This window comes from Silurus aristotelis (assembly GCF_946808225.1).
Source record: "Silurus aristotelis genome assembly, chromosome: 28".
NCBI lineage: Eukaryota > Metazoa > Chordata > Actinopteri > Siluriformes > Siluridae > Silurus > Silurus aristotelis.
The window spans coordinates 8108423-8180511 of NC_139601.1; the positions used below are offsets into that span (position 1 = coordinate 8108423).

Below are 72089 nucleotides of genomic sequence, written 5' to 3' on the forward strand. Positions count from 1 at the left end.
TGAGTGCTTATGGTACTGGGTTCATTGAAACATGGATTTCAACATGTACTGTGAGATTTTGAAGCAGAACACGGTGCCCTCCCTGCCGAACAGCAGTTTTCCAACATAATAACGACCCCAAACAACTGCCTGTATGTGTATATATATATATATATATATATATATATATATATATATATATATATATATATATATATATATATATATATATATACACACATATATACATACACACACACACACACACACACACACACACATACATAAAAGAAAAAAAGAAAACTAAATATAATTTTTAATCACTAAACCAGACAGTTTCAGTAATGCCCTCTCCCCAGCATCGTTTACCATGAACTGAGGGAAAGCAACCAGAACCGGAACATAATTCTTAAAGGAGCCACGTACCATATTTAACAATCAAAACAACCACTTAAACAATTAGCATAAAACTTTAGAAACATGGATTCTAAAACAAATTCTATTAAAAGAATAATTTCCAGAGTGTAAAATAATTACATAAATATAAAATAATTAATAACAAAGAGATAGATTTAGCAAACTCTTAATGCAAGTACCAAGCCCAGCAAAATGAGGAGGATTGCATTAAAAGGGCATCCTTCATAAAACATGTGGCATAATAAATATGCAGACCTCAAACATAAATTCCTGAATTCCTGGATTTACCAATGACCACCATAGGTATTGCTAACCATCAGGGTACCAGTGGAAGTTGTCCTACTGTTGGCCAAAGGAGGAGAAGGAGAGGGGGAAGATGTCTACACAGACCGCAGGAAAAGTAGAAGGGTAGGAGTGTAGAGGTTAGAGTTGGTACTTTAAATGTTGGCACTATGACTGGTAAAGGGAGAGAGTTTGGTGATATGACAATGTGTGTTCAATAGACCAAGTGGAAACGGAGTAAGGCCAGGAAAACTAAAGGCAGAGTACAGTAAGACTCTTGTCGAGATTAATAGAGTTTTTGATAGCATGATGAATGTAATGCTGGAAGTTGACGGGTTGATGATAAATGTCATCAGTGACTAAGCTCAACAAGTAGTTTGCAATATGGAGAAGAAACATTTTATATGAAGTGGTGAAGAGTGTATCTAAGGCAGAAAGATTGGTGATTGGAGCATTGGAGACTTCAGTGGGCATGTTGGTTGAAGGTAACAGCGATGAGGAGCTGATGGGTAGGTATGACATCAAGGAGTGAAACGCTGAAGGGCAGATGATGTTTTTAAGATTAATAAGGGGCATAGGGTGATAATATGAAAGTGGTGGAAGGTGCACAGTTGGGACTATATTAAATGCAGGACATGCAACTTAAAAAGAGAATGGAGATTGTAAGGTGTTTGCAGGGGACAGTGTAGTTAGAAAGCATCAGATGTTGGACTGTAAGATGATTTTGTCGGTGAAGAAGAGGAGGAGGTGATTGAGGACTGAAGCAAGAATAAGATGGTGAAAAGAAGGAAGACTGTTGTATGAGATTTAGGGAAGAGGTCAGACAGGGGATGTTAAAGAGGTACTGAAAGATTGAGCAACTACTGCAGAAGTGATAAGGGAGACAGCTAGAAAGGTACTTGGCATGACATTTGAAAAGAAAAAGGATGATTAAGAGACATGGTGTTAAAATGAGGACGTATAGAAAACAGACATGGGATAGGGAGAAAAATGAAAAGTAGGCAGCAATAGGTGAAGAGGGATTTGGCAAAAGCTAAGGAAAAACATATTATGAGCTGTATAAGAAGTTGGACACTAAGGAAGGAGAAAATGATTCGTACTGATTGGTGAGGCAGAGGGGCCGAGCTGGGAAGGATGTGCTGCAAGTTAGGGCAATAAAGAATGCAGATGGAAATGTGTCGACAAGTGAAGAGAGTTGTGTTGGGAAGATGGCGGGAGTATTTTGATTAGCTAATGAAGAGAGAGAGAGAGAGAGAGAGAGAGAGAAGGTTGGATGATGGAAATAGTAAAGCAGAAAGTGCATAGGATTAGTAAGGAGGAAGTGAGGGCAGCTATTAAGAGGATGAAGAGTGGAAAGTCGGTTGGCCTAGATAACATATCATTAGAAGCATGGAAATGTTCAGAAGAGATGGCAGTAGAGGTTTTAAGTAGATTGTTTAACAAGATTTTTTGAAGGTGAGAGGATGCCTGAAGAATGGAGAAGCAGTGTGTTGGTTTAGAATAATAAAAAATAAAGGAGATGTGCAGACCTGCAGTAACTACAGAGGAATAAAGTTGATCAGTCACATAATTAAGTTATGGGAAAGAGTAGTGGAAGCCAGACTGAGAGAAGAGGAGACCATCTGTGAGCAACATTATGGTTTAATGCCCCTGAAGAGCACTACGGATGCAATATTTGCTTTAAGAAATGTTGATGGAGAAGTATAGAGAAGGTCAGAAAGAGTGCAATTTTTGTTTGTGGATTTAGAGAAAGCGTACGACAGAGTGCCAATAGAGGAGTTGTAGTATTGTATAAGTATAAGTATACCTGTAAGTCAGGTGTGGCAGAGAAGTATGTGATGTTGGTGCAGGACATGTATGAGGACAGAGTGACAGCAGTGAAGTGTCCAGTACGAACGACAGACTGGTTAAAGGTGGAGGTGGGATTGCATCAAGGATAGAGAAAGGCCAAGAATAAGGTTTATGGATGTGGTGAGAGAAGACATGCAAGTAGTAAATTTTTAAGAGGCAGATGTAAATGAAAGGGTGGTATGGAGACGAGTGGTCCATTGTGGCGACCCCCAACAGGAGCAGCGAAAAGATGAAGAAGAATGAATATTTCTTCCTGATCTTTTAATCTAGTTCATTCCTGAGCAGTACAAAGGGATTTATGGCTGGAAACACTCCAGTTTGTACTGTTTTTGAACGTATGCTTAGATCATTGTTGCATAGTGAAGTTAGCCACAATAAGTCGCAGTCCAGATGGAATTGCATGGCTTTGAAGTATAGAATGGTAGCCATTTTGGTTCAGTATTCCTTTCACCCAAAATAGATCTCCAACCTTCCCTGCTCCAAAACAATGCCAAACCAGTAAGCTTTTACTTACAAGACGATTCGCCCTTTTTACACGAAGTTCTTCTGTTCAAGCCAAAAATGTAACATTTGGACTCCTCAATCCACAGAACTTTCTTCCAGTTATTCACTTCTTCTTTGTTTTTGCCTTTTACCAAGGTTGTTGCATATAAAGTAAAGAACCATGCTAATGTCTCAAAAGTGATTAAAAGTGTAGGTGTTTCCAAACTTTTGACAGAAAAGTAATTATATATAAATGTAATTTATTTGTGGGCTCTCTTGCTTGATGCCTTCTAAAAAACAAAGTTTTTTTCCCTGTCTCTTTCAATAAAACTCCAGGGAGCTTATCCAGAGACTGTAAGAAGATTTAGTACTACTTCTAGCTCAACAAGCTGCTCATGACTGCTTTGCTGACATATATACCAGAAATATATAGATCTTTTTTTTTTTTTTTTTTTTACATTTCACTAACATATTATGAGAAATGTTTTTAGTATTAAAAGAAGAATTTCTGAAGTTCTAGCACAAATATCAAATAATCCATCTTTCAGGATCTAAGTAGGTAGCGATGCTTTTACATACTCATTTCGATTAGTCTCTGTACTCTCCGGCTTGTTGTTGTTGTTGGACTGCTGCTGATCAGTAACAGAAAGGCTGGAAACCTGGTCCTTAGTTTATATGAGCTCAGCTTCCTGTTCTGCAGCTGTTACAAACTCAGTAAATTGAGCCAACAATGAAAACAGTGCAGCAGTGTGGCCTCTGGTGGCTATGGACAGACTAACTTTACATAACATTTTAAATAAAAGCAAATGTATTTGTTACAATATGAAGACAAACTGAACCTGAAACAGCTTGAACATTTTATTTGGTAGAGGGGTTACTGTAGTACAATGCATTTGATCTGTAAACTCATTAAATTCAGCCTTTAATATGTACACTGACAAAGACAATGCTACCATTTGAAATGATTAAAACAAAAATCTAAACTTATCGACAAGAAATCACAACAATAATATTTGATACAAGGAATTGAAATCTACTACTTATAAACAAGTACACCTTAATAAATATTTTCAGTACTATAAATAGCAAACCTTCCAAGTTTGATTACAATAGCTTCAAAATAAATCATGGTTTAGAGGCATGTACTGCTAAACCCAGAGTACTCAAACAAGACTTTGGGATTCAAAAACCAAAGCAAGAATTTTTCTGTTTATTTAAACTATCTGATTTAGTTTAATATGTGAGCAGGATATATTCTCATTTGAATGTCTATCTATCACAATATTTTGGGACCAGGTTTTAAAATATTATTAAATAATCACCAGTAAGCATGCTAATACATCCACAACTGGCATTGTGATAAATACAGGTCATCTACATGAAGTTTAAATGTTTATGGCACTTATAACCTTTTTGATATTATATGTAAAAAAAAAAAAAAAAAAAAAGATCAAATGGAAAAAAGGGCCTATATAATCATACTTAGAACCTAATCATACGGTACTTAGGTTTAAAATGGTATCACACAAAAACATCAGTTTTAGGTAAATAAACCATTTGCACATGGACGTTTCTTACATGTGTTCACCTTAATGACATTCTTGATGCATAAATGTGCCCTTATTTTGATATAAAACGTTTCAAAGACTTTTGAAAAAAAAAAAGCAAATGGTACTGGCATCTTGATGCATAGGATTATTTTGACTGTAGAGCAGAGCACAGTTTGGGTCTATACAGATGCAAATACTCTGGTTAGCCCTTTAGTTTAGTAATACTACAAGGTAAAAAAAAAAATCAATTTTCCACATTTTTTGTGCAACTTCTTCATGCAGGATTTCCCTTACACAAAGATTCTGACCCTGTGACAGAAATTCTTGAAAATACATGTCTATGTGAAAATAGTGTTAATCACTGGATGTTTGATAAATGCAAAGGCGTTGATACTGTTTATTTAGCTGTTGTTATTACACATCTCTCCTGATGATAATGGTAATTCTGTCAATGGAGAGATTACTAACAGAACAGCTAATGGCATATGCTTCCGACTGCCTCAGTGACTACACTTCCCTAGGAAAGAGAAGAAAATAGAAAAAAATGAATACACAAAGGAGATAAATACACAGCATGTTGAGACAGCACTGTGCTCAAATATACAAGGTGTAACTCAGAAAAAAAAAATTTTTTTATTGTAATGCAAAAATAATTATAATAGCTCAAGCAATTGTTGATCCCTAATATTCTATCTTAGCTGTAACTGTTTACTTCTATTTTGACACTCTTTTGTCTGTTTATTTTGCATACATCTTTTAATATGCATACTTGGCATGCAGTGATCTTTGTAAATTTTGTAAATATTGTTCGTCATCATCAAATGTCACAAATTAATAGTGTTGTATGTAAACTAGGGCTGACAAAATGAACGCATTAACTCATTCGTTTTAACGGCACAAATTTATTTACGCGCAAATTCTGTTTGACAATTTTTATTTTATTATATAAATAAATAAATATAAAAAGCGAAATCAAAACCTCCCTCACAACACACATTTATTTACGATGTCCTTTCCATACTCAGATATAAAAAAAATAATATAACATATAATATAATAATATAATAATATTACAAATAATTTCTAATCACTAAACATTTGTTTTACTGACGCGCCAAGTCTCAAATCAAGCATTAAATTAAAACCTTCTACCTTCTGCCAGCTACGACACCTTTCAAAGGTAAAATGCAGGTTAATTTGTTTTATTTTTACTTTACATTGTGTAATTATCATTGTTATTTGTTTAAGATACATTAGAGACAATAATTTGTACATTAACTACAATAACTTTCTCCATACTACCCTGTCCACTACATCCTTAAACCTTCTCCTTGGCCTTCCTCTTTTCCTCCTTCTTCTACCATCTCAATCGCACCTCCCCCGCTTTGTCTCCAAAACTTCCTACATGCACCATCCCTTTAATAAACTTGTTTCTAATCCTGACCATCATCGTCACTCCCAATGATAATCAAAGCATCTTTAACCCTGCCACCTTTACCTCCAAACCATACAACATCGCAGGTCTCACCACAGTCTTATAAACTTTCCCCTTCACTCTTGCAGATACCCTTCTATCACAAATCACTCCTTCCACTCTTCTCAACCCACTCCACCCTGCCTGCACTCTTTTCTTCTCTTCTCTAACACACTCTCCATTACATTGCACAGTTGACCTCAGCTATCTGAACTCCTCCACCTTCAACACCTCTTCTCCCTGCAAATGCACAACTCCACTGCCCTCTCTCTAATTCACACCCATGTACTCTGTCTTACTCCTACTGACTTTCATTCCCCAGTGTGTACCTTAACCTTTCTAGACTCTTTTCTACCTGCTCCCTACTCTCACCACAAACTTCATAGTCCATGGGGACTCCTGTCTGACCTCGTCCGTCAACCTGCCCATCACCACTTCAAACAGGAAAGGGCTCAGAGGAGATCCTTGATGCAGTCCAACCTCCACGTTAAACCAGTCTGTCGTTACTACTGCACACTCCACTGTTGTCACACTGTCCTCATACATGTCTTGCACCACCCTCACATACTTCTCTGACACACCTCATATAATACCACAACTCTTCTCCTGGCACCCTTTTGTACGCTTTCTCTAGATCCACAAACACACGATGCAACTCCTTCTGACCTTCTCTATACATCTTTATCAACATCCTCTAAGCAAATATTGCATCTCTAGCTCATTGTTGAGTTTGGTTTCTAATTGGTTGGCTAATTTATGGATTTTTCCTGGGTTTTTCCCGGTTTCACAAGCTTTAAGCCAAAAAACTGAGCCCCATAACATTAGACCAATGAAATTTTTGAACGGGTTCAGGTTAACCAATAAAACTCTTTATATTAAATCAGACGCGCTCCCACTGAATCGGGCCGCACCACATCATAAATATGGATGAGGTTCCTCTGACGTTTGACCTGCCGCTCACTCGGACTGTCTACAGAAAATGCGAATCATTAGTCACGCTGAAAACAACCGGGCATTAAAAAACGCACTTCACCTGTGTTCTGAGCTGCACGGCATCGAGAGAAAAGATTCACCGATGGTGATTTTTAAACGCACGACGATGCCAAAAGAAAAACTCCCGAGAGAAATTGTTGTGAAAGGAAGGAGGAAGACAGTGAACAATGACTTTCTTGGTAGGCTACTGTTTAGATACAAGCCATTGTAACGCGTTGAGTCTGGGTTAAGGGAGAGCTCGCTAACTCCAGTTGCAACAGAAATCATATAAGCACAGACAGGTTTGCAAAACTTGTGCTTTTTTATTTTTCTTGGCAACAGCGTTACGGGATAGTCAAAGAAACTTAGAAATACGCATCAGAAAATAATAAGGACATATTCCTCGGTCTTTCACACATGCAGTAATACCGGAAAAATGCGGCGGCAGCTTATTCTCAAAATGCCGCTCTGCTCTAAAAGGAGCCACAACATATTTCACCTGTTACACCTGTCTTTCGTTAAAGCCTGTGTAAGGTTCATTAGTTTAAATGTAGACACCTGCGGCTTATTTATGTTCAAAATAAAAATCTTTGTAAAATTCAATGGGTGCGGCTTATATTTGGGTGCGCTTAATAGTCCGGAAATTACAGTAAATTGCGATTAATCACGAGTTAACGCATGACAATTATGCAATTTATCATGATTAAATAATTTAATTTATTGACACTTCTGATTTAAACATGAATTGTAATTGATTGACTTTTACTACTCAACATTCTAGGATCATCTGAACCAAGACAACAATTATAACAGTTTTAAAATTAAATCACAAACCAAAAAGTATACTAGCTCTGCTACTTACTCCCTCTACATCTGGGTTTCTTTATCTATAGAGCATTAAAATTTAAGACTTACGAAGCTGTGAGGGTTGAGTTAAGCACCATGGTGGTCCTCATCCTTTGCAGCTGAGCTTTGGTCAGTTTTCTATGCAGGTGAAGCTGCTGTGATGCCACTGAATCACACTCTCTCACATTTTCATCATTAAAAAAACTCATGGCTCTGTGAAAAATTCGGTCCTCTGCTCTAATTAGAGTATCTGTTACTTTATCTGACAGAGCACTGGGGTCTGAGGACTGCCCATGTTTGGCCTGTAAGTGCTCACTGCTTTCACTGAGCTGTGTCAGGCTCTTGCTAAGGTTGCGGTTGCTGATCCTGGAATAATCCACGGGAGAAGAAAGCCACTGGAGAAGATTATCCTCAGAACACGACCTGAGGGCAAAGTTCTCTGTACGTGTATGGATGGGTGAATGGCGCCATAATGTTAGTGAGCAACACTCTTGTGAGGCATTGTAAGAGTTTGGTTGCAAGAGTTCCATTTGCGAATGCTGAAGGTTGTATTGTTCACCGAAAAATTTGGTCTCCCTAACATTGATCTGTGAGCCATTCCAGGCAATGGAGTCATCTGCATTACCACCAACATCTGCTTCATCATCTTCCTCATAGGCCCCCTCTACTTTTCCAGTGTTGGTCACTTCTGTTTCAGTCTGCTCTCTCTTCATCCCTTCCTTCAGGTCCAAAATAGGGATGAGGGACTCAGGCAAGAGTGTTCCATAATCACTATCTATAGACCTAGAACGACTTTCAGGATCCAGTTTGATAGATACCAGATCATTCCGCTTCTTCAGAGTTTGATTGTTATCAGTAGGAAGTGCATCTTTTGTGAATGATGAATCAGAATACAGATCACTTTGGAGAGATACCTGTTCCGAGTCCAAGAGCAATGGTCTTTTTACCTCATCAGGTTGTTCCATTAAGACAACTGAGAGCGTCTCAGTGGATCTGCTGGAAAGACATAAGAAATTACTAAAATGTTTGAAATGGTTGTTGCTGCAATGTATAATTTATTTATTATGTTAAAACAAAATGAGCTAATATAGTTTTTTTTTTTTTTTTTTTTGAAGAGAGCTCTATTCCTTACCTTTTTTGTAGGGGTTCTTTATGCTGAAGAGATGGGGAACTGGATGTGGAAATGCTGCTCTCTATTTCATCCTCTTCTTCCTCATCTCTCTTAGCCCTCAGTGATACAGAGCAAAGCCTTTCAAGTTGATTCTACATAAATAAATACATTTTACATGGGACAAAAGGTTCAACATGGTCATCTAAACAGATGATGTTTGATTTTACCACATTGATTATAATTCACCCCTTTTCACAATAAAAAAGGTTTACAATCTGTAGATTGAAATATGGGATGTTATGAATTTTTGACCTTCTTTTGGGCTGGTAACTACTAAAAATAGACTATTAACCACATACCAGTTATCTTTGCATTTTTAGGTCTTTACATTTAGTAAATAAACTAGCAAGGAGCTAGTCATGTTTTTTTCACTATTTCTGGAATTGTATATGTTTTGTGGATAACTGTTTCAACAGCTGAATGTTTGAAAATGTGCTTCATAAGTATGCAGATACCTGAGCATTGTAAATCGCCTCTACCCAGCTGCATCTATGAGTGGCACTATTAGCTTGGAAGCAGTAGGAGGCTACAGCACTGCCGAACTCGTTGAGGTAGATTAGGAGAAAGGCTCCTGGGTCCTTCAAATCCCTGCACACTATATTACGAATGATCAGTGGCTGCCGAATCACCTTGACCTTTTCTACACGTTTTACTGGCTTGGTAATCAACAGCACATCAGTGAACAGGAAACAATGCACATCCATCTAAAAAGAAACATCAAAAAAGATTTTTTTCAAAAATATGTATGAGCAGAGTTATATGTAGGGTTCAAATGTGCTATGCAAAGTGCTATTTTTCCCCCTTATTTTCTTTAGCTACCAATTAAGGAGACAAAGGCTTCCTCCATGGCACCTAAATCCAACTAACCACATCTTTAACATAATGTCAACATATCACATTCAGAGAAAAGGTCTATCCACCCATGCCTGAATTAACGAATTGATGGTCATGAGGAACTAGTGACACAGTGGCTGCGTTTACACTTGACATTAACATGCGATCACCATGATCTGATCAAGCATATCGGCTCATCAGTCAATAATGGCACACCGCTTTTTCACTTTGCAAAATCAACTGACTTCTGGATAACATATCGGATCTGTCTTTTCAGCACAATATTTAAATAAGTCTGCAGGCGATGGGTTTCCTTTTGATAATCATTTTTAGTTGCGGGACATATTACTAATCCTGCAAAATGAGAAGGATGAGAAGGCTGCAGTTAGAAATTAGGTGCATAGATTCCGTTGTGGAAATGTTAAAAACAAACATGTGGTTCCGAGAACGTTGCCAGCTGTAGCGGGAAAAATGTGCTTTCGAATGAAGGCAACTTAGTTCTGCAACTTTAGGGGAGCAGGCAAACTTACCACTAATTTTTGCGATGTACTCTGCCTTCGGTTGTACCGCAAAACCACACAGCTACGTGCATTGGTAGGGAGGGGACGGGGTTTTGCGTGACGTCGACCTGCGAATGCAGACACGATGGCTGGATTGCGTTTACATTACACTGAGATCCGATCATGATGAGTCCTCCACTACCTCTGGACCATAATACGCTGATCGGATAACATTCCGATCAGAAGCGTGTTTCCACTTGTCTTTTCAATATGTACGTAGACAACATCCGGATACAGGCCACATGTTAATGCAAAGTGCAAACGCAGCCATTGACTAATAGGGGTGATTGAGAGTGGCACCCTTCTCTACCAATTTCATTGGCAATTTTGTGCTCTTGGAGACCTGGCAATATTTTAAAAAAATCCTTTTTGGACAAGTTCCAAGCATTCACATTAACATCTGTAGACTGTAGAAAGTTGTGCTTTATTTTTTTTAGCAAAAACTGTTATATTATAGATGCTGTGTGGCTAAATGAAGTGTGTATTCACAATATTAGCAGAAATTTGTGAAATCAATTACAGAACTGACTTTTTACCTTACTATCCTTCCCTTCTTTCATCCTGAGTGCTCCCTCCAGATAAAGCTGACGTGTTTCATCTGCCAAGGGACCTAGCACAGGAGCTGTCAGGTCAAACTGATTATATTCTTTGAGGATCTGGGGAATACAATATATCATGACAAGTGACATGATCAAAATTTAGCCGGACTGTGCTTTTTCTAGATTTATCTGAATTTTCTCACCTTTTCTACCTCATCAGTAGCACCTTCCACTGGCTCATAGGCCTCAATACGGATAGCAATGGCTGCCAGCTTCTGTTTCTCCTCTCGCTGTCTCATCTGAGAGTCCACACTGTTAATGAAGCCTTCTACAGAAGCTACCTGAAGTAACAAACAGCATCATGTGACCTAATCTCTTTTTTAATTATGTATCGTAGCTTGTCATAAGATGTCAAGTTCACTCTATACATATATTGCACCTACTTACCATTCTGGAGAGGGCTTCACGAGCTATTTGCTCATCAGTCTTTTTCAGAATGCTCTTGAGTAGTAGTGGGTACTTGGTGAGTCTCTGGTGAGGTTTTACCAGCATGTCAGTCAGCTTCAATCGACTGCACTGTTTATGGGTCTCTGCCCACTGCAAAACAATCCACAGTCAAAGCTAATCAAATTGGAATAGCCTCTACTACACCTATCCGGAATATAACTACACAAAATTTAAAAAACAAAAAGGTCTAGGACTCTATTTAATAATAAAATAAAAAAATAATAGAAATTCTATCCTGAAGATTAGTAATTCATACAATTGAGCCAAACTGTTCTACACATATTTCTAAAACTGGCCAATTAATTTTATACAAATGTATTGAAACATAGGGCTCAGCAGTTGAGGCTACAGAGGAGAAGGTTCCAGTAGTGACTGTTTGCCAGTACTGAGGTCTAAACACACAAAGATTCTAGTACTGCTCATGGACTAAACTAACAAACTCATAAATAAAATGTACCTTATTGCCTTATGAGTCATAGGAGTTTATGGGTTTTTAATGACTACAAAAATCTTGGATACATCTTACTTATCACTGTATCATCACAGTATCACATTCCTTGTTTCCCCATGGAATAATTTAAGACTAATTAATACAAGTATTATCAGTTTTACTTTTAGTAATACTAATACTAATTAATAACTAGCTAATACTAGTAAGAGAGCTAAATCATGGGTTTTGTACCACATATGCCAGCCGTGCTGATTATGAAACTCTTACTGTAACATAGATCCTGAAGAGTTCATTGTCCTTCAGTAATGTACGCATATACTCCATGCAGCTCTCTTCTTCCAAGCAGTAATGGATGTAAGGTCTGAATCTATAACCAAACTAAACACACAGAATTTAATCATACCATAATTCTTTAAGAATTTAAACAGTATACATTAACAGCAGAATGCATTTAAAGGTTTGAAAAAGATTTTTGTCACAGAGCAATATATCCATCTGCCCTATGCATCTAATTGGAAATATTTCACCATTCAGCAACGAAATGACCTTAAAAACAGTGAAACAGTGGAAGTGGAATGTTTACACACGTGTACCAAAAACAATCGTTTTTTCATGTGGAACATGAACAAAGACCTTGGTGTGATTATTGACCCTAGTCTTTCCTTTGAGGCTCACGTGAATAATATTACCAGGATCGCCTTCTTTCACCTTAGAAATATTGCTAAAATTAGAAATATGATGTCGTTACAGGATGCAGAAAAACTAGTTCATGCTTTTGTTACTTTCAGATTAGACTACTGTAAAGCTTTACTGTCTGGGTGTGTGAGTAAGTGCATAAATAAGCTTCAGTTAGTTCAGAATGCAGCAGCAAGAGTCCTCACTAGATCAAGGAAATATGACCACATCACTCCGGTTTTAATCAGTCTACACTGGCTCCCAATCAAATCTCGCATTGATTATAAAACACTACTACTGAAGTATAAAGCACTTAAGGGTCTCACAACGCAGTATCCGAGTTAATTCCGTACCAGTATGATCCTCCACGCCTACTTAGATCGAAAGGTGCAGGCTATCTGTTGGTTCCTCAAATAATGAAGACTACAGCAGGGGGCAGCTCTTTCTCTTATAAAGCCCAGTTATGGAACAGCCTTCCAATCAGTGTTCGGGACTCAGACACAGTCTCAGTGTTCAAGTCGAGGTTGAAAACATTTATTTAGACAAGCCTTTGATCAGTAGATCTTTTTCTTAGGTAAAGGCGCAGATCTGGAGGGAACATGGATATAGAGTGTTTGGTGAACTGGGATATTTGTATGCTGTCGTCCCCTTACATTCACACGTTCACTCTGGTTTGTTGACGGTGGTGTGGTGGGTCGTCTCTTATCCCAGAGATCCCTCATGTCTGTGTTACCTTCTGGTTTTCCCTTTTAGCAATGCTGCCATAGCGAGTCTTGCCGGAGTCCAAACTGCACAGTGATATTAACTTTCATACAACAATAAGGACACTTAATAATCCATATCCTTCTCTTCCTGTCACCCTCTACCCTCCTCTCTTAACTTTCATACAACAATAAGGACACTTAATAATCCATATCCTTCTCTTCCTGTCACCCTCTCTCTCTCTCTCTCTCTCTCTCTCTCTCTCTCTCTCTCTCTCGTTAAACATGCTCCTGAGGCTCCAGTGACCACTGTCACTGTGGTCCCAGCTCTTTTTAGGTCATTGACCAGCACCTCCCGTGGATCTTCCCACTTCGTCCAGGCCTGCCTCTGGATAGTGTCCTCTTCGACTGGAGGCCACTCTGTGCAGCTTGGGATGGTTTCTTATCAACGCCTTGGGTGGTTCCATGAAAATCCATGAGTAAGAACGGGCGCTTTGAGGATGGATTGGACTGTAGGTAATGTCAACAGTCTGCTAAACTGACTTAGGACTACTTTTCGCTTCTGATCATCATCACTGTACCCCGCAACATCGTATATCTGCTGTAAATGGACATTCGGTGTAACCCAGATGAGGATGGGTTCCCTCTTTAGTCCGGTTCCTCTCAAGGTTTCTTCCTTATGCCATCTCAGGGAGTTTTTCCTTACCACAGTCGCCACCGGCTTGCTCATCAGCGACAAATTTACTTGTAAAGAACATATTAACTTTTAATCACCACATTATGTGTGTAAAGCTGCTTTGAGACAATGTTTATTGTTAAAAGCGCTATACAAATAAAAATGAATTGAATTGAATATGGACTAAAATCAGACTTTCCTCAGGACTGTATTATGTGGCAGACCGCAAGTTGTTTAGTCTCCACCTCACACTTTGAGTGCAGTTTTTCATTATTATTAATCTTGAAAACAATACCAGGGGTATAAAAAGAAAGTAAAGTTAGCGCAGTGTTACTGTGACTACTCACTCCACACCAGAAATAAGATTTGTTTTGTGCATGCATGGAAATGCTAAAGAAGCTATAGCGCTAGTGTTAGGAGCTAACCAGGAATTGGCCAGCGGCTAATGCTAGCACTATTAATTCTTTTGCGTTTTTGCTCAAGCTACAGGTTAGCGTGACGGCAAGATAACCCAGCCGCCTGTGAAACGGCGGAAATTACAGGTCAAACGGCAGCAGGCAAAAGTGTGCGTCCAAAGTCATCCAGGGCAACAAAGACTGTAACCTGCAAATTATGCAAAGATTAGTGATGCACGAGCACATGAAAAGAAAACACACTCGTAATACGGATGAAGGCCAAATATCAGCACGGTAAGAAGAAATTGTATAATCCTCATCATGTGAAAATGGTACAGTTAAATGAAGTGCTATTGTGTAAACTGTTGCTCGCAACAGAGTTATGGATTAAATTAAAACGGTGCGAACAAACATTAAATCTTAAAGCAGCAAATAACAGCATCAGTAAATGATTCATTTTTTTAAGTCACTGTTGTGGTTTTCAGCGAATGCTTATGCATTTGCACACCAATGCATATTTTTTCCCCCTTTTTTAATCAAGTCTGTTAGCTTGAGGCGTTTCTCCATTCCATTCTCTCTTTGAAGCATTTGTCTTCAACAGTTAACTTTCAAACGTGATGTACTACAGCTTATATTTTGATAATCGATTAGTCAGCACCCCCCCGTACACACATACACCTTAAAAAATAAAAGTAAATTGAAGTAAAGTGGTATTCTTATCTTTCTTTAAAACATAAGATCAAGGGCTGGGTTTTTAAATACCAACAAAAACAATACTTAAACTAAAAAAACTATAATAGATACTATATCAAAAGAATCAATATGAAAAAGAACAGAAACTTTACAAAAGTTACAAACTGACTCATGTTATGTTTGTCACTTACACCAGTAACCCAGACATACATTCACAGAGCACTTTATTTAGAGCACTATATTCACATTGACATTTATGCCATTTAGTAGACACCCCATATGAATGGTGGGTGGAACTGCTGCACTTAATTAACAGCTCAGATTGCAAACACGATGTTAATTTCTTTTGATATTATGGTGCATTGATAATATAATTGCATAAAGCAATTTCTGCATACAGTGAGGAAAATAAGTATTTGAACACCCTGCTATTTTGCAAGTTCTCCCACTTAGAAATCATGGAGGGGTCTGAAATTGTCATCGTAGGTGCATGTCCACTGTGAGAGACAATCTAAAAAAAAAAATCCAGAAATCACAATGTATGATTTTTTTAACTATTTATTTGTATGATACAGCTGCAAATAAGTATTTGAACACCTGAGAAAGTCAATGTTAATATTTGGTACAGTAGCCTTTGTTTGCAATTACAGAGGTCATACGTTTCCTGTAGTTTTTCACCAGATTTGCACATACTGCAGGAGGGATTTTGGCCCACTCCTCCACACAGATCTTCTCTAGATCAGTCAGGTTTCTGGCCTGTCGCTGAGAAACACAGAGTTTGAGCTCCCTCCAAAGATTCTCTATTGGGTTTAGGTCTGGAGACTGGCTAGGCCACACCAGAACCTTGATATGCTTATTACAGAGCCACTCCTTGGTTATCCTGGCTGTGTGATCGGGTCATTGTCATGTTGGAAGACCCAGCCTCGACCCATCTTCAATGCTCTAACTGAGGGCAGGAGGTTGTTCCCCAAAATCTCGCAATACATGGCCCAGGTCATCCTCTCCTTAATACAGTGCAGACACCCTGTCCCATGTGCAGAAAAACACCCCCAAAGCATGATGCTACCACCCCCATGCTTCACAGTAGGGATGGTGTTCTTGGGATGGTACTCATCATTCTTCTTCCTCCAAACACTTTTAGTGGAATTATGACCCAAAAGTTCTATTTTGGTCTTATCTGACCACATGACTTTCTCCCATGACTCCTTTGGATCATCCAAATGGTCATTGGCAAACTAAAGACGTGCCTGGACATGTGCTGGTTTAAGCAGGGGAACCTTCCGTGCCATGCATGATTTCAAACCATGACGTCTTCGTGTATTACCAACAGTAACCTTGGAAACGGTGGTCCCAGCTCTTTTCAGGTCATTGACCAGCTCCTCCCGTGTAGTTCTGGGCTGATTTCTCACCGTCCTTAGGATCATTGAGACCCCACGAGGTGAGATCTTGCATGGAGCCCCAGTCTGAGGGAGATTGACGGTCATGTTTAGCTTCTTCCATTTTCTAATGATTGCTCCAACAGTGGACCTTTTTTCACCAAGCTGCTTGGCAATTTCCCCATAGCCCTTTCCAGCCTTGTGGAGGTGTACAATTTTGTCTCTAGTGTCTTTGGACAGGTCTTTGGTCTTGGCCATGTTAGTAGTTGGATTCTTACTGATTGTATGGGGTGGACAGGTGTCTTTATGCAGCTAACGACCTCAAACAGGTGCATCTAATTTAGGATAATAAATGTAGTGGAGGTGGACATTTTAAAGGCAGACTAACAGGTCTTTGAGGGTCAGAATTCTAGCTGATAGACAGGTGTTCAAATACTTATTTGCAGCTGTATCATACAAATAAATAGTTTAAAAATCATATATTTAGATTATGTCTCTCACAGTGGACATGCACCTTCGATGACAATTTCAGACCCCTCCATGATTTCTAAGTGGGAGAACTTGCAAAATAGCAGGGTGTTCAAATACTTATTTTCCTCACTGTATATTTCAGGAACATGTTCATGTTGTGAATCTCCTACATGTGAAACAAATTCTATTCGATTCAGATCTGATGACTAGGAAGGCATAAACAGAACTTACTATTCTCCATGCCAGGTTTTAGCAAAAATGAGGCCTTGTTTTACATTGTTGTATACTTCTAGGTGATACACTTCAGTGGGAAGGGATGAAAAATTAAGAAAAAGTTGATTCCATCTAGCAACAACATTTTTTTTTTACACAAGGGGGAAATGCACCTGTTTCCAGGTTACCTTTTAAATTGTAAACATATGAACAACTGGTCTTGAATTTCTTTGTGTGTACTCACAGTACTAAAACCTTGACACAGGTCTACAGGGTTTAGCATAGTGCGGCTCTGCCTAGATCGCTCCAGTGTAGGTAGCAGGACCTCAGCCCAGAACAAAATGTGCATATGCACAATCTCCTGGATGTTTCCAAAAAGACGTGAAGGATTGATATTACACAGTAGCCCACTCTCCTGTAGGTTCAACAAACCACATAGAAACAACTACACACACACACACACACACACACACGCACACACACACGCACACACACACACAGCATTGAAAAGCTTTATTAACTGACCACTAAATTAGAACACAAAGTACAAAGAAAACTGAGGCATTATAAGGTGATGCAATATTTTGGAAGTACAGCTTACATCTGTGATGACATGTAAGTTCTTGATGTAAGCTGACTCTGTCTGCAGTAGTTCCCAGATTGCTTCCTGCTGGTGACATTGTCCTATAGTTAATATCTGTGTAAAAAATTACAGTAAAAAACAAATTTAAGGTTACCTGAGTAACAGGAATCTGTATGAACTGTCATCAACTTACTACGAGAGCTGTGCAAGGCATTGGAAATGCTAAATGGTAAAAGATGATAGACACAATAGACACAAAATACCTATAAAGAAATGTGAATAAGAAGAAGTTGTTTGGAATTGTTGTAAGAAAGACATTCCTCTGAGCATCTAAAATGCACAGGTTCCTTAGTCTGGTAGTTATTATCTAACATTTTTTGTTTGGAAGAGTAGTCTTTCAAAATCATCAGCTATAGTCTACCCCTCAAGTCTCTTACTGTGATCCTGACTCTTAACAATGTATAAATGCTTAATAATACACTTACCAGGCATTACTTAATGACCACCGATCAGGCATAACTTTATGACCACCTGCCTAATATTGTGTTGGTCCCCTTTTTCCTTCCAAAACAGTCCTGACCCATCAAACATTAACAGCATTAACTTCTTCAGCAATTTGAGTTACAGTAGCTCGTCTAATGGATCAGACCACACGTGCATCAATGAGCCTTCGCCCTGTCATCATGACCCTGTAGCCAGTTCACCACTCTTTCTTCCTTAGACACTTTTGACTGATACTGACCACTGCAGACCGGGGACACCCCACAAGAGCTGCAGTTTTGGAGATGCTCTGACCACGTCGTCTAGCCATTACAATTTGGTAGTTGTCAAACACAGTCAAATCCTTGATCACATACCAAATTTACCTGCTTCTAACACATCAACTTTGAGGACAAACTGTTCACTTACTGCCTAATATATCAAACCCACTAACAGGTGCCATGATGAAGAGACAATCACTCACAAGTCATAATGTTATAAGGTCAAAATTTTATGCCTGGTCAGTGTATATTATTTTTTAAGTTCTCCTGGATCATTAGGTGCATTGGACAACAAGGGCCTGATGGCTTACTTGCCATTTCCATAGAAGTTGTGTTACTTGTTTGGGTTGCTATTTTAATGTCCAACCTCCTCCTTTCGCATCGGGCTTGGGATTGTCCATGGTGGAGTACTTTATCCCCATTCCCACAACTAAGCACCCATTGGGGGTTAAAGGCCTTGCTCACTGGCCAAAGGCTGGCAGCCTGGTATGTCCAGGACTCAAACCCACAACCCCTGGATCCAAAGGCCACTGCCTTAACCACTAGGCATACTCAGCATACAGACCACTTTTTAGGGAGGCTGCAACCAATGGGAGTTTTATCAACTTGGAGGAGTACACATCATCAGTAACCAGCTACATTGGCAAGTGCATTGATGACGTGACCATCTCCAAGACCATCACCAAAGACTCTGACTAGAAGCCATGGACGACCGCTAAGGTGCGTGCGCTGCTAAAATCTAGAGACTCCGCCTTCAAAGAAAGGGACAAGAAGGCCTTACGAAAAGCAAAGGCCAAACTGTCCCGTGTCATCAGAAAGGCGAAGCATGCACACACTAAGAGAATTCATGGCCACTTCCAGGACAGCAGAGACACCTAGCGCATGTGGCAGGGCATCCAGGCGATCACGAACTACAAGACAACTTCGGAGATGAAGATTACCCCTCCATCCAGTGACCAGGTGCTCTGTCTAACCACAGCTGAAGTGAGGAAAACTCTATGCAAAGTTAACCCACGGAAGTCTGCTGGACCAGACAACATTCCTGGCAGAGTGCAACAGCTAACAGTCTGGTGTTGACTTCAAGAGAGCACAGAGCAGCCATTCTCCACTGATCATCGATGGACCCTCCATGGAGATCATCAACAGCACCAAATTCCTTGGTGTTCATCTGGCAGAGTGCTTTACTTGGTCACTCAATACCAGCTCCATCACCTAGAAAACCCAGCAGGGTCTCTACTTCCTGAGAAGCCTGATGAAAGCCCATCTCCCTCCTGCCATCCTGACCATGTTCTACCATCGAAACCATCCTAAGCAGCTGCATCACTGCCTGGTTTGGGAACTGCGCAATCTCTGATTGCAAGACCTTACAGAGGATAGTAAGAACATCCGAGAAGATAGGAGTCTCCCCTCTATCACTGGCATTTACACCTCACGCTGCATCTGCAAAGCCAACAGCATTGTGGATGACCCCACACACACCTCACACACACTTTTCACTCTCCTACCATCAAGGAAACAGTTCCAAAGCATTCGGGCCTCACATCTAGCCATAAGGTTCCTCAACACACAGAACTGAACTTAACTCACACACTCACTCAACTGTGTGTACTGAGCTGCTACAAAACTGAACTCAAACTCACACTAATACTCATTTCACACATCCATGTCTTCAGTACCACCCATATATTATTTAAATGCTGTTTTTTGCACATTCACTTGACTGCTGATATTGCTGTTTTGCACAACCTTTTATGTTACATTTTGTGTTATTTACAAGTACACACCTGTATCCAGTTCTCTCTTACACACTGCACTGTATAATGCACAGTAGGTTTACTGGTGGCGCTATTTTGTGTTTTTGTCCTACACTCTCTTGTGTTGTCTTTGCACTGTCTTGTCTTGCACTGTTTGTATCAGGTTGTACACTATGCACTTTATGTGGCAAGCACTCTGTGTTTTAGTCCTTAGCTCTGTGTTTTTTCTGTTATGTAGCTCTAGGGTTCTGGTGGCCAGGGTTCTGGAGGAACGTTGTCTTATTTCACTGTGTACTGCGTCAGCTATATATGGTTAAAATTACAATAAAAGCTTCCTGACTTGACATCAACTTTATTTCTACCTCAAAACCAGACACATAGAAAGGCTAGAATAACAGTGATCATGTCTTCAAATTCAACTAAAATAAAGATGATTTTGTTCTTCAAAAGTAGCACTTTGCTATCTGTGGCAATACTCTTGTGTATATTATGGGCTATAATATCATAAATGCTTTATGATGAATTTGTCTCTTGTGCACTTTGTCATCAGTGTCATTATAGTAATCATCCCGCCATGGTAGTATCATAGTAAATGTCATGTCCACACAATAAAAATAAAATATGGCACACATAATAGCTGAGTAATGAAGAATTTGATATTTTTAAATGAGAAACTAGAATAAAATAGGCTGTGTTAAGATTTGATAAGTTAGAAAACCCATAGGGCTGTTAGAAAACTTTATAAAAATGTATGTGCATTTACCTCAGGATTCTCCAGAAGTTCTTTCCAGCTCTCCTCCATCTCAAGGTTAGGCTCTTCCTCCCAGGAGTCTCTGTGGAAGGAGAGCTGCTGAGGCATCTTGGGTAATCCAAACAGAGTATAAGAATGAAGCTTACTCTGCAGTTGCTCTACACGTTCACATTCCTGTAAGATTAATAGATGGATGTATAGATAGGTATATGGATGGATAAATGATCAATGTCTTACATTCCACCAGTACATAAATTAACACTTCTTCTATTATTACACAACTAATAAAAACATTTTCTGTCTCAAAGGGTTTTAGATTGACAACCTTTTCTGACAAGATTTTTAGTCTGTGTCCTAATGAAGCAATATCAGAATGTATTCACTAATAGATACTTCACTTTTGTATGTTGCTCTGGATAAAATGGATGCAATTTACCATCATCTATACAGTTGCTTTATATAAAAGTCACTGTGAATAAAGGCAAATACCAAAATGCCACTGCTCACTAGAGCTCCACACATTCTAAGCATTTCCTGCCGGTAAATGGGCCCAGTGTTGAGCTGCCCATAGGCATACTACGGTTTGTAGTGTCAAAATACGATATTATATTTATTTAATCAATTAAATTTGTGCCAATATAATCGATTACTCAATTTAATCAATATAATAAAAAAATTACATTTTATTTTTATACGTCATTTTATAAAATGTAGAACAATTTATGTTCACAAATGTTAATATTAATAAACTGCATTAATAAAAAAAAGACAAGCAATTTTATGTTTTGCATTTCTTCCTCTTAACTGTTTCAAAATTGAACACATTTTGTGTATCGTTATGCCCTAAGATGAATATGACAGACCTTGCTTATTGAGCCATTGCTCGAGCTGGAGCTGAAAAGAACGCTGAAGCGGCTGGCAGCTTTGTTTTTCCAACGATCCGTCCCTGTGTTTGTAATCGTGCTGAAACCACTCAACTGCGACACTGAATCCAGAGAAACATTTGTGTCACCAAGAAACTCTGTAATGTTCTTCCGTCTATGTGCTTGACCCTGAAAAAAAAAGAGTATAAGAGAGAAGGAGAAAACAATCATCAGCTTTCTGGATTACCTCATACATGCTGATTGTAATGGCAAATCTTTGGCAAAAATAAAAACTCTCCTGGTATACAAGTCATATCTTCCAGTTTGAGAGACATTGAAGTTGTAATAGGGAGCATTTTAAGTGTTTCTTCCATGGGTTTAACAGGTAAATAAACATTAAGACAAAGCAACCAGGAAATCAACTAAAGTAAAAAATAAATTCAGCTTGAACTAGACTTGTATTTGTCTTCTTGATTATTTTTTTATCTGAGGCTTTACAAACATCTTTCCTTAGTCTTAATGTTTTGACATATTCTTAGTTTGCTTCAGGAGCCATTGTTGTAGATGTGTCATTTTTAATTAACTGTGGGATATTTAGGAGAAACCTAACTCACACCAGTAAAGAAGACACAATGATGCTTGAAAGACAAATGAAAGAATTCTTCCTCCCTGCCACAATTGAGAGAAATTGTATAATCAAAAAGAATATAGAGTATCTCAGTATCCAAGTGAACTACTGTACCATTATGATTCCCCAGACACTTAGATCAAAAGGTGCAGGCTATTTGTTGGTATCGCAAATAATAAAGACTACAGCAGGGGCAGATCTTTCTCTTATATAGTCCCACAGTTACAGAACAGCCTTCCAATTAGTGTTCAGGACTCAGACACTCAGTCTCAGTGTTCAGGTTGAGGCTGAAAACATTTATTTAGTCAAGCCTTATATCTGTAGGTTTTTCTTAGGTAAAGTAGCAGATCTGGAGGGATCATGGATATGGAGTGTTTAGTGAACTGGGATATTTGTATGCTGTCATCCCATCACTTTCAAGCATTCACCCAGGTGTTGACTGTGGTGTGGCGAGCCATCTCTTATCCCAGAGAGCCCTCGTCTGTGATACCTTCTGGCTCTTCCTTTTAGTTATGCTGAAATAGTGAGTCTTGCTGGAGTTCCCAACTGCACAGTGTCCTTAAGTTATAACAATAATAATACTTGATAATCCATATCTTTTTCTCCCTGTCTCCCCTCTTCTGTCTCTCTTTCGAGTTAAACATGCTTCTGAGGTACCAGCGAACAGTGTTCCTGACCCTCTGCTCTCCTTGGATCTGCCCGCTTCGTCCTGGCCTGTCTCTGGATGGTGTTCTCTTCGATTGGAGGCCACTCTAGGCAGCTGGGGATGGTCTCACATCAACAGCCTGGGCATCCATGAAATTAAGGAGCAACACAGGAGCTTTGAGGATGTATTTGGACTGTACTTGGACTGTTAACAGTATGCTACACTGACTCAGGACTACAGTTTGCATTTGATCATTACTGCACAGCTCAACATCGTTTGGTTCCACTCAGATGGGGATGGGTTCCCTCTTAAGTCTGGATCATCTCAAGGTTTCTTCCTTATGCCATATAAGTGAGTTTTACCTTATCAGTCACCACTTGCTTGTTTATTAGGGACAAACTTACACATATAAAAAAAAACCCCAAAAAACATTCTTTATTACCACATTATCTGTGCAAAGCTGCTTTGAGACAATGTCCATGGTTAAAAGCGCTGTACAAATAAAAATAAAAAATTGGGGGTAGACATGGGGATGAATAGGCTTCATTTCTTGTATACTTGCCATCCTAACAACTAACTTCCCCACCATAATATACAACAGGTACTGTTTACTTTAAGACATTTTGCAATCCCACCCTTCCAAGATCATAAATACAAATATTTAAAAGCAGAACCACTTTTCTTGCATGTGGCCTACATAAGTTCAAATACAGCTTCAGTAATATCTTCATTTTTTATTTGTTTTTGAATATTTGAATGTAGATATATTGTAAGGGTTTACGGTATTACAGTATTTTACTGTACAATCAGTACCTTGCTTCCTTGTTTAGTAACTCCATGTAGGTCTGATGAGCTGCAGGAAGGATCTAAGGAAGAGTTCCCTGATATGCAGCTGGGTGGATAAATCACCCCAGATTCAAAATGCTGCACACGGGCAGCCACCAGTCCATGGGTCTGAGAGCTGCGGTTCTGCACCTCAGAGAGCTCACTTAGGGGGCTATAGTGAGCTAGTGTTCCTTCTACAGTCTCGAAAACACCTGGCACTCTGGGCACATGCCATGTTCTCTGACGGAAATTAAGCATTTCCACAAAATGTGTCCATTCAGTCGTAAAAAAATAGTAGAGGTACGGGCATTATGTTCCGAAACGGCATTCTTTAAATGGTTAGTCAAGAAATTAGGAACATCCCAGTTTTCTACAAAAAAAATATAGATTTTTGGTATCAGAAACAAAATAATTGTTAATAATCAAGAAAGTAATTATTTATCCAAAGCATATTGGTTGGTAAATTTCAGCCAAAAAAAATCCTCTTCTTGGGGTTTCTTCGTGTCTTTTCTCTGCACTCCTCGTACCTGCCAATCTGCCGCTGCTGATTGTCTTTTGTTTCTCTTTGATCCCTAGAATGAATTCTGTGAGGTTGAAAGCTGTTGTCCCTTCACTCCACTCTGCCACATTGGTCAAACCGATAACACACATTCTCTGTCACAGCACTTACACAGTCTCTCACACACTTTGGAACAGTGCATCATGTCTACTAGCCCTTCTTTACAACCACATTTATGACAGGTTACATAAGGCCAGGCAGATACGGCATGACACAGAATACCTCTGTCCTTCTATATGATAATCCTAATGAATTACAAAACTTAAAATCAAAACTTTACAACTGTCCAATTTGCTTATGGAAAAGCCATTAGCACACACACTATTTAGCTTAGCAATGATTGTGTTGATGTGTAATTAATTTAGAGTTAAACTATATTTTACTACATCTACTGATCTGCTGATGAGGAACATGGTTGCACTGTGTGTAATGAGGAAGTAGTTAACAGACAAAACTTTGAACTGTGAACACCTGTACAGGGCCTATGTAAATTGATAATGAAATATATATATATATATATATATAGTACAGACACACCTTCTCATTCAAAGAGTTTTCTTTATTTTCATGACTATGAAAATTGTAGATTCACACTGAAGGCATAAAAACTATGAATTAACACGTGGAATTATATATGGAATTATATACATAACAAAAAAGTGTGAAACAACTGAAAAATGTCATATTCTAGGTTCTTCAAAGTAGCCACCTTTTGCTTTGATTACTGCTTTGCACACTCTTGGCATTCTCTTGATGAGCTTCAAGAGGTAGTCACCTGAAATGGTCTTCCAACAGTCTTGAAGGAGTTCCCCAAGAGATGCTTGGCACTTGTTGGCCCTTTTGCCTTCACTCTGCGGTCCAGCTCACCCCTAAACCATCTCGATTGGGTTCAGGTCCGGTGACTGTGGAGGCCAGGTCATCTGGCGCAGCACCCCATCACTCTCCTTCTTGGTCAAATAGCCCTTGATGCCTTCAGTGTGACTCTACAATTTTCATAGTCATGAAAATAAAGAAAACTCTTTGAATGAGAAGGTGTGTCCAAACTTTTGGTCTGTACTGTATATTATATATATATATATATATATATATATATATATATATATATATATATACACACACACACACACACACAGTGGGTACGGAAAGTATTCAGACCCCCTTAAATTTTTCACTCTTTGTTATATTGCAGCCATTTGCTAAAATCATTTAAGTTCATTCTTCTTCCTCATGAATGGGACGACTGGTTGCAATCGAGGGAAAGATGAATGCGGCCAAGTACAGGGATATCCTGGACAAAAACCTTCTCCAGAGTGCTCTGGACCTCAGACTGGGCCGAAGGTTTACCTTCCAACAAGACAATGACCCTAAGCACACAGCTAAAATAACGAAGGAGTGGCTTTCCAACAACTCTGTGACTGTTCTTGAATCCAGCCAGAGCCCTGACTTAAACCTAATTGAGCATCTCTGGAGAGACCTAAAAATGGCTGTCCACCAACGTTTACCATCCAACCTGACAGAACTGGAGAGGACCTGCAAGGAGGAATGGCAGAGGATCCCCAAATCCAGGTGTGAAAGACTTGTTGCATCTTTCCCAAAAAGACTCCTGGCTGTATTAGATCAAAAGGGGGCTTCTACTAAATACTGAGCAAAGGGTCTGAATACTTAGGACCATGTAATATTTCAGTTTTTCTTTTTTAATAAATCTGCAACAATGTCAACAATTCTGTGTTTTTCTGTCAGTATGGGGTGCTATGTGTACATTCATGAGGAAGAAGAATAAACCTAAATGATTTTAGCAAATGGCTGCAATATAACAAAGGGTGAAAAATTTAAGGGGGTCTGAATACTTTCCGTACCCACTGTGTATGTGTGTGTATATATATATACAGTGAGGAAAATAAGTATTTGAACACCCTGCTATTTTGCAAGTTCTCCCACTTAGAAATCATGGAGGGGTCTGAAATTGTCATCGTAGGTGCATGTCCACTGTGAGAGACATAATCTAAAAAAAAAAATCCAGAAATCACAATATATGATTTTTAAACTATTTATTTGTATGATACAGCTGCAAATAAGTATTTGAACACCTGTCGATCAGCTAGAATTCTGACCCTCAAAGACCTGTTAGTCTGCCTTTAAAATGTCCACCTCCACTACATTTATTATCCTAAATTAGATGCACCTGTTTGAGGTCGTTGGCTGCATAAAGACACCTGTCCATCCCATACAATCGGTAAGAATCCAACTACTAACATGGCCAAGACCAAAGAGCTGTCCAAAGACACTAGAGACAAAATTGTACACCTCCACAAGGCTGGAAAGGGCTACGGGGAAATTGCCAAGCAGCTTGGTGAAAAAAGGTCCACTGTTGGAGCAATCATTAGAAAATAGAAGAAGCTAAACATGACTGTCAATCTTCCTCAGACTGGGGCTCCATGCAAGAACTCACCTCATGGGGTCTCATAGATCCTAAGGAAGGTGAGAAATCAGCCCAGAACTACACGGGAGGAGCTGGTCAATGACCTGAAAAGAGCTGGGACCACCGTTTCCAAGGTTACTGTTGGTAATACACTTAGACGTCATGGTTTGAAATCATGCATGGCACGGAAGGTTCCCCTGCTTAAACCAGCACATGTCCAGGCACGTCTTAAGTTTGCCAATGACCATTTGGATGATCCAGAGGAGTCATGGGAGAAAGTCATGTGGTCAGATGAGACCAAAATAGAACTTTTGGGTCATAATTCCACTAAACGTGTTTGGAGGAAGAAGAATGATGAGTACCATCCCAAGAACACCATCCCTACTGTGAAGCATAGGGGTGGTAGCATCATGCTTTGGGGGTGTTTTTCTGCACATGGGACAGGGTGACTGCACTGTATTAAGGAGAGGATGACCGGGGCCATGTATTGCGAGATTTTGGGGAACAACCTCCTTCCCTCAGTTAGAGCATTGAAGATGGGTCGAGGCTGGGTCTTCCAACATGACAATGACCCGAAGCACACAGCCAGGATAACCAAGGAGTGGCTCTGTAAGAAGCATATCAAGGTTCTGGCATGGCCTAGCCAGTCTCCAGACCTAAACCCAATAGAGAATCTTTGGAGGGAGCTCAAACTCCGTGTTTCTCAGCGACAGGCCAGAAACCTGACTGATCTAGAGAAGATCTGTGTGGAGGAGTGGGCCAAAATCCCCCCTGCAGTGTGTGCAAACCTGGTGAAAAACTACAGGAAACATTTGACCTCTGTAATTGCAAACAAAGGCTCCTGTACCAAATATTAACATTGACTTTCTCAGGTGTTCAAATACTTATTTGCAGCTGTATCATACAAATAAATTGTTAAAAAATCATATATTGTGATTTCTGGATTTTTTTTTTTAGATTATGTCTCTCACAGTGGACATGCACCTACGATGACAATTTCAGACCCCTCCATGATTTCTAAGTGGGAGAACTTGCAAAATAGCAGGGTGTTCAAATACTTATTTTCCTCACTGTATATATATATATATATATATATATATATATATATATATATATATATATATATATATATATATATATATATATATATACACATACACACACACACACACACACACACACACAAAAGTGATTATACCCCTCAAATTTCAGCAACTCTTTTAGTCTATTGTTTAAAGGGACAATACTATAGAAATGAAACTTGGATATATTTTAGAGTAGTCAATGTGCAGATTGTATAGAGTATAGATATATTTCTAACAAAAATGAGTACACCATAACTGTGCATCAGGTGCAGTAGCTATCTTAAAAACTGATGTGCTGCAGCATTGCTTTAGAGGTTGCAGATGCAACAAGTCAGTTTGCATGGCCGTCGTCCCAGAAGGAAGTCTTTTCTGAAGCTGGCTCACAAGAAATCCTGCAAACAGTTGGCTGAGGACAAACTGTCCAAGAGCATGAATTACTGGAACCATGTCCTGTAGTCTGAGAAGACTAGGATAAACTTGTTTGGCTCAGATAGTGTCCAGCATGTGTGGCGACACCCTGGTGAGAAGTACTAAGAAAATTGTGTCTTGCCTAAAGTCAAGCATGGTGGTGGTATCATCATGGTCTGGGGCTGCATGAGTGCTGCTGGTACTGGGGAGCTGCAGTTTACTGAGGGAAACATGAATACCAACATGTACTGTAACATTCTGAAGCAGAGCATGATGCCCGCCCTTTAGAAACTGAGCCGAACAGATGTTTTCCAACATAATAATGACCTCCAAACACACTGCCAAGGTAACAAATGCCCTGCTGAGGAAGCGCAAGTTGACGGTGATTCCACTTAGTCGTCAGCACTGCGCCCACGTAACCGATATCCCATTGTTTTCAGGTGTTAATGTTTAGCAACAGATTAAATAAAAAGGGAGAAGAGTAACCATGACTAACTATACATCATTCTAAAGCTCCAAGCCTCAAGCAGCGATTTTAGATCACTGCTATTCAATGGAAAACGTATATAACGAATGTATTTGATGAATGTTTTTAAGCAGTACACACAAACAACATGCATAAAAAAAAAAAAAATTCACTACTTACATTATTATTGTAATAACAAGTCACAAAGATCCACTGCTGCTAATCCCGGTTTATTAGGAAAGATAAGGCTCCACTGAACAACATGCCTAAAGCATTTTTGCTCCAACCAAACAATAGTGTTGTAATTTAGATGGTTATTCCTTTGTTTATGTCACAGAACTTCGGCTGGTGTTTGTGAATATCTTTCGGAATATCTTTTGCATTAAAAAAACTTGATGGTAAAACATCTTGATTAACATCTTGATGGTAAAAAACAAATATAGCTGGTAGAATATAGTGTTACAAAATGCTTGAGACCACAAAATAAAAAATAATAATAAACAAAAAAAGTAAAAGAGGCGGAATCTTTGGTTGAGTCTCCACTATAGCCAGGTGCCATGACGTTTTTATTATGTGCCACCTATCATTCCAAACCTTTTATTTCCAGCCAGTAGCATTATGGCATTATGTAGCCAATAAGTGCAGGATTCTAACGAAATATGGGAGGATTTTATTCCCCACTTGTGTGAGTCTTAGTTTTATTACTCTTTACAAACTCTTACTGGTCGAAGCAGAATGTGCTGTGACAAACCAGGAAGTAATGCAGCTCTAAGTTCGGCACAAACAGCTGTTTATAGTGCATGCTAACTGAGCTTTGTTTACAAAAAAATTGAAAACGGAAAAAAATGGACAGTAAAAAAAATTTGAGATTCGCACAAATCTCAGATTTGCACAAAGCAGCGATGTAGAAAATATTCTTGGGGGCGGAGTAAGAACAGAGACTTGGAGAACAGAGACTGCATGGAGATGTTATTTTACATCTGTAAGTTACAATAAATCTCCCTTTACAGTTTTATACAAGGTTATAGGTTTCTTTCGCCCGTTTGTTTTTATAAAAGAAATGCTTGAAAAGTAAGTGTGTGAGAGTGTGTGTGTTGCTGAGATTGGAATGGCCGCACATCAATATGAATGGCCATGACTGTAAAACAATAGATTGTCTGGCTACTTGGCCATCAATATGAATGGTAAATTAATATCAATAGCCAAACATGTTTAACAATAGCCTTTAAATGGTCAGCCATTTATTTATATGCAGACTGTATGAATGGAGTATGAATGGCCACCTGAGTTTAGCAGGTGACTCTCAAACAGTGGGAGGGAGAAAAGGATCAGACATAGTCTCAGATAAATGGTTGTAGGAATCTCATTTGTCATTAAAATCTTCATAAAATTTGAAATATAAACTCATGAGACATGTGGCTTTCAACCCAGTACTTTTCTGGATTGCTCCAGGACTGATTTCATGTATTTATATAAAACTTTCTTTCGGCTTCTCCCGTTAGGGGACGCCACAGCGGATCCTGCGCATGTTTGATTTGGCACGTTTTTACGCTGGATGCATTTCCTAACGCAACCCTCCCTATTTAACCGGGCTTGGGACCGGCACTAAGAGTGGCTGGGGTCGGTTCCCTGACCGGGGATCGAACCCGGGCCGCAGCGGTGAGAGCGCCGCATCCTAACCACTAGACCACCAGGGGACCTATTTCATGTATTTATATATGAAATAAAAATATTGTTCAATGCAGGAAATATATATCCATGGCACCTCATCATCTATAATTTAAAATCTTTTTGAGCAATATTAACTTGATGATTGGCAGTAAAGCTCAAAGTGTCTTCTTTACAAAAATATCTAAGATTTTGTTTTCTCAGGAACTGTTAACATTTAAAATTTAGGTAGGGCATTTCAGCTGAGAGTCCTAAAATTTGGACCGGGTGAATCAGACATAGTCTCAGATAAATGTTTGTAGGAATCTTATTTTTCATGATATCCTTATTCAATTTAAAATATAAACTCATGAGACATGTGGGTTTTAACCCAGTCCTTTTCTGGATTGCTACTTTACTGATTTCATGTATTTATATATGAAGAGAAAAATCAATTCAGGAAAAAAAATGTATGGTACTTCATCATATATAACTTAATATAACTTATTATCTTTTTGAGCAATATCAACTTTAAATAATGAACAGTACAGCTCAAGTGTCTTCTTTTTAAATATGTTTTTTTTTTGTGTATGTAGCCCAATTTTATCAGGAACTGTTAAAATTTAAAGTTAGGTAGGGCATTTTCAGCTGTAAGTCCCAAAATCTGTGCCGAAGGCTACATCTCCTGCTGATCAGAGGCTGTTAAAACTGAGATGTACTTCTTGGGTACCGATTATTGTGAAGGGCTACCAGTTTGATACACACTTCTAAAATAACAAATTTGCTCTATTTACCTTTAATTATATGTTGTTATTAATAATTAATGATATGCATCTATATCTAGTCATCTATATTTTAATATTGTCATTTTAAAAATTCACATGAATGCAAGTGTGATTTTGTTAGGGAACCACCAACCACGCCTCTCTCCAAGGCTCTAACTCTCACTCAGCCTCTCTCTGCTCTAATCACCTACAGCTGTTCCCCATTACCTTTCCACTGTAAGGTTCCGATTCCACCTCACTCACGGTCGGATCTACTCGTTGCCATGAGAGATCTACTGGACTTCTACCACTAGTATTCCCCGTACTTCCATGCTCATGGCGCCGCTTTGGAGGAAGCGCTCAAGATAGGTTTGCCTTTAAAGGTTCACATTTGCAATCATCCCTGGACAACCCGCATTACAGATTCTACCCGCATTATGGTTTATACCAGCTCTCCGGTTCGTACTTCTCCTCAAGCCTCTGCCTTGTATATGTACAGACTACTCCAGTATGGTATGGACTCTTGGTCTATCCGTGACAGATTTAAAAAAGAATAACAACAAAAATAATTAGCTGCAGCTCACTGGTAAGTGGCGCTATGGTGAGCTATTTTTAGAAAAGGCCCGTGGGCATCATGTTGGTGACCCCTGCTGTAAACCCTTTTTTTTTTTTTTATCTAAACTGTCAAAATATTTCAATTCATACTGTATTTATTTTCTCTACTTCTTTCATTACTAATGACTCAGTATTAATGCTTATTTCTTTCATGTTGGGTCTTGTGTTGTCCTGTTTAGCTTATTGTTAATTCTTTTTTTATTTTGTTTAACTATATTGAAATTAGTTACCACCAAAACTAAAATTATCTCCAGTCTTATAATTTATTTTATTATATAATTTAAATTTTAAAGTATTCTTTTAATTTTACAATAGTTTTTACCATACTGCACAATTCACTCTTGCACATAATAAGGGATTCTGTTCTAGCCAAAAGGCCAATCCCGTTTACAAAGAAGCCAATTCAGAAACTATACCATTTGTTCCGCCCTTTCACAAATTTCTGCAATTTCCAAGCAAGAAACAAAAATAAGTGCATACAAGAAAAAAAAAAAAAAAAAATCTATATTTAAAAAAACTTACATGCAAATTTGCTGCCTCTCGTCTGCCCAAAGAACCATGTTCTACCCGGCCGAAGAAAGCACTATAGGCAGTTGAGGGTCTTATGATGGGCAAGCTAAGGGAACGAGGATCCTTCACACCTTTCTCCATCCTCAGCTCTTCTGGTCTTGCTAATAATGTGCACAATGCAATACAGTTAATCAACACACTAAATAAATTAGGATTTTTTTTGTTAACTCCACAAGAATTGCCAGGCTAGTAAAGCTATATAAACTATAACAAATAAAGGAAAACACATAAATAAATTCTAGATGATTGTATTCTTTGTTTAGGAATCACTGGGACTTTGTTGTTGAATTCTTGTTTACCTCGTACTCTGAGGTAGTGTCCCCCTAAGCGGTAAGCCTCAAATCCAAGAGATAAGGGAGTATTGGACTGATCCAAAAACAAATCAACTTGAGATAAATCAATCCCCTTCTTCTCAAACACAGTGCTTAGAACATCCCTGTTACATACAACACAGTGACAGTATTATTCACACGCTCAATGTACACACACTAAGTGCACCAAACTTCATAAAAGTATTTTATACACCTATACAATTCTCATGCATTATATGCTTGTACATAAATGAAAGTGGTAGCGGTAGGTCTGTGCAAGACGTGTGCATAATCACCTTAAGGATTTCTTTTTAACAGCTTGGACTATTTCCATGCCTATGTCAACATTTAGGTCAAACTTAAGAGTAAAGAACTCTTTGCTGGTGTCCTGTAGAGGGCAGCAGGGGCAGAAAAACAAGTAAAAACAGTGAAGCAGCCTTATAAAATTGCCTTTAATTTCTAAGTGTGTTGATTTAAATGAGTGTGTTCCCAGATAGTTACTTACTTCTGTATATCGTTGTCTTTCTTTCTTCTTCACTAGTTTTATCAGGCTCCTGTTGAAATCCCTGGTAAACACACTTTTTTTTTTATTATATAGTTTTACTTCAAATTTTATCACATCAATTCTGCAGTAAATATACTGCAATTTGCAATCATGTAGATAATTCATTATTTAAAATTCTAATTTAAAATTCTAATAATAATCACTTTCATAGGTTTTAGTGCAGGAAATTTTGTCCTGTTTATCCATGATAATCCTCATCATTATACACAAATTAGGGTAGTATGTACACTAAACAATTGCGTTAAAGTTGAGTAACCACAAAAAAGTTATCTAGTACTAATTACCTCATCTCTTTTTTTAATCTGCCTCAATTATTGCATTAGTACCTCATCACGTTACCGTGTTAAGCATACATTCACGTCAGCTACAGCAGCGAGTTTTATCAATAATGTTCCGGAAATATCGATATTAATTAGATCTCCGTTTGACCCCGCAGAGCTTGACTGGGCCAATGAATATCTATAATCAATGTTCCGTTACATTCTAGATGATGTAGCTCCCCTTAAGACCGAAATGATTAGGGAGGAAAAAAATAGCACAGTGGTATAATTAACATACGTGCACCTTAAAACAGACCACTCGGAAATTAAAAGGGAAATAGCGTCAAACAAAATTGACAGTATTTCAAAAAGCATGGAAGGAGAGCCACCTAAATTATTAGGAAAAAAAATCTCTTTGTGCTGCTAGATCAGCAAATTTCTCCACCTTCATAGAAAATAAACATAATTCTAGATTTTTATTCAGCAAGGTAGCAAAATTAACAGGAAATAAAAGCACTGCACCAATATGCACACAATCATTAGGTAGTAATGACTTTATTACCTTTTTTAATAATAAAGTTGAAAACATCAGGCAAAAAATCCAGACGATTAATATAAATCCAAACTATTTTACAAATAACCCTGTAGACAGCAGTGTAATTATAACACAATCAAATAGAGCTGCAACTAATGATTATTTTTTCTGTCAACTAATCTGGCGATTATTTTTTCGATTAGTCGACTACTTCAACGATTATTTTTTGCTTAATCTAGTGATCTTTTTTTTTTATTAGCTAATTAATCCTTTGGATAATTTTACAAAAAATTATAAGTACAACTTCTAATATAATATTTTAACTTTTATTAATATTTTTTCCAAAAAATACTTCAATGTTTTTTACAGTATACAAAAATAAAGTGCCAAAAATAAAATGTAAACAACACTTTAACATCAGGCACGAATAATGCCATATAAATTCAACAAAACTCAACACTGTGCAAAAAGTCAAAGTGTAAGGCCATTTGGGGCGTGCAAACAGTGACATCCTTTATATGAAAGAAATCTTGTACACAGCTTTGCCTCTTCCTGAGAAAAAACAAACACACTAATTAACATTAGGAACCAATTTAAACATGAAATCTATTAATGCTAACAATATATAAACTGTACTGTCTTTTAAAGAGGGTAGTAAATCTGCATATTTTTCAATTAACTGAATGTGATTAATTACAATGTGATTACTTTGATTACAATATTAATTCTATTTCAGAAAGTGTAGTGACTGTCATTTTATTATGAAATACTGAAAGCATTTTAAACTCTTTAACTAATGAGATAATTTGTTATTAATCACGTACTTGTGATTATGTTTTATTTAATTGGCTTGTGCCAGAAGTAAACAAAAATGCACTAGTAGCCTATTTATCTATATGTTCACGTACACTACTAGATTACAGCGAACTGTTAATGTAAATCTAGTAGTTAATCTTAAGTCTGTGTGCATAAACAACTTCCAACAACCAGTAAATGTAAATTAAAAGTTAAAAGTTTGCTTTATTGTCACCAAAGTAAACTATACAGTATATGTTTAGAGTTTATACCGTTAGCAATTAGCATTACCATTATTACCTAGCATATATTAATTAATTCTTGACCAAAACACAGCAGGTAAGAACACAATAATTACTAATTGTAATAATAAATACTTACAAAGATGGCTCGTCCTTTTGAGGTCGGAGAGCACCAGGATGTTTTCTACTGAGGTGCTCGTGCATCGCAGTTGTGCTGCCGTGGTACGACATTTCGGTATTGCAAAGGGAACAAAGGACTATTTTATTTTGCCTCTGTTTAAAGTATTCCTATACTTTTGATAATCGTAGTCTAGCTTTTTGTGACAGACTGGAACTTTCTCCATTCCCAGAAGCAGAAGCCGCCATTACACGAGATGAATGTAAACAGTGTGACGCGTCGACGCATTTCACGCATGTCGACGTATTTTCGTCGTTGCAGCACTACAATCAATTACAAAGTTTTACTCCTATTCAAGAGAATGACAATTTCATTTATTTCCAGCATTAACTAGCATTTTCGAAAACCCTTGCCTACAAGTTTCTTCAAACAGATAATTCCAGAGGTAATTATACCTGTTTTAAAATAGATAAACTCTTCCATTAGCACTGGTTATGTACCTAAATCCTTCAAACTGGCAGTTATCCACCCCCCTAATTAAGAAACCTGACATTGACCCATGTCAGCTGTCAAACTACAGGCCAATATCAAACCTCCCCTTTATATCCAAAATTTTTGAAAAGGTTGTAGCACAGCAGTTATGCTCACATCTACTTAGGAATAAGATTTTCAAAATGTATCAGTCGGGATTTAGGCCTCATCATAGCACAGAGACGTCACTAGTTAAGGTGGTAAATGAGCTGGTATTGGCCTCTGATCTTACTAGTTTTGCTCGACCTTAGTGCAGCTTTTGACACCATTGATCATACTATCCTGCTTGCTAGAACGTTGTTGGAATAAAGGGAACAGCTCTCTCTTGGCTTAGGTCTTATTTGACTGATCGCTATCAGTTTCTTGATGTAAATGGTGAGTTCTCCACACTCTCTGAGGTAAAGTTTGGTGTTCCGCAAGGATCTGTCTTAGGCCCAGTGCATTTCTCTTTATATATGTTCTTTAGCTATGCTGATGATACACAGTTGTAGATTTCAGCAAAGCCAGATTGTGTTTCTGTTTCAGCGTGTACAGCAGTCAAAGACCTTGGTGTGATTATTGACCCTAGTCTTTCCTTTAAGGCTCACTTGAGTAATATTACCAGTCTACACTGGCTCCCAATTAAATTTCGCATTGATTATAAAACACTACTAGTGACGTATAAAGCACTTAATGGTTTTACAACGCAGTATCTGAGTAAACTTCTGTACCAATATGATCCTCCACGCCTACTTAGATCAAAAGGTGCAAGCTATTTGTTGGTACCTCAAATAATTAAGACTACAGCAGGGGGCAGATCTTTCTCTTTTAAAGCCCCACAGTTATGGAACAGCCTTCCAATTAGTGTTCAGGACTCAGCCACAGTCTCAGTGCTTAATGTCAACAGTCTGCTACACTGACTCAGGACTACAGTTTTCTTCTGATCACCATCACTGTACCCCGGAACATTGTATATCTGCAATAAATGGACATTTAGTGCAACCCAGATAAGGATGGGTTCCCTATTGAGTCTGGTTCCTCTCAAGGTTTCTTCCTTATGCCATCTCGGGGAGTTTTTCCTTGCCACAGTCGCTACCAGCTTGCTCATCATGGACAAACTTACGCTTATAAAGAACATATTTTTTATCACCACATTATCTGTGTAAAGCTGCTTTGAGACAATGTTCATTGTTAAAAGCGCTATACAAATAAAAATGAATTGAATTTTTAATTTCCTCATCAGCCAAACTTTGTGGAAAAGAAAATACATTTCTCCAAGTTTCTCATTTGTAGTTCTAATGGAAAGCATTGGGAAATCCCCTTTTGCTATGCAAGCAAAGGCCCTGTGTGTGTTGAGCATACAGCAGAATGGATACACAAATAAAATTAAATAAAAAATCACTTGCCCCACATCAAAAACTCCTTCTTCCCCTTCCTCCAGATCAGAGTTAAACCGGGTGTGTGTGGGACAGGAGCGAGTTGACATGTTGCGAGCAAGGGTTGGAACCTGACAGGAGTATAGTTAAAGTCAAATGACCTGGAATGTACAAAATGTTGTATCCTGCCAATGATATGCAACATTTCTATGTTCATGTTAAGTAAAATCAATGACAAATAGTTAATGTATAAATCTGAAACTTTATAATATTGTGAAAGATTGTGGATATGGAAGTTTTCAAATACAGGCCAGAAGTCTTAACCTTTCAAATCAGACTGTGGATGCTTACCAAAAATGTATGTTACCACCAGTAACAGGGTGTGACATGTGATGTGATTCTGAGAGGTGCAGTGGCCTACCTTCCCTAAAATCTTGGCATAATGGGTGGTGACATACCTGTGATGGAGAAAATGAAATTTTTAGTGTTGTTAGTTTTACTGAAATGTTCACAGACATGTAAACAAGGGCAGCTTTCCATTTAAATTCTTCTTAAAATAATTTTGGCTAGTGGTCAGAAAATAATCCTTGCAACCAAATTTTGGGCACCAGCCCAGTTTAGAACTGCTGCTTCTTTTATCACAATTAGAGCCACTCAAATAATAAAAAGCGCATCCACTTTCACACCATAGTCAAGATTTAGTTCTACGTATTTCCTTGTGAGGCCGTATGATCTTTTGCCTTCTGTCTCATTCCCTAATAATGCCAATTTATGCTTTTTATTTTTGGATTGCTTTTTGTTTTTATTATTGTTACCTGCCTTTCTGTCTATTTCTGGTAGTGGCCTTGGACTATTTATTACATTGTTTTGCAGATATTGCATATGGATCCTTAGTCTCTTTTTCCAATTCCCCTCCTCAGTCTCTCCTCGTCCAGTAAAACTGCTGAACCAATTTACCCACTTTATAGATATTATGGGAAAAATGTTTTATGGACATTATGGGGGACTCTGTCAGCCTCATGTCTGAGGAACACCCCCAATGGCCAGGTTGAAAGGGGAAAACAGTCAGTGGGCCACAGAGTTTATTGTGCTGACAACCAGGAGAACTGGGTCTAGTTCCTGCTGTGAATAAATATAACCAATTTCCTAGGTCACTCAACCACATATGGCCACCAAGCTGCTTCTTTTACTTTCAATATTAAACATACCACCACTGTCAAAACTTTGATATAAAAAGCAAAAGCTTTAAAAAAAAATTCCAACCACATATCTTCCACAAAAAAAACCCCTATATTCGCACACTATATTCCACGATATTCCACACTTTCTGGAATCTGCCGGAACCATTGACTTCCCACACTACAAAGCTGAGCCTGTTCGTTTTTATTTCAAAACTAAAACAAAAATTTAAATTCCAGCAGTAATATCACTTGGAAAAAAGTCTGAAATAGTTAATTTTTTGATGATTACAAGACATTTAGTGTCACCCAGATAAGGATGGGTTTAATTCAATTCAATTCAATTCATTTTTATTTGTATAGCACTTTTAACAATGAACATTGTCTCAAAGCAGCTTTACACAGATAATGCGGTGATTAAAAATGAATATGTTCTTTATGAGTAAGTTTGTCCCTGATGAGCAAGCCGGTGGCGACTGGCGACTGTGGCAAGGAAAAACTCCCCGAGATGGCATAAGGAAGAAACCTTGAGAGGAACCAGACTTAAGAGGGAACCCATCCTCATCTGGGTTACACCGAATGTCCATTTGTGGCGGGTATACAATGTTGCGGGGTGCAGTGATGTTTAGGGTTCTGCTTCCTCTCAAGGATTCTTCCTCATCTTCCTCATTCCATCTCTGAGTTTTTCTTTGACACTGTCGCCAATGGCTTGCACATAATAAATTTATAAGCGATAAACATAGATGAATCGATTTATCCATTTACAGGTCATATTCATAATCTATTTAATTCTGTAAAGCTGCTTTGGGACAATGCCCATTGTTTAAAGCATTATAAAAATAAAACTTAATTGAATTGAACATACTGGTGTGTTCAGTATCTATTACACACAGGGACAAAAAAAAAAAAAAACCCAGAGATATAAGGGGTGGGGGTTGGGGGGGCTTCAATGTGTTTCCTCCTATTGTTCATTTTTATTGCATGGCAACTATAACAACTGATGCTAAAACACACACATACCACATCAGACATGTTTATTCTATCTGAACTAGACTCCCTATTTAAATAAAAAAGAGGTTATATTAATAGGATCAGACTATAGCAAACAGCAGGTTTAACACAATAAAAAAGAGTCAATAATTGGGGTGGGGGAAAAAAGCTGAAATATATTTTATTTTGAATATACTGTCAGTATAATGTCAGAATAAACTACGTCTGCCTTAACCAACAAATGTACTGAGAGTATAGCTCAAGCAGAAACCAAAATAAATGTCTGCAGTACCCAAATTAAATTAATGTCTGCTTGAAGGCCGTTAGGTATAACACAAGAGTAAAGTTGTGAGGACACATGACAGACAGATATAACGGATACAAAAGAAATCACATGTGAAAACCATGGAGAAAATTCTCACTTACTTCAAATACACAGTTTTTAAATGCTATCCCATTTGGCTTGTAAGTCATTTTACATTGGAATAAACATCCACATTATTAACAAAATTGGTTAAAAAAAACAAACAAAAAAACAGCACTCAACAAAAAATTTAAATGCTATACTTAACTCCCTAAATTTTGAGAATTAATAGGAAAAAGGAGAAAGGAAAAAGAAATCTGCGGAGATAAATGCAAAAAAGTAAAAAAAAAAAGAACAATAGCTGCCCAGCCAAGCAACTGACCAGTTAGCACTTACCTACTGCTGCAGTAAAGTAATAGATGCATGCGTATGTCTCCAAACAAGTATGAGCTGTTGGTGGTTTACACTATAACAGTACACTGTAGTCCTACTGTAGTGTTTTAGGACAGCGTTGGTCTTTGAGCAGCCACTCCATATTGCGCTCTCTCAGTCTCTGTTGCTGCCTTCCTTTCTCCATCTATTCCTTTTTACGCACTTCCTTCCTTTCTTTCCTGTAGTCTTTTACATAATTTGTGTGTGTGAGTAAGTACAACAGTAAGTGAGCACCAAGTGGAGAATGTATATATTGCGTGTGTAATAGTAAGATTATATAATTATACATAGTTAATATATGTAAATATATGAAGTGCCTGAAATTAATTGTATTAAATTGCTTAAATTTTAAACACATGCATTTTTTTTCCTTTCCCCTGGCTGTGATGTTTTGTTTAAAAACAATGTTTATAGTTGTTTTCGGTTTAAGGCTTAAGATTATGATGGTCTATTTTTGCTTGAAAGAATCTTTGCTAACTTTGTCAAATGTGTGTTAATATTTTGTAACTGGCTTTGATTTGATGGGAAGGTTTTTTAATCATAGCAATTGGTAGCAATTGGTACCTACCAGTAGTAAACCAAAGAGAGGACAATTAGTGAACTAGCAACAGAAGGTCATAAGTGCTCAAGGCACATTAATGCATTTGGGGGAGTAATGGCTAGCCCTTCTGGTCAGAACTCACAGAATGCTACTTTACAACAACTTGCTGAAGAAGAATTTACTAAACGAAAGTATAAAAATGCAGTTCTGGCAGCCATGTGGATGCTAATCTAAGACATACCACCTTCCTAAACGCTGGTGCACACCATGTATGTCCCTTAATGGCAATGGTATATTGTAATGGCATTGGCCTTTTCAGCAGGTTGCTACACCCTGATACACTGCTACATTTCTCAGGAATGTTTTGAGAAACATGTTGACTTTTTCCCTTTAAAATCACCAAAAACCCAATCTATTTGAGAATTTGTGGGAAGTGTCAAGCCATAGTGGTCCATCTGCTAATGCTTGGTGCTAAAAAACACAAATTTTAAAAAGGTCTGATGATGTCTATTTCTTTGTCTATTTCAAGTTGTTTTGGTAGTACAAGGAGGACCTACGCAATATTATACAGGTGGTTTTAATTTTATGGCTGACCTGACTTCACTAATTATTATTTACAAACCCCCAGAATGTAGGCCTCTCCCTTTTCTCTTGTTCTCTCTCTTACTTCTCCCTGAGGTCCCATCTTCCTAGAACAGAGGTAAGTCTAAAACCATCACCTCAAACCCAATTTAGCAGAGATTGCAGTGTCCGTGAGTATGTAAGGGTGTCATATTAGTTAGGCCTTGGTATACCACTGTCCATCAACACCTGATTTAGTGCAGGACTTGCTATCGCAGGTGGGATGGGTATTATTAGACATTTTCACATATACATATAACATATAATAAAACAGAACTACTAGGGCCACAGGCAGCACGACGATTACATAATTACCCTGGGTGGCTTTTCCATTATATTATGTGCAGCTGTATCGGCCTAGGTAAGAAATTTTCATTTTAATAATTCAAACAAATAAATGAAGGGACAGATTTATTTTATTCGAAAAACCTTTACACTTTTTTGGCATCCAGACAGTTCTATTCTAGAAACATTTAGCTAAAATATTTTGTCATACCTCTTCTAAAACTTGCCAAAGGTGCTCTCTGACTAATATAATATTTTTATTATTAAATTTTTGAATTTAGATTTGGGGACTAGGCAGGTCATTTCATGATAGACAACACTCCAGCCAACTGTTTGTTTTCTATATTATGCTTGCAGGACTTCATTGTCTTATTGTATAATGAAATTCGTTCAAATTAGCCACAGTCCAGTTGGACCTGCATAGAGTTAAAGTATGGAATAGTAGCCATGTTTTTTCCATATTCCTTTTACTCATAATAGGTATCCAAAGTTACTTGCTGCAAAACACCACCAAACCAATAAGGTTCTACTTAGATGTTTGACTGTGGGGCAGCAGGTTACATCTTCTCTCCTATACTTTGTCTTAATTAAGTTCTTCTGTTAGAGACATAAATGTAAAATTTAGATTGAACTGTCTAAACTTCTGTTCCAGTCATTCACTTTTCAATTCTTGATATTTTTCTTGCCATTTGTTGACTTTCTTGCATATAAACAAAAGGAACATAGGTGTGTTTCAAACAAAAGACCAACTGCTCATTAACGCAAATTTCTAAATCAGCCAATCACATGGCAGCAACTCAATGCATTTAGGCATGTAGACATGGTCAAGACGATCTGCTGCAGTTCAAACCGAGCATCGGAATAGGGGAGGAAGGTGATTTAAGTGACTTTAAACGTGGCATGGCTGTTGGTGCCAGACGGGCTGGTCAGAGTATTTCAGAAACTGCTGATCTACTGGGATTTTCACGCACAACCATCTCTAGGGCTTACAGAGAATGGTCCGAAAAACAGAAAATATCCAGTGAGCTGCAGTTCTGTGGGCGCAAATGCCTTGTTGATGCCAGAGGTCAGAGGAGAATGACCAGAGTGGTTCGAGCTGATAGAAAGGCAACAGTAACTCAAATAACCACTCGTTACAACCAAGGTATGCAGAAGAGGATCTCTGAACGCACAACACGTCGAACCTTGAGGCGGATGGGCTACAGCAGCAGAAGACCACACCGGGTGCAACTCCTGACAGCTAAGAACAGGAAACTGAGGCTACAATTCGCACAGGCTCACCAAAATTGGACAATAGATTGCCTGGTCTGATGAGTCTGCAATATTCGGATGGTAGGGTCAGAATTTGGCGTCAACAACATGAAAGCATGGATCCATCCTGCCTTGTATCAACGGTTCAGGCTGGTGGTGGTGGTGGTGTAATGGTGTGGGGGATATTTTCTTGGCACACTTTGGGCCCATTAGTACCAATTGAACATCGTGTCAACGCCACAGCCTACCTGAGTATTGTTGCTGACCATGTCCATCCCTTTATGACCACAGTGTACCCATCTTCTGATGGCTACTTCCAGCAGGATAATGCTCCATGTTATAAAGCGCGAATCATCCCAGACTGGTTTCTTGAACATGACAATGTTCACTGTATTTAAATGGCCTCCACAGTCACCAGATCTCAATCCAATAAAGCACCTTTGGGATGTGGTGGAACGGGAGATTCGCATCATGGATGTGCAGCCGACAAATCGGCAGCAACTGCGTGATGCTATCATGTCAATATGAACCAGTATGTTTCCAGTACTTTGTTGAATCTATGCAACGAAGGATTAAGGCAGTTCTGAAGGCAAAAGGGGGTCCAACCCGGTACTAGTAAGGTGTACCTTATAAAGTGGCCGGTGAGTGTAGTTATAGAAGAGATAACATTTATAACTGCTACCTATCCAGACTCACCAGATGATTAGAGGTCTATTTTTTGTGTTTTATCCTCAAGTCACTGCAAGGATGTTTTCTTTGCCACCATTGCCTCTGGCATGCACATAACTTGTAAATATATGCATTTAAAGTTTACACATGGAATTTATATATTTCTGTCAAGCTTTGTAGCAATTATAAAGGTCTAGTGTTAAATTTTATTTATATGAAGTTTAGTATTTTCTCATCCCGGCTTACTCATCAGGGACAACTTACACTTAAAAATGAATAAGATGTTCTTTATATCACCACATTATCTGTGTAAAACTGTTTTGAGACAACGTTCATTGTTAAAAGCACCATATAAATAAAAATGAATTGAATTGAAGTATTTGGCATATCAATAATTGTTACATGATTTAAGTTCAGCTGTGTACAATATCATTTCTTTGTTCCTGCTGACACCTTTCACTGAGAAAAGAAAAGTGTAAAGGACTGCAGGGGAGTGGCAGGATATCCTCCATAAACATCAAATTTTTTAAATCATAAGCACAAATGTTTGCCAAATCCAGGGCATTGCACTATAGAGAATAAAGCATTCGTTTTTTAAAACCTGTTGAGAGCTGAGAATTAATTTGCCAGTGCAAAATACAGAACAAAAAAAGACAAATCAATTAAAACATGCCCCAGTGTCATGCAAAGGATGAATCATCAATGTTTCCAGCAGTGTGGTGTCATTTTATACCCTTTTCCTGTTTTTCTCTATTTGCTACACTATGACAACTTCCTCTTGCCATGTCTATGGGTCTTCTTTCCAAAAGCTGTGCCATGCTTTCATAAGTCAGTGAATCATAACATGTGCCAAAGTGCATTGTTTTAACTCAAGTTAAGATATATTAGCTCAATGATGGCACAGATGTACAATTCAGAAAAAATTTAACAATAACATTTAAATAAAAAAGGGCACTCAACGCCCCCCTAATTGACACCAAAATGCATTTATATATGTGAAAATAAATCAAACCATGATTGGGAGTGCTCAATAAAACAATATTTTGGGGGGACAAACTGAAAGAATAATTAAGAAAATTATAATCCAATTAATATAAGCAAATATAATTTTATATATATATATACACACATACATACACATACACACATATATATATATATATATATATATATATATATATATATATATATATATATATATATATATATATATATATTATATATATATATATATATATATATATATATATATATATATATATATATATATATATATATATATTATATATACAGTGAGGAAAATAAGTATTTGAACACCCTGCTATTTTGCAAGTTCTCCCACTTAGAAATCATGGAGGGGTCTGAAATTGTCATCGTAGGTGCATGTCCACTGTGAGAGACATAATCTAAATAAAAAAAAGAAATCCAGAAATCACAATATATGATTTTTAAACTATTCATTTGTATGATACAGCTACAAATAAGTATTTGAACACCTGTCTATCAGCTAGAATTCTGACCCTCAAAGACCTGTTAGTCTGCCTTTAAAATGTCCACCTCCACTACATTTATTATCCTAAATTAGATGCACCTGTTTGAGGTCGTTAGCTGCATAAAGACACCTGTCCACCCCATACAATCAGTAAGAATCCAACTACTAACATGGCCAAGACCAAAGAGCTGTCCAAAGACACTAGAGACAAACTTGTACACCTCCACAAGGCTGGAAAGGGCTATGGGGAAATTGCCAAGCAGCTTGGTGAAAAAAGGTCCACTGTTGGAGCAATCATTAGAAAATGGAAGAAGCTAAACATGACCGTCAATCTCCCTCAGACTGGGGCTCCATGCAAGATCTCACCTCGTGGGGTCTCAATGATCCTAAGGAAGGTGAGAAATCAGCCCAGAACTACACGGGAGGAGCTGGTCAATGACCTGAAAAGAGCTGGGACCACCGTTCCCAAGGTTTCTGTTGGTAATACACCAAGACGTCATGGTTTGAAATCATGCATGGCACGGAAGGTTCCCCTGCTTAAACCAGCACATGTCCAGGCACGTCTTAAGCTTGCCAATGACCATTTGGATGATCCAGAGGAGTCATGGGAGAAAGTCATGTGGTCAGATGAGACCAAAATAGAACTTTTGGGTCATAATTCCACTAAACGTGTTTGGAGGAAGAAGAATGATGAGTACCATCCCAAGAACACCATCCCTACTGTGAAGCATGGGAGTGGTAGCATCATGCTTTGGGGGTGTTTTTCTGCACATGGGACAGGGCGACTGCACTGTATTAAGGAGAGGATGACCGGGGCCACGTACTGCGAGATTTTGGGGAACAACCTCCTTCCCTCAGTTAGAGCATTGAAGATGGGTCGAGGCTGGGTCTTCCAAGATGACAGTGACCCAAAGCACACAGCCAGGATAACCAAGGAGTGGCTCTGTAAGAAGCATATCAAGGTTCTGGTGTGGCCTAGCCAGTCTCCAGACCTAAACCCAGTAGAGAATCTTTGGAGGGAGCTCAAACTCCATGTTTCTCAGCGACAGGCCAGAAACCTGACTGATCTAGAGAAGATCTGTGTGGAGGAGTGGGCCAAAATCCCTCCTGCAGTGTGTGCAAACCTGGTGAAAAACTACAGGAAATGTTTGACCTCTGTAATTGCAAACAAAGGCTACTGTACCAAATATTAACATTGACTTTCTCAGGTGTTCAAATACATTATTTGCAGCTGTATCATACAAATAAATAGTTAAAAAATCATACATTGTCCTTTCTGGATTTTTTTTTTCAGATTATGTCTCTCACAGTGGACATGCACCTACGATGACAATTTCAGACCCCTCCATGATTTCTAAGTGGGAAAAAATAGCAGGGTATTCAAATACTTATTTTCCTCACTGTGTGTGTGTGTGTGTGTGTGTGTGTGTGTGTATGTATATATGTATATATATATATATATATATATATATATATATATATATATATATATATATATATATATATATATATATATATATATACATACACACACACACACACATATACATATACATATATACATACATACATACATACATACATACACACACACACACACACACACACACACACACACACACACACACACACACACACACACACACACACACACACACACACACACACTATGGACATTTGGGGCAGTATAAAACACTAAGCCAATTGTCGGCTCATTAATATTAGCTGGTGATGTGCTCAGCGTGCCATGAATGTCAGCTGGTAAACCTACCAGCCAAAACTTCTACTACTACCCGGAAAGTGCCATTGTGCTCTTTAACCTTAATCAATCTCCCCTGCAAAAGAATTGATATGGACCTCTTTGGGCTATTAGAACAGACTGGACAATAGCATTGCTTTGTACTACGTTTGGTGGACTACACATTATGATACCCAGAAGATGTATGTGCATTTACATGGCTCAAGTTGGATCTTAGTTTTCTCTAGTAGTTCTGCCTTACCACAGTCAAAGCAAGCATAAAATAAGCTGATATCATCCAAAAGGGTAATTTCACTGATTAAGCAAGTATTTTTAATGGGATTATAGTCAGTGAAGGTATGGATGAAACCTCGTGTGTCAGGGGTTGTGATCACTAAATTTGCAACCCATATAAAGTGTACAGTTGTATTTATCTGCCTTAATCCCTTTCTTTAGATTGGTCCTGGAGAAGTTATACGCTTCCTAAACACTAGATCTGAAATCAATGCCACATGCCTTTTACAGGATATCCTTAGTCACCAAAAGTTTCTTGCTGGGCCATCTTTTAATAATTTTCTTGGTGGTTCCTGTGTCGGCTGAAGACTTTGATTCTTCTAACCATACCTCCTCAGAAACTGACTTTATTAACACCCTTGTGGCTGATGAACAATATTTTCCAAAAGCACACTCCAGAATCTAGTGGAACATCTATCCAGAAGAGTGGAGGGAATTATAAGAGCAAATTGTGACTAAATGTGGAATGCGATGCTCAAAAATCAAGGTCATCAAAAAACGTGCCAATATAGTGTAGATAAACTGCACTAGAAAAAGGTAGAAAAAAAAAAGGCTGCAGTTGGTAGCAATATATTCAATAGCAGAACAATGGGAATTAATAAAACAGCATTAGTAAACTGGGTTTTGTTTATGTAATTGCAAATTCCACTTTTACTCCTTCAAAAGACTGCTGCTAAGCTTCTTCAAAGTCTTCTAATACTTGGCTCACTCTGCGATTTTGGTCATGATTTGGTCATCTGAGACAATTTTGAAAACCCTGAAAGATTCCTATATTCCTAGGCTAAAATCTGTAGTATTTAATTGCTAGTTTGACATGGTGAAATTTTGGCAGGGTCAGAAGGTTTTAGACAGTGTGCAGTGTGACTTTCCTACAAGTCACAACAAAGATCCATTTAAAGCGACAACCTCAAACCACTTGAGAGAAAATATCAAAACGAGTCAGGTGGGCAGCACAACATGAAGAGAAACCTATTAAAAAGAGTGTTTGTATGAGTTTTTTTTTGTTATCATTATCAAGGCATGTCAATGTGAGTGAGTCTCAGACCCTGGCTGTGGTCAATGGGCAAAGTAATAATCCGGTACACAATGAAGGCAATCTGTGAGGCAAACATGTCTAATAAATCACAAAAAGAAGAACAAACTGTGGTCATAAACAATAGTAAGGTCTGTACACAATGTGGAAAAGAACAACAATAGAGAAACGGCTCGGTATGCGCTAGGAAGACGCAATACTTCGCATCGGAGCATAACGTTAGAATGAGTGACCCTTGACCCGGAAGTGTTCAGAAATCGGGAAATGCCCCCCTCTGGTGGTGCGGAGTGGGGTTCGTTATAGTCATGAACAAAATTAACACTACAGATGTGTTAACGTTAATGTGCCTAAATCTTTTGAAGTTATCAAACTCCTAAATAAAAAAAACCTGACAATGACCACTGTCAGCTGTCCAGGCCAATATCAAATCTCCCAATTAAACCTCTAAATGGGTAAAGTTGTAAATGAACCACTACTGGCCACTGATCAGAATCATGTATCTATCAATACCTGAGCAAACATTTGGTTTATAATTATATACTATGCCTATTTTGATCCTGGAACCTTGAATAGTGAAGGCAAAGCCCCAGAGTTGCAATAGTCTTTCCAACTGTTTGAAAATCAGACAGTCTCAGTTTATAAGTCTATGCTGAATTCATGGTTTTTTTTTTTTTTTTTTTTTTTTTTAACATCCTTGGTGAAGTCCCAAAGGCGGCCTCATGTTTATATTACCTTCTGGCCCCCCCTTTTAGTTGTGCTTCCATACCTACTCTTGCCAGAGTTCTTGCTTTCACTCTTTTCACAACATACATTGTCCTTAACAATTATGTGACAATAAGCTTACCTAATATTCTGTGTTTCACTTAAGTCACTGTTTACTCTCTCATTAATTTTCTCTCTCTGCAGAGTTACACATGCTACTTCTGAGATAGCAGTGATTTTGATCCATTCTGCTCCCCAGACCTGCCTGATCGATCCTGTTGGAGTGCTCATTAACTGTAACAACTTGCTGTTGCTGGGGATGGCTTCGCATGGACAGCTTACATGAGATTCCTAAAAGATGGTAGCACCAAGAATCCATAAAGATAGCTTTGAAATGCAATTGATAAGAACTGTTTAACGGGTTAGAATTACAATTGACACTAACAATTTTACATTCAAATGTCCATCAGTAAACAGTTAATATATTTAACAAGATACAATTCATGTTAAAACTATGGTTTTTTTCTGCTTACACAATTGTGCTGTTTGACCATACAGAACACAGTTACAGAAGGGATTTATTTACAATCTCACTATCTGGTCACTTAACACCAGCTCCATCACCAAGAAAGCCCAGCAGCGTCTCTACTTCCTGAGAAGGCTGAGGAAAGCTCATCTCCCTCCCTCTATCCTGACCATGTTCTACAGAGGGGCCATCGAGAGCATCTTGAGCAGCTGCATCACTGCCTGGTTTGGGAACTGCACCGTCTCGGATCGCAAGACCCTACTGAGGATAGTGAGGACAGCTGAGAAGATCATCGGAGTCTTTCTCCCCTCTATCATGGAAATTTACACCACACACTGCATCCGCAAAGCACACAGCATTGTGGATGACCACACACACCCGTCACACACACACTTCACCCTCCTACAATCAGGGAAAAGGTTCCGAAGCATTCGGGCCGTCACAACAAGACTGTGCAACAGTTTTTTCCCGCAAGCCATCAGGCTCCTCAACAAACATCTGAACTGAACTCTCTCTCACACACACACACACATACTCACACACACACACTTACACACAACTGTGTGACTGATCTGTACAACTGGACTCAACACACATACACTTCGCACACCCAGGTTTCAACACCATTTACACCTTTCATTGTCGCAATAATGTTTACATGCCGTTTGTTGCTGATCTTCCGGGACTTGCTCTCTTTGAACAATATTCTGTCCAAATCTTTTGGTCACTGATCACTTTATTTTTGATTGCTGCTATTGTAGAATTGCACAATTGTTTACATTTCTCTGTTTACATTTTTCTGCTACTGTGCACCTTATTCTGTTACAACAGGTTTTACTGGCGGAGCTATTGTTGTTTTTATTTTTATATTTTGTGTATTTTGTATTGTCCTGCACTGTCCTGTGTTGTCTCGCACTGTCCTGTGATGTCTTTGCACTGTTTGCACCAGTTGAACACATGCACTTTATGTGGCGAGGATCTTAGTTCCTGGCCCTGTGTTCTTCTGTTCTGTGACTGTTGTTTTATGTTGTTTTATGTAGCACCTGGGTTCAGGAGGAACGTTGTCTCATTTCACTGTGTACTGCATCAGCTATACATGGTTGAATGACAATAAAAGCTTCTTGACTTGACTTGGTGTTACGCAGTTTAAGATTTGTTCCCTTATTAGCCTCCTTTAGTTTCCTGCTAAGGTTTCGTCCTCATGTCCCCTCTCATGTCCATGCAGCACTTTTTGACTGCAGGAAGTATGAACTTTACTAAAGTGTTCTGACAAAAACAAATGCCATATTGAACAACCCATGCACACCATATCAATCACAGACATTCAGTCACTTATAAACACACACTGTTTAGTCCCCTGTCTCAACAATTCTTTCTCTACAGAAAACCTTTTACAATAAATAAGTGCCCTTAGGCATACTCATCCTTTAGTATTGTGGTGGTTATGCTTTAAGTGCAGACATTAGCAGAATAAAAACATTGGCACATTAAATCAAGTCTGGCTTCAATCATAACACAGCAGAAACAGTACTGTTTATCCTAGGGTGTCTTGCTTTCAATAAATGTTCAGTGGATGCTAACAGAGCAATGTGGCAGGAAATTATGGGACCTTATCAAGAAGGGCAGCCATTATGATAATGTAATAATGCACTCTAATAAAACAGACACACTGCACATGGCCTTATTTAGACTTACTGGAAGCTGAATTGGTTGGCTATGGTTGGATTACTTGTCAATAAGTAAAAAATAAAATAACAGAATGCAAAACATTTAACAGAACATTTCTGCTTTGTTTCTGTATTTAAGTAGGATTTAAGCATATTTATACTTACTATGAAACTGAATACTTTTACAGTTTCATTTAGACAATTAAAGAACTCACAAAAGGTTCATTCCTCTCTCATCTAATTAAAGTCTATACACGCACCAAATTGACTCAAATTCATTTAAATGTATTTTTTTAATTGTTTTAGTTTTGCATCTAATTATTTTATATTAGCATCTTATTAAGTACATCATTGTGGAAATAACCTACGCCAATGGGTTCCAATAAGCTGGAGTCAGCAAAGACTCTTATAAAATGAGGTTTCTCCTTCCTCTTTCAATAAATTATGCAAAGTAATAAAAGTACACATTTTTACTAGCACAATTAACACGAACTATTTAAGCCATTGCCATGTGTTTACAAAACAAAAATAAACTATACAATATCCCTCAAATTCACTGATAATACTTACTGACAACTTGTTGTGTGATTTTTTTTGGCTGAATACTTTGACTTCTAATTGAAAATGTAAGTGATGGTGAAAGAAACTATGGGAGGTTGACCTCATGACCTCATGTCTCTTCTCAACAAGGCCAGCCAATAGTCTGAAAACAAAAAGTTTTCTGTACTGTTCTAAAGGAATGAATAATGAATGAATAGTGCAATATCTCATGTTATAAATGTGTCAGACTTTTTTTTTTTTTTTTTTTTTTAAGGTTTTTACAAGTGAGTAACTTCAAAAACAGTCTGCATTTCCCTTTATATGATCAAGTTTGGACGTTTGAAACATTTAGTATACTTACCTTGACAGCAGGGTTATGTTTTGGGCAAATGTGTTGCTGCCACAAGATGCCACTTTTCTCTTCCTGGTTGGGTTTCTCACCTGAAACACAAAGGTCATAGGTAAAGTTAGCTGCTGTGGCTTGACAGGCACAGTGATATTATTTTTAATAAGTATATATATATATATTGGTTCAAGAATATATATATATATATATATATATATATATATATATATATATATATATATATATATATATATATATATTTATTTATCACAGCATGACCCCTATACACAATATGTTCGTAAAGGATATAGACAATAAATCTGTGAAGAATATCACTGACATTGAGGTAGAAGACATACAAGCAGTACTGCCAAAAAAGACAATCACAAGTGTCAAATGTCAAGTATCAAGCGTACAAGAAAAAAACCTCTTTTACTGAAAATCTTAAATATGTTTGGCACAGTGTATGAATGGATAGCATTCAATAGGATCCTATAATATTGCATGTTCCACAGCCCACTGTACCGTACCAAGAAAAAAAAAATTATAAATCCAATGTGCCTTTCCCACTAAAAATACTTTGGGTTGCATATTGCCTGCTTTTGTAGACAAAGGACAATATAATAAAAAAGAAAAAAAATCACAAATATTTTACGGATTTTAAGATTTTTTTATCCCAAAATCTCAAACCAGGTTGTAAATAATGTTGTTTTAGACATAAATACAGACAAGCAAATGCATACATTTCATTCCATCTCCTTTATATGATCTTTCCATCCTAGAATCGTCCACTTGTGCATGTTTAGGCAGAGAAGCAAAGTGAACCTTTGGAGAATGTTGTGGGTGGAATACAAAGAATGCCAGGAACTGTTTCTCCTGCACCTCTGTTTATCCAGTCTCTTTCAGAATCACTGAGGAGGTGAGTTGTTGGCAGATTCATTGCATGCCTTTCAGCCGAAAACCCAAATCACCTGGAGGAAAACCAAACTAATTACAGTGATGCCAGCAGAAGCTTTAAATACCAAAGGCTATTTTAAATGTTTAAACAAATCAGGCATTACATTGTCCTGGTTGTTAGACACTTTGTAGATATTACCATCATCATAAAGACTGTAATTCACTGATCTAGCTGTAATGTGTTAAAAAAAAAAAAAAGAAAAAAAAAAAAAAAAAGAAAAAAAAAAAGGCATATCTTATGCTATAATTAACAAAATATGCCACCGAAATACAACACAAATAAAAAGAACATGTGCTTTAAACTAGACAGCAGATGAGCATGCAGAGAGAAACCTTTGTATTTTCATTGAGGTAAGACATGATTCAGATCATTGGTATTTGGGTTTGATTGCTCTAAGGAATGAGAAAAAGATGGTCTAGGGCAGAGCACACAGCAGTAAACTTTGCAGTGGCAAAGACCAAAGATCATTACTGGGAGCTATTTGTATTGTAAGCCATGAGATCAAATTGCAACAGCAAGTCCAAAATGTCCTCTCACTCAATCATGGTGTCAATGAGATTTGAGAAACCTCCTGGCCACTGTATACACACTAGCATATTCTTAACAGGTTGTAAATTTATAGAACTTCACCCTCTTACTCAACCAAGCTTTTTTTTTGATCTGTGTCTTAAAATCACAGAAAAATCTGCATAAAAGTTGCTTTAATTTGTACCTCTATTGGAACCCTTAAAGCCTTAATCCTTTATGCTTGAACTGCATCAGGAGAACCTTTATGGAATCCTTTTTAAAGCCGAATGCCTGAGAGGGTTGGCCAGGCCATGCTAAAGCCAAATAATTGGTCTTAATGACTATTCGGGGTCTCACCTAGCTGTCACTTGTTATGAGCTCAGGCAAGACTAGTGGTCACTAAATAAATACCCAGTTAAACTTTCTTTCGGCTTCTCCCATTAGGGGAGGCTAAGGCTTGTGCAACCCTAATGGCTGGGTTCCCTGACCGGGGATCAAACCAGGGTCGCAGCATTGAGAGCGCCACATCCTAACCACTAGACCACCAGGGAACCTAAATAATAAAAAATAAATGGCCAGTTCAAGCTCTCTTTTTCAAGTACCTTATTCAAGGCACTCAGGGCAACTGCATGGGCCAACCTGGGGCACTTTCACACTTCTCTCTCTGTTTAGATGGATTATAATTGTCTGTAACATGGTGCAGACATGGTGCAGACATTATTAATTCTATAAATAAGATTTTAACATAACTAACCACATTTAAAACTGAATATTTATGAGACACTCAATAATGGATAAATAAAGAAGGTCTGTCAAAATACTGTACCCCATTTATTTATTTACCAGCAGTGCTTTGATGCTGTTTACAGCATTTTCAGTGCGGTCTCTTCTGCATGTTCTTTTTATTAAGTAGGTAGTCTGTAGACAACTACAATGTCCAGTCTACAATGAAATGGATAATTAAACTTATATGTGGCTGTGCAGTCTGGTTTATTCACAAATGGTTTGCTGTTCACAGGGAAAAAGCATAGCAAATCTCCTGTTCAATAGTCCCTCTGTATTCTTTTTGCAATTGCAGCAACTCAACTTTGCCAAAGTGCTTGCAGTTCAGTAACAAATACCTTACAACAAAGGTTTTGATCAAGATTTTATAAACCTAAACCATGTCTATACCACAGGTGTTTCTCCTCCTGCTCTGGATTGAATTGTATATGAAACAGAGTTAGCCACATCTGTTTAGTTTGACATTTTATTCCATCTCAACAATATATATTACCATATTGCCCAGCTCTAGCTACCACTAATACTGCTTATTATAAATCCCAATAAATCTTAACAATATTTGTGAATACATGCTCATCTCCAAACCTATGTTTATTATTAAATCTCTACTCATTAGACTGTTTTGTAGGCATAAACAATACAGTAATAATGAACCTTAGACACAATGATAAATGCTTTGACATCATATGCCAAAAGTGTTTTCACATCTGCACAATTTATAAATTCATTTTAATGCACTGGATTGTTCCATTTCATTATTAAGTCTGTGGCTAATCCAGTCACTTCCCCTTGTCTCCTCACTTCCCCACCATCAAATCCTCAATCTCCTGAAGCAGGTTGTTGTCTTATTTTCATATCTGTTTTTAAAACAGTGCTGCTTAAAAAGATCACCAGCATCCAATATTCATTTTTCCCTTTTCCCTTGCGCACAGAAATTCCTTAAAATTCCCTAAATCTTTTGATAATATGGTGTACTGTAGATGAGATTTACCTTTGCAATTTTATTCTAAAATTGAATCTGGACTGGAAATATTCTGAAATTGTTCCACAAACTGTAAATGCAGTTTTTCACAGATTTTCTGAACCTCTGCCTATCTTCACTTTTGAGAGACTCTGTCTCTCTTAAGATACTTTTTATTTTTTTATATTACTGACTTCCTCAGTTTAAACATTTGCTATGTTTTCTATATTCTATTGTGAATACAATATTGGTTTAATTTACATGGTACACAGAGTCCCAGCATATTTGGCTGTATTAAGACATGCAGTGTAACCTGATACTAACCAGATCATGAAAATAATAAATAGTAGCATTCTGCTGTTCAAGATACTACTGATTATAAAGCTAGGGCCATAATACAAGCAAAAATATAAGAAATGACTGATAGATCATTCTTGTCAAAAATAAATATTCAGTTCAATTCATGTTTATTTTCATGTTTATTTACTTTTAACAATGAACATAGTCTCAAGGCAGCTTTACACAGATAATGTGGTAATAAAAATTAATAAGATGTTCTTTATAAGTGTAAGTTTGTCCCTGATGAACAAGCCAGTGGCAACTGTATATATGGCAGTCTACAGTACATTAATACATATTGTTTAGCTCCAAACTTACCCACTCATCATTTTCTAATAATCATGAAAACCTTATTTGTTCCAATATTTTTATTTTAAGGTTCTAGTAATATCCTAAAATGGAAAGGACTGATGTTTTGGTAAACAGCTGTATAATCAAAACATGTTGACCCAAACACAGCACAAAGCTGTTCAACTTAATTTGATAAAAATAAAAAATAAAACAAAAACAAAAAACAACAACTTTATAATTAATACTTGAGATAAACTGACCCATTTACTTCAGAAACATTTATAGAAGCCAGGCCAGATGACATTCATATTGTATATAGGTAAAAGGGGATAACTGGTTGTAAAATAAATCTGTTTTTGTAGCAATTATTTGAACTTTAAATCCATTGTTCCAATTTTTACGATTTCTGGTTTATGTATGTGTGTGTGTGTGTGTGTGTGTGTGTGTGTGTGTGTGTGTGTGTGTGTGTGTGTGTGTGTGTGTGTGTGTGTACCCATACAGCCACGGCAGCGCTACACCAGGCGACTTTCACACTTAACACACGTTTTGCAGGCAATTCACCGGCAACCCTAAACACTTGTCATTCATTTAAAAACGTTCACAGGTATAATAATTCATTAACTCTCTCACTACACACGTGGTAACACCGAAGTCTGCGGGAAAACATGAAAAAAAAAAAGAGTCGAAATTTATATTTTCGAATTGCGACATTTGCATACTCACCCAGTCGAAGCGAAGACAAAGCCAGCTCTTGGCTGGTAAAACTTGACGGGGAGTTATTTTGTTTTGCGCGTTTGTGCACCATTGCTAGTTAAAAGCCAAGTGGGGAACTGCATCGTTTTGTGTTACGAAGCACGAAATCCACGCGACACACACACACACACTTTTCTAACTGCTGAACTACAAACTAGAATAGTGCATTAGTGCAGACAATGCAACTCCCCGGTTTCCCTAAGAGACTGATGAGGCACTGTCAGGCGGCGTCTATCGAACATGGGTTTCAGATCCATCAGACATATAGCATGTAGGAATAATGCACCTGTACTTAACCACGCCCACAAGAAGTTGACAACACCCCAGCCTTAACAGACCGTCATAGAATCTAACCCTGAACATGCCTTTCAAGTTTGCGTATATTCATCTAATATATAAAATGTTATAGCTCTTTGAATAATATAATTATTATTATTGTAGGCAGAGGCCACATTGTTTTTCAATTTCCAAAGATTTAAAATAATTATGGAAGGACAGACTCTGCTATTTGACAGCAAGGTTTGATATGTCTGATCGAAATCCCAGAAATAAATAGCAATAGATTAGCTCACAATTTAAATAAATGATAAAATATTAGGATTTGTAGCTTGGTAGACAGACCTACAATAAAATATTCATGATAGTTGCTCATTTTAGAAGCTTTAAAAATGCCTGCTGAAATTTGACTGGCCTTTTTACAGGTATTTGGTAATGGCCGCTCATGGCCATGACCTAATATGTGGACTTCCTCATACCTTTGTCCTGATGGATTACAAAGTATCAAAAGTTAAAGCAGCCCCATTTGAACTGATTGACAGCTGGTAGCCATATTGTTCAAGAAGCTCAACTGGTTTCTGACCAGTATGGAAGAAGAAGCATTATGAAAAGAGCATACACATTCTTTATTTAGAAAATTCTGTACAAAACACAAGTATTTGGCATTGCTTTGCAATTTTATTTTCAAATTGTGTCTTTACTTCACTATAAAATGAAAATGCAAAACACTCAAGTTTGTCACAAGTTGCAAACTGTTCTTTAGAAGTAAGAAGCATATTTATTGAAACTGAAATTATTAATTAGTCACCTATTTGATTGTGGAATTACTAAATGCCACACTGACAAGCAAAAAGTTTTGTTCATCTGTGTTTTATTTCATTGTTTAGTAAGAAGCACATGTCTCTAACTTTTGTTTTTGTCTAACTTCTTCCCAAGCACTCCACTCTGATAGCCAAAACACATTTAATTTGGTAATCCTGCTGTTTATTCTGAATGTTCCAATATAAAGAATCACCCACAGACCCCACACATTATTAGAACCATCAGTTTGCAACACAATGCATTTTTCCCATTCAGTTCCAGGCAGTCATTTTCCATCCCTATGTTAGCCTCTCAAGATTCAAATGCTAACAATTTTGATTAAATAATTTTGAATAGCAAAGACTTTCCCTTATACACAATCCCATAAAGCTCTGAATAGACACAGCAAATAGTGGACTGTGTGAAAGCAGATGACCAAACTTAAAATCTTTTGATGTTATTAATGGATTGTGGTAATTACTTATTACTTCTTTTTTGTTAATCTATTTATTGAAAGTAAATTATGAAAATGGATAAATTTCAAACCACTCTAGATGTCTGTTGCCATTTCTGCAAAATGTACAGCCTGTTGCATGTTGCTTTTCTGATAATTTAGCTTGACAAAATGACGATGTTAATGATTCCCATAACATCTGATCTGTATAGGTACCTACTTTGTTTTTCTGATAATATAGGACAGGCCTTTTGTATTAATTTGTTTATTAGGACTTTCACACCAATTTTAGAAACAAACACTAAGGTGACAAATACGCTGTATGTAATTGGTCTTTTACATTATTTTAAAACTGACACAAAGGTTAAAATGTGATGAGCAGATTACTAGCTAATAATCATCACCTGTCCTTAATTTATCTGTGTGTATTTCCCACACAGTTCCCTGGAGTGTCAGTTTAGTGGAATGATTTCTGATATGTAACTCGTCATTTGTGGTTTGTGGCCTTTGTTTTCTTTAGTCCAGTTTTTCCCTTATTTTATTTGTAATTCTGTCTGCTCTGTTAAAATTGTGTTTTATTTTCAAACCTATGGATGTTTGTTTTTTGCTGTTTTGGACTTTGGACTGTGTGATTACATTTAGTTTATTTTTGCCTTTTATTAAACTATAAATAAATACTTTCCTTCTGTCTCTGCTCTTAAGGTTAAGCTGTCTAACTCCTATGCCGTTGAACCAGATTCAAACCCTGGCCCTGAAAGCCATTTGTTTTTCAAAAAAATATGTTATTTTTCCTACTCAAGTGTTGAGTTGGTGAAGTGCAAGTGGTCATTTGCAGCAATAAAGACTAGCCATGCAAAGACATTTCTCCTTGTCTGTATGTATTTAATATCTGTTGTGGAACATATTATTTGTAGTGGATGAGCTCTTTAGGTCTCTAAAATGACATGCCTGTCCTGCTATCTATGGGAAACTGCTGTTTTGTGCCACTCTTCTCCTTTGGCCTATCCTGACACAGGGTTGATGCCTTTGATGCATAGAGTTAAAAAATATCTAGTTGTTGGATATGTTGCCGGTAAGAATATTTAAGCTTTACACAGAACATAAGCAATGTGATGACCACAGCATTGTAGATGTTGAGTTTGGTGGTCAGTAAATTGGAATGTTCAACTGAAAGCCTGATTTGCTTTTAAGTTTATTTGTCAAATGATGCAAATTCTTTGCATCATTAGCAATCACAATTGGATAGATGGGGTAGATATATATTCTGCATGTGTGTCTGGCAGGATAAAGAATGTTTAACCCTAAACTAATTAGATGGTTTCAGTATAAGTTCATTGCAATGCAGCAATGTTTTGGTTATTCTCAGATGATGTAATGTCAGTGCTCTCATAAAATGTCAGCTATATTTTATAGTTATTATATTTGTCAACCCTATATAGGTATATACTCTTGCAAGTTATTTTAACCCTAATTAATCATTGTAACAGTTTCAGCTGCTATGTCCCTGCCATGCCACCAGAGGGACCTGTCTGAGCACTTATGGTTAATGGGAAACTTCCTGTTTTTAGCCTTTTTAACCAGTGCTTTTTCAAAAGTTGCAAAGTATTTTTTCTTTTGTCTCATACATTACCAAGCCTTTCATGTTCTTTGATTTCTTGTGTCACTCAGTATTTACTGACCACACTTTTTCTCTTTGTGTATATTGGATTTGTTTACCTTGTGGATTGTCTTTACGGCTTTTAAGACTTTGCCTGTTCTTTGACCCTGTTTATGGATTACCCAGTTTGTTTGTCCTTTTGGTTCTTAAATAAATCTGCACATGGATTCCAACCTTTCTGTCTCCACTTCAGCGTCACAAAATACTTCAACTACAGAAAATCCAGCGGATTTACAGCAGCTGGAAACAAGCTGTCATCGCCTATCAGGGAGAAATGCTACCGGCCTACCTTAAGCAATTCAAGGTGCAACAAGCGGCTAACACGCACCTCCTGCAAGCCCGCTGTGCAATGCCAGCCGGCCAGCCGACCCAGACCACCAAAAATAGCTCTACCCAACAAATTCGATGGATATGTGGACTGCTGTCAGGGATTTATTAGACAATATGCAAGTCTACTTCTATTTTTCATGCCAGGTCTACTTCTCCAACCGACCTAAAGCCTATGGCATGAATACTGCTAAATGTGTGCTAATGCTAACCTTGCTAACTGTAAAGGCACTGGTTTGGGCATCCACCCTATTGGAAAGCCATGTGCAGGTATGGAACTCATACGCTTACTTTATTTTGTTTCTCTGGAGGAGCACCATCAGCAACTGCTTCATGCCCTTGAGGATCACAGCAGTGGACGTTTGCCCTGTTGGGGACGGCTACATTGCACACCAAACCCAGTGACTATTTGTGTGGGACTATTTTATGTGGAGAAACTAGTGTTATTTGTTATCTCCTCCCCAACCAAACCCATCATCCTAGGGTTTACCTGACTCCAGGCTCACAACCCTGGGATCTCCTGGCATGAAAAAGAGTTAAAGGAATGGTTCCCCAGCTGCCTGAAACACTGTATGGACAATCAAATAGTCCCATTGTTTAACCCAGGGATAAGCTGTTAGCATTCCGCAACACGGTGGTGCTACTCCAGGAAAAACTGGATATTCCCTGCAAGCTAAGAAGGAGAAGATAGGGGAACCGAGCTGGTGCTTTGTGTTGGACCAAAAGGAGACGTCCATCGTCGTAGGGAATATGTGATCTTTACCCAACAAGATGGACGAGCTAGTGGCTTTTACACGTCATCAGAGGGAATTCCGGAAGTGTAGCTTTGTGCTGTTTGCGGAGTCATGGCTAACCATGCTAACACCGGATTCAACTGTGGCTCTGGATGGATTTTAACTACTGCGCACGGACAGAACGACGAAGAGCGGTAAGAAAAAGGGAGGAGGGCTGTCAATATTTGTGAATAATAAATGGTGTAAACTTGGTCACATCACTATTAAAGAGCAAACCTGCTGTATGGATATTGAGCTCTTAGTATGGCCTCATGCTAGCAGCTATCCGCCCAGGAAATGTTTGCATGTTATCGCTATAGCTGCGTATATTCCCCCTTCTGCTGATGGTCAAGTCAAGTTTATTTCTATAGCGCTTTTCACAAAAGACATTGTCTCAATGCAGCTTTGCAGAAATCAACAGTCAAGGTGGATGGTGTGCATTTATCCCTGATGAGCAAGCTGTGGCGTCAATGGCAAGGAAAAACTCCCTTAGATGTTATGAGGAAGAAACCTTGAGAGGAACCAGACTCAAAAGGGGAACCCATCCTCATTTGGGTGACATCAAGAGTTTGATCATAAATCTTTAAACAATACAGAACACTGGAGAGAGAGAACTAACATGAGCATCGGAGTATAAGATTATGAGTAATGTTCTTTCTACAGTCTTATACGGTCTTTATGGTTATAAAACTAGGAGCTACTGAGCAACTCATAAAATAGCTCAACATTTGTAATCATCACAGATCCAGCACCAGCTTCTCCATGACAGAGCCTTTAAACACTCTAGGAGGTCCAATGTCAAAACTCCACATATGTAGTGGGATCCAATTGCCACTGGTACGTCCCTAGATGGTGCGGGATTTTTGCGAGTTCGGCATCTACTTCTTCAAAGGTCCATAATCTTCATGAGGTGGACGTGACTGGAGCTGGCCAAACCTCAGGATGCCTCAGGATGGGGAGAGAAAGAGAAGCAGTGGAGAGAAATTAGAGTAGCTGCTGTTCATGATATTAACAGCACAAGTTGATAATGTGCATGTGATCATATGTTTTGGAGCAGAAGGTTATGATGTGAGATGTATGTTATGTGTAGGCTTTGCTAAAAAGATATGTTTTTAATCTGCACTTAAACTGGGAGAATGTGTCTGAGCCGCGAACACTGTCAGGAAGACTGTTCCAAAGTTTAAGAGCTAAATGTGAAAATGCTCTACCGCCTTTAATGGACTTTGCTATTCTAGGAACTACTAGAAGTCCAGAATTTTGAGATTTAGAAGTAAGAAGCAGTAGTTTGTAGTCGATTCGAAACTTGACAGGTAGCCAGTGTAGGGACGATAAGATTGGGGTTATATGATCATATTTTCTTGACCTTGTAAGAACTCTGTCTGCCGCATTCTGGACTAACTGAAGCTTGTTTATTAATGATGCAGGACATCCACTTAGTAATGCATTACAATAGTCTATTCTGGAGGTCATGAACGCATGGACGAGCTTCTCTGCATCAGATATAGATAACAGTTTTCTTAGCTTAGAAATATTTCTAAGGTGAAAGAAGGCTGTTTTTGTAACTTGGTTGATATGATTTTTGAAAGACAAGTTGCTGTCTAAAATAACTTCCAGGTCTTTTACCGTTAAACTAGTAGTTACAGAACATCCGTCTAAATGCAGGTTGAGATGATGGAGCTTCTGTATACTGGTTTTTGGGCCGATAAACAAAATCTTCGTCTTATCAGAATTTAATAGTAGAAAGTTATGGGTCATCCAATCTCTTATTTCTTTAACCCACTCAGTTATCCGAGCTAATTGAGCTGTATCACCTGGTTTTGTTAAGATATATAGCTGGGTATCATCAGCATAACAATGGAAGCTAATTCCATGCCTTCTAATAATATTTCCTAAGGAAAGCATGCATATTGTGAAAAGCAGGGGTCCTAGAACTGAACCTTGTGGCACCCCATTATTTACTGGATAGCTCTACATTTGAGTCTACGAAATGGTAACGATCAGACAGGTAGGATTTAAACCAGCTGAACGCCTGTCCCTGAATGCCAATATAATTTTGTAAGCAATCTAGGAGGAGATCATGGCCTATAGTGTCGAATGCAGCACTAAGATCTAGTAAAACTAACAGCGAGATGAAGCATTGGTCTGAAGCTAAAAACAGGTCATTAGTTATTTTGATTAGAGCAGTTTCTGTGCTATGATTTTTCTAATGCTATACATTTTTTCAGTGAAGAAATTCATAAAGTCCTCACTACTAAACTGTGATGGAACACATTTTTCAGATACATTTTTCAGATACCTGAGTCAGACGGTGAATCGGCATGCGATGTCCTGCATTCTGTTGTTAACAGACTCTCAACACAGAGTCAAAATGCGCTTATTATTATCTCTGGATATTTTAATTATGCCCCTCAATCCTACACTCTGCCCACATTCACCCAGTATGTTACATGCCACACCAGAGACAATAAAACACTAGACTTATTTTATGCCAACTCCAAGGAGGCTTATACTTCAGCACCCCTCCCCCTTGGGAAGATCGGATCACAACCTCGATCATCTCCTACCTGTGTACAAACCCCTTGTATGCAGGCAAACCGCTGTCTTCCACACAGTGAGGACATGGTCTGATGAGATCAGTGATTCTCTGAAAGACTGTTTTGACACAACTACAGTGGGGCAAAAAAATATTTAGTCAGCCACCAATTGTGCAAGTTCTCCCACTTAAAAAGATGAGAGAGGCCTGTAATTTTCATCATAGGTACACTTCAACTATGAGAGACAAAATAAGAAAAAAAATCCAGAAAATCACAATGTCTGATTTTTAAAGAATTTATTTGCAAATTATGGTGGAAAATAAGTATTTGGTCAACTACAAAATAAGCAAGATCTCTGGTTCTTACAGACCTGTAACTTCTTCTTTAAGAGGCTCCTCTGTCCTGCACTTGTTACCTGTATTAATGAACTCGTTATCAGTATAAAAGACACCTGTCCACAACCTCAAACAATCAGACTGTAAACTCCAACATTGGCCAAGACCAAAGAGCTGTCAAAGGACACCAGAAACAAAATTGTAGACCTGCACCAGGCTGGAAAGACTGCATCTGCAATAGGTAAGCAGCTTGGTGTAAAAAAAAAAAATCAACTGTTCAACTGAATCAATTATTCGAAAATAGAAGACATACAAGACCACTGGTATTCTCCCTTGATCTGGGGCTCCACGCAAGATCTCACCCTGTGGGGTCAAAATGATCACAAGAATGGTGAGCAAAAATCCCAAAACCACATGGGTGGACATAGTGAATGACCTGCAGAGAGCTGGGAACAAAGTAACAAAGGCTCAAATCCTGCAGTGCCAGACGTGTCCCCCTGCTTAAGCCAGTACATGTCTGGGCCCGTCTGAAGTTTGCTAGAGAGCATTTGGATGATCCAGAAGAGGATTGGGAGAATGTCATTTGGTCAGATGAAACCAAAATAGAACTTTTTGGTAAAAACTCAACTGTCGTGTTTGGAGGAGAAAGAATGCTGAGTTGCATCCAAAGAACACCATACCTACTTTGAAGCATGGGGGTGGAAACATCATGCTTTGGGGCTGTTTTTCTGCAAAGGGACCAGGACGACTGATCCATGTAAAGGAAAGAATGAATGGGGCCATGTATCGTGAGATTTTGAGTGAAAACCTACTTCCATCAGCAACGGCATTGAAGATGAAACGTGGCTGGATCTTTCAGCAAGACAATGATCCCAAACAGACTGCCCGGGCAACAAAGGAGTGGCTTCGTAAGAAGCATTTCAAGGTCCTGGAGTGGCCTAGCCAGGCTCCAGATCTCAACCCCATAGAAAATCTTTGGAGGGAGTTGAAAATCCGTGTTGCCCAGCGACAGCCCCAAAACATCACTGCTCTAGAGGAGATCTGCATGGAGGAATGGTCCAAACTACCAGCAACAGTGTGTAAAAACCTTGTGGAGACTTACAGAAAACGTTTGATCTCTGTCATTGCCAACAAAGGGTATATAACAAAGTATTGAGATGAACTTTTTTTATTGACCAAATACTTATTTTCCTCGATAATTTGCAAATAAATTCTTTAAAAATCAGACAATGTGATTTTCTGGATTTATTTTTTCATTTTGCCTCTCATAGTTGAAGTGTACCTATGATGAAAATTACAGGCCTATCTCATTTTTTTAAGTGGGAGAACTTGCACAATTTGGTGGCTGACTAAATATTTTTTTGCCCCACTGTATGTGAAAGAAATTGTGCAATCCACATGGGGAGGATATTGACATTTTAACAGACTGTATTACGGACTAGATCAACTTTGGTGTGGAGAATACTGTACTCACCAGGGCTGTATAGTGTTTTCCCAACAACAAGCCATGGATTAACCCTGATATTATGACTCTCCTTAAAGAGAAGAAGATGGGTTTTTAAATCAGATAACGAGGTAGAGCTGAAAACTGTCCAGAGAGAACTGAGGAAGAAAAAGAAAAAGCATGTACAAGAGAAAGATGGAGGATCAGCTGCAGCAGAACAACGTCAGCAGTGTGTGGAAGGGGCTCAAAACCATCACTGGTCATAAGGAGCCCAGTTCTCAGGCTGAGAGTGACCAGAAGTGGGTAAATAATCTCAATCTATTCTTTAATAGATTTGATCAGCTACCCACCACTGCCCCCACCCAGTCCCCCCTGCTGCAACCCCCCTTCTCTGCTCACACAGGAAGCTACTTAAGCCCCACCTCTCTTTGCACTGCTATCAGCTCACAGCCTATGCACAACATACCTAACCTTTCCTCTCCACCAATTTCCCACAGCCCCCACACCAACCACTACATACTGCCCCTCACAGAAGCCCAGGCGAGAATGTAGCTCAGGAAGATCAAAGTAAGGAAGGCTGCAGGTCCAGACGGCATCAGCTCCAGGCCCCTTAAAACCTGTGCAGACCGGCTGTGCGGCATATTGTTGTACATGTTTGGTCTGAGCCTGAAGCTGGGGAAAGTGCCACAGTTGTGGAAGACATCCTGCGTTGTACCTGTACCAAAAATGTCGTGTTCAAAAGGCTTTGGGGACTACAGACCAGTAACACTGACCTTGCACATGATGAAGATGTTGGAGAGGCTGGTGCTTACTCATCTCTAACCTCTGGTGAGCTCATCAATGGATCCACTTCAGTTTGCCTAACAGCCTGGCATTGGAGTGGAAGACGCTGTCATCTTCCTCCTAATTAGGGCTTTTTTAACAACTAGAAAAGGCTGGGAGCACAGGGAGAGTCATGTTTTTTTTACTTTTCTACTGCTTTTAACAGCATTCAACCTGCGCTCCTGATGGATAAGCTGGAGTACATGCGAGTGGACCATCATCTGTCTACCTGGATATTGGATTACCTCACAGACCGACCACAGTATGTAAAGACTCGTGACTGTGAGTCTGACATGGTTGTCTGCAACACTGGTGTCCCGCAGGGAAAGGTTCTGGCCCTGTTCCTCTTCACTGACTACACTGCAGACTTCATGTTTAGCTCAGCAACCTGTCATCTGCACAAGATCTCTGATGACTCTGCCATCGTCGGCCTGATCACGGCTGATGATGACAGAGAGTACAGTGGCCTGATCCAGAACCTTTTTGGCTGGTGCCAACGGAATTGCTTCCAGATAAATGCAGGGAAAACAAAAGAACTGGTGGTGGATTTTCGTAGGCACAAACACACTTCACTATCACCAGTAAACCGTCAGGTAAAGGATATTGTGAGAGTGAACCTTTTACAAATACCTGGGTGTTCATCTGAACAGCAAACTGGACTGGACAGATAATACCGAGGCAATTTACATTAAAGGATAGAGCAGACTCTTTCTGCTAAGAGACTACGGTCTTTTGGAGTGCAGGGAAAGCTACTAAAGACCTTTTTTGACTCTGTGTTAGCCTCAGCCATCTTTTATGGTGTGGTCAGCTGGTGCAGCAGCATCTCTACTGCAGACAGGAAGAGACTGGACATCCTGATCAGTAAGGCCAGCTCAGACCTGGGGATTCCCCTGGACACTTTACAGGATGTGGGAGAAAGGAGGATGGTAACTAAACTATCATCATTGTTGGAGAATGACTCTCACCCCCTGTATGAATCTCTTTTTTGAACAGCTCCTTCAGTGACCGACTGTTATAAGCGATGCAGAGATTCTTTTCTCACTACTGCCATTAGACTGTACAATCTCCCAGTGAAGCAGTCACCATAATACACACTGTTATTGTGTTTTTAACTGTGCAATAATAATAATAACAAGGTTTTGTGCAATAACTGCAATAACACTAATTTAAACTGTGCAATATTACCTGCTTTATTCCAATAACTTGTGAACCATGTACACACTGCAGTACACACTGTACATGGTTCGCACTGCATTACATGTGAACCATGTACACACTGCATTACATCGCCTGCTTCAGGCAGAGCATTGAAAATTTCACAAGGACACCGCAACTTTTTTTGGGATAATTCAGAAGCTGCTCTAAACAGCAACTCTAAAAAAATAAACAAATAAAAAATGCGTGGCCCACCCCCTCAAGTATCGAGGACTTACAAAGGTTTTCGGGGTTTGCTAACTTTTAGCAGAGGTTTATCGTCCGTTGCCATAGCCAACCCATTCACCACCCTATTCTGGGGAAACCCACCAAGTTTCATTGGTCAGAAGATGATCAACAGGCTGCAAATGAATACCCCTTAAAGGTCTCTTCACCTCCGCAGAAACAGTCAGTTTGTTTTTAGACAACATCTTCAAGAACTACGGCCATAGGAGCCATCAGGAAGGCTCATTCCAGGTGACTCACCATAATCACCATGATTATGATTTCTGACAGGGCTGGAGAATACTCTGAAATGTCTAATGGTCGAGTTTTATTGGCTGGACATTTGCAGTGATGTACATAGGTGGTGTGGGGCATGTCATGAATGTCAGTCGGAGAATCCAACAGCCACCACAAAAATGCCCCTAACAATTAAGCAAGGTCCCTTTTGAAATAATATAGATGGGCCTTGTCATGCCATTATAATGGATAGCACAAGCTTCATCATTTTGGTTAGTTTTATTGGACAGTACAATGTGACACTTATAAGCAGTGCCTCTATGCATCATTTCAGCATGTAAATTGTGTTATCTTCCGAGTCGTAAGCCTAACAAGATCTTGACTGTGCAAGGCACTGTGTCTACGTCACACTGTGCAAGCTATATCCTTATTATTGTACTATTATTATAGTATAATAGTCCCTATTATTCACAGTGCGAAAAGGTCCAGCAAGCAAGGTTTCCCCCTTTTAAATTGTCATACAACCATAAGCGGTATGCTCGGTGTCATCTGAGAAAACTGGGAGAAGGAGCATTCTGAAAGTAAAAATTTAATTAAAAATTAAATACATCCCTGACCTAAGAGCAGAACTCCGCACACTGGGTCATGCTGGAGAATATGCTGCAAGCTTATAAAATGCCATTTCCAGCTGTATAACAGGGGTGTGCAGCTGTGTGATTTGCAACAGGAGATAGTGTTTGTTTTTAACTACACACATTGACTCTAAATTACTTGCCAAGTGGCTAGAGTGACACAGGAAGTTGTGGATGCTAACTGAGTTCAGACAAATATAAAAGGATTGTTCAGGGAAATTAACCAAATCAAGCCATGGAGAGAGGTGCTCTCTGTTGCATTGGTGAGAGTCATTCTGGAACAAAAAGAGCTATGGCTGGATTTGTGACTCTTTCATTTGAATAATTTAAAGCAACATTTCAGTCGATCATGAACTGAATCCTCTGTTGGCACACAGCAAATGCCATGGCATTGTCAGGGGTCCACCTGCCACGCCCCCCTCGGTAGCTGTCACACTGCCTTCGCTCTGCCGCTGCCGGCTTTGATTCCCGACACCTGTGACTCGTTAACGATACACTATATAAACTCACGTTCTCAGTCACAGGCTGTCGGTTCTTAAAGGTCATGCTGGTGATCTCGTGGATCCTCAACTGCCAGCATTCCCCGCTGGTTCCGTCTCCTGACTCCGTCGCTTAGGATTACTCTTTTTGTTAAACATAACTTTCCTTGTGGATTACTCGTCCCGAGCGGATTACTTTCAGTTTGTGACTCCTCACGACTTGTGTATGTGTTTTGGTTGAACAGTCAAATAAAGTATGATTGAGTTACTTCCCCTTCCACTTCATGATCGCCACCCTGACAGGCATACATAGATGACAATTATATTTACAATAATAATTGGCAGCAGCACCTTCAACATCTGAGGGCTGTCCTGAGATAGATGGGCAGGACTCACAGCAAACACAAAAAAAGTGTATGATTGGCGGATAAAGATAAGGTATTTTGGCTTCCACTTTTCCTCCAATCGATAAGATAGCAGTGATTGCATGCATGATTTATGTGCCATTCAGGTACTAATATCAGGTGAGGAGGTCTAGGGTGTAGTAAGCATTTTAATTGAATAGGGTTGTGATCAGAGCTCTATAGCAAGACATTCAAAATCTTCCACTCAAACTAATGTACACTTTAACTTCATGAAGCTCATGTTGTGCACAGAGGCATTGTCTTGAATTGAAAGTGTCCCAATATTTTCAATTAATTCTATTTTATTTTTATAGTGCTTTCAAAAAAGAAAATATTCTCACAAAGCAGTTTTTCAGAAATAAATGAATAATTCCTATACAATTATTCTAAATGAGCAAGCCAGTGGAAGCAGTGACAAGTACCAATTTACTGAGATGGTTTGGGAAAGAAACATTGTTAAAGTTATCAACTATCATTGTCCATAAACACTACCACTACTTCTGTCCATATGGTGTACAGTATATTTGTAAAAACAGCTCTGACCTGTTGAGACATTTCAGGCATCAAGACTTGACTATGTAAGGTGTGAGTTGAGGTCTCCATCTATAAACTTATATTTCCAACACATTCCACCGATGCTTGGGAACTTGGGATCTTTTTTTTTGTTTATTTGTATAGCACTTTTAACAATGAATATTGTCTCAAAGCAGTTTTAAACAGATAATGTGGTAAGAAAGAATTAGCCTGTGGCGACTGCGGCAAGATTATGCCTGAGATGGCATAAGGAAGAACCTTGAGAGGAACCAGACTCAAATGGGAACCCATCCTCATCTGGGTGACACACAATGTCTATTTATTACAACTAAATGATTTTAAGGTGTGCAGTAATAGTGTTGCAAACTGTAGTCCTAAGTCAATGTAGCAGACTGTTGACATTAAGTACAGTCCAAATACATCCTCAAAGCTCCAGTGTTACTCCCTAACAGAGGTGGGAAGTAACGGAGTACAAATACTTCGTTACTGCACTTAAGTAGATTTTTCTGGCATCAGTTCATTCTGGCACTCCACTATTTAACAATATTTTTAATTCGTTTTTGTATTTTATATATATATATATAATGTGGCTGTCAAAATTAAAATTATTGTAAACGGCACTAGATGTTATTAATGCTATCAATTCAGCGTGCATTTCTGTTTTTACCATTTTTATAAAAAGTATAAATACATAAAAAAAAAACTTAATATAAAAGAGGCGAAATTAAAACCTCCAGCAAAACATACACTTATTCACGATGTCCCTTCTTTACTTAGATATAAAATAAATAAATAAGCTCCACCGAAAAATTATTTTAATCCGTAAACTTTACAAATCAAACACCAAATCTGCCATGTTTTACACAATTAACCCTCTGGGTGGCGTTTTGTGGGTTTTTCCCTCATAATGGGGACACGAACATAAATTACTGTCTTTATTGATCGTACAGATAAAAACAATACATCATTCAAATCTGTAAAATGTCTATGATTATATACAGTGAGGAAAATAAGTATTTGAACACCCTGCTATTTTGCAAGTTCTCCCACTTAGAAATCATGGAGGGGTCTGAAATTGTCATCGTAGGTGCATGTCCACTGTGAGAGACATAATCTGGAAAAAAAAAAATCCAGAAAGCACAATGTATGATTTTTTAACTATTTATTTGTATGATACAGCTGCAAATAAGTATTTGAACACCTGAGAAAGTCAATGTTAATATTTGGTACAGTAGCCTTTGTTTGCAATTACAGAGTTCAAACGTTTTCTGTAGTTTTTTACCAGGTTTGCACACACTGCAGGAGGGATTTTGGCACACTCCTCCACACAGATCTTCTCTAGTTCAGTCAGGTTTCTGGCCTGTCGCTAAAAAAAAAGGAATTTGAGCTCCCTCCAAAGATTCTCTATTGGGTTTAGGTCTGGAGACTGGCTAGGCCACACCAGAACCTTGATATGCTTATTACAGAGCCACTTCTTGGTTATCCTGGCTGTGTGCTTCGGGTCACTCCCATGTTGGAAGACCCAGCCTCGACCCATCTTCAATGCTCTAACTGAGGGAAGGAGGTTGTTCCCCAAAATCTCGCAATACGTGGCCCCGGTCATCCTCTCCTTAATACAGTGCAGTCGCCCTGTCCCATGTGCAGAAAAACACCCCCAAAGCATGATGCTACCACCCCCATGCTTCACAGTAGGGATGGTGTTCTTGGGATGGTACTCATCATTCTTCTTCCTCCAAACACGTTCAGTGGAATTATGTCCCAAAAGTTCTATTTTGGTCTCATCTGACCACATGACTTTCTCCCATGACTCCTCTGGATCATCCAAATAGTCATTGGCAAACTTATGACGTGCCTGGACATGTGCTGGTTTAAGCAGGGGAACCTTCCGTGCCATGCATGATTTCAAACCATGACGTCTTAGTGTATTACCAACAGTAACCTTGGAAACGGTGGTCCCAGCTCTTTTCAGGTCATTGACCAGCTCCTCCCGTGTAGTTCTGGGCTGATTTCTCACCTTCCTTAGGATCATTGAGACCCCACGAGGTGAGATCTTGCATGGAGCCCCAGTCAGAGGGAGATTGACAGTCATGTTTAGCTTCTTCCATTTTCTAATGATTGCTCCAACAGTGGACTTTTTTTCACCAAGCTGCTTGGCAATTTCCCCGTAGCCCTTTCCAGCCTTGTGGAGGTGTACAATTTTGTCTCTAGTGTCTTTGGACAGCTCTTTGGTCTTGGCCATGTTAGTAGTTGGATTCTTACTGATTGTTTGGGGTGGACAGGTGTCTTTATGCAGCTAACGACCTCAAACGGGTGCATCTAATTTAGGATAATAAATGTAGTGGAGGTGGACATTTTAAAGGCAGACTAACAGGTCTTTGAGGGTCAGAATTCTAACTGATAGACAGGTGTTCAAATACTTATTTGCAGCTGTATCATACAAATAAATCGTTTAAAAATCATATATTGTGATTTCTGGAATGTAAAACCATTCCCAGCTGCACATCGTGGCCTGCAATCAAAGAGAACACCATCCAGAGGCAGGCCGGGATGATGCAGGCAGACCTGAGGAGAGAAAAGGTGAGGAGAGA

General features: G+C 38.5%; 1 protein-coding gene and 1 long non-coding RNA gene across 6 annotated transcripts; both read right to left on the reverse strand.

Annotated features, from left to right (window-relative positions):
• Positions 1 to 3856: 3856 nt before the first annotated feature.
• Positions 3857 to 56643, reverse strand: plekhg5a (pleckstrin homology domain containing, family G (with RhoGef domain) member 5a). Of its 5 annotated transcripts, XM_083534084.1 has the most exons (21): positions 56344 to 56643; positions 52607 to 52752; positions 51797 to 51876; positions 37594 to 37630; positions 37203 to 37303; positions 33277 to 33337; positions 33068 to 33159; positions 32760 to 32896; positions 32413 to 32561; positions 21829 to 22017; positions 20978 to 21139; positions 17718 to 17813; positions 17361 to 17561; positions 12184 to 12294; positions 11406 to 11555; positions 11162 to 11299; positions 10956 to 11075; positions 9481 to 9729; positions 8987 to 9117; positions 7924 to 8850; positions 3857 to 5079 (listed from the first exon to the last, which is right to left on the reverse strand). In XM_083534084.1, exons 5-21 carry the CDS (start codon positions 37280 to 37282, stop codon positions 5070 to 5072), a joined length of 3003 nt encoding a protein of 1000 aa, XP_083390210.1. In that variant the 5' UTR covers positions 37283 to 37303; positions 37594 to 37630; positions 51797 to 51876; positions 52607 to 52752; positions 56344 to 56643; the 3' UTR covers positions 3857 to 5069. The 5 variants fall into 5 exon arrangements, with proteins under 5 accessions (XP_083390210.1, XP_083390207.1, XP_083390209.1 ...); XM_083534081.1 differs by lacking the exons at positions 51797 to 51876; positions 52607 to 52752; positions 56344 to 56643 and adding an exon at positions 40041 to 40224; XM_083534083.1 differs by lacking the exons at positions 37203 to 37303; positions 37594 to 37630; positions 51797 to 51876; positions 52607 to 52752; positions 56344 to 56643 and having other exon boundaries at positions 11171 to 11299; positions 33277 to 34007.
• LOC310722044 lies at positions 5959 to 7813 on the reverse strand. Its single transcript, XR_014532273.1, has 2 exons — positions 7677 to 7813; positions 5959 to 7636 (listed from the first exon to the last, which is right to left on the reverse strand). It is a non-coding gene; the product is annotated as an uncharacterized lncRNA (long non-coding RNA).
• Positions 56644 to 72089: the final 15446 nt, after the last annotated feature.

What these genes read in the sequence shown, in the direction of transcription:
- plekhg5a (XM_083534081.1), bottom strand. Translation starts at nt 40,069, where the DNA reads ATGCATCTATTACTTTACTGCAGCAGTAG. An exon ending in ATGCCAAGATTTTAGGGAAG is followed by an intron (nt 37,304 to 37,593) that starts GTAGGCCACTGC and finishes TACTCCTGTCAG; the next exon opens with GTTCCAACCCTTGCTCGCAA. An exon ending in ACTTACATGTCATCACAGAT is followed by an intron (nt 17,562 to 17,717) that starts GTAAGCTGTACT and finishes GTGTGTGTGTAG; the next exon opens with TTGTTTCTATGTGGTTTGTT.